This window comes from Lactuca virosa, chromosome 9, assembly GCF_052849685.1.
Source record: "Lactuca virosa cultivar CGN04683 chromosome 9, Lactuca_virosa_CGN04683_v6, whole genome shotgun sequence".
Lineage (NCBI taxonomy): Eukaryota > Viridiplantae > Streptophyta > Magnoliopsida > Asterales > Asteraceae > Lactuca > Lactuca virosa.
In genome coordinates this window covers 170696799-170768887 of record NC_136434.1, presented here as the reverse complement: position 1 = coordinate 170768887, position 72089 = coordinate 170696799, and the positions used below count along the sequence as shown (strand labels likewise).

Here is a 72089-nt window from a genome sequence, read left to right as displayed (position 1 = left end):
CCATATATTTAATTAGTCTCCTTTTGATCACTTAATTAATTCCAAATTAATTCTTGATCAATACTAATTAAATAACCTTATTAATATATTAGAACTTATAATATATTAACCAACCTTAAGTGTTATTTCTCTCATTATAGTCTATCCAAATGCATGATGCCATGCAACCCAAATGGACCATGCCGGGTCGGGTCAAGTCTTACCAATTACAGTTATGGACTTAGACATTTATCCAACAGTCTCCCACTTGGATAAGTCTAAAACTATTATTGCGTATGACTTCAGGAACCAATCAGCAATCGTAGCTCTCAAAAGCTTCTGTCGAACTCTGACCTTGTCGATGAACTCTGACCTTTGTCAATGACTTGTCCATTAGATAAGGGATCATATATTCCTCCATTCTAGATATCATATGGACTGAGACATGGATTATCAATCATTCTCTCTGTCCATTTGTTGTTTCCCGATTTCCGATTCATGATGACTGACTGATTGAACAAATCAAATCAGTCCTGGCTTGGCCAAGCACTCACATGTATCATCTTTAAATCATCGAGGGGCCCACAGATATCGCTTTTATCCCGAAGGTAAAAGGAATGGATAAACTTCGACTCATATGGCTTGTTCTACTACTTGTTGAATCATACACAAAGGCACGTTTTATAACATCGAGTTACCAATGCGTTTTCGTGCAATCAATGTATAACCAACTCATAGTAACAACTCATATCTCTAGGTTTGAAGAATATAAGATATTATCGTCTCATGATCACTCGTGATAGAATCCATGAAGTGATTCAAATGAGCGCGGGTTGAATCCAATACTCAGAACTTATGAGCACTCATGAGTGTTGTAGCACCACTTTGTCCACCAACTTGGACCTCTACAAACCAACCCATGCCAGTCTTGATTCATATCTACTTCCAACATATGACCGACTGTGGATGGTTTGAATAACTTAATCATTCAGGAAGAGCGACTTAGTTATTCTGGAAGTCAAAACATGCAAAGTGAAACACAAGAATAAATGAATCAAATATGGTATCAAACCCTATGAATATAAATAAACACTTTTATTTATCACCATACTGATTACTCATTATTCATTGTTTCGGTTTCATCCATAAACTTAGTCCATCATGTATCATAAGCCCAAAACATATATATAACTAATTTACACAATTAGTCCCCATTAATTTAGTTAGTCTCTTTTGATCACTAAATTAATTCCAAATTAATTCTTGATCAATACTAATTAAATCATATGATTTCATATTAATATATTAGAACTTATAATATATTAACAAATCATAAATAACCTCTTCTCAAAAGTCCATCCTATCAAATTGTCGTGGTGATATGCAACCCAAATGGACCATGCTACTCTCAGGTCAAGTACATACCAATTATAGTTATGGGCTTAGACACCTAATCCAACAGTCTCTCACTTGCATAAGTCTAATAACTATTATTGCAAGCACGACTCCAAAATCCCGACTAGCAATCGTAGCTCTTAAAAGCCGTTGTCGAACTCTGACCTAGTCAATGACGTGCCCATTAGATAAGGGATCATATATTCCTCCATTCTAGATATCATATGGACATGAGACATGGATTATAATCATTCTCTCTGTCCATCTATTGTTTCCCAATTTCCGATTTATGACGACCGAACAATTAAACAAATCAAATCAGTCCAAGCTTGGCCAAGCACTTAGGGTTGTCATCACTAAATCATCGAGGGGACCACAAATATCGCTTTTATCCCTCTAAGGGTAAAAGGAATGGATAAACTTCGACTCAAATGCTTGCTTGTACTTACTCATCAAATCACACAAAACGATATGTTTTATAGCACCAAGTTACTGGTGCGTTTACGTATGTCAATGTGCAACCGACTTGTAAATTACAACTTACATGTCTTGGTTTCAAGAATATAAGATATTATCGTCTCATGATCACCTGTGATAAAATCCATGAAGTGATACAAATGAGCGTGGGTTGAATCCAATACTCAAATCTTATTATAGGAGTACTCATGAATACTGCAGCAAACTTGTGCTATGTCTAACACCTTAGACAATCCTACAGACCCATTTATGACATTCGTGCCTCAATACCTACTTCCAAAGTATGATCGACTGTGGATGGTTTGAATAACCTAGTTATTCGGGAAGTCAAAACATGCAAAGTGAAACACAAGAATAATTGAATCCAATATGGTCTCAAAACTTTTGAATATAAATAAAACACCTTTTACTTAGTCACCATATTGATTACACATTATTCATTGTATAATGTTTCGATTGATCAACTTAATACTTGAATTAAAACAATAGTCATCCCATGCTCCAAGCATGCACAATATGTTTTACCTATGGTCCGTACTTTGTGAAATAGATCAATTGTAAACATTTCCAATGACACTCATTTCACAATTCCAAATCCTTATCGTAAATGTAAGAATACCAAATTCTTGCCATTTACTGTAATCTGTTAGATTCTAAACTTATATGCAATGATCCTCTTGTAATGACTATGCAGAAAAGTCACAGAGACTTGGCAACAGACAATACAAAGTATTCCAATGGTGAGAAATTCCATGGAAACGAAGTCTCATATTCAAAGTACATTCCTTTGAACATCCTTCTTGCATTTAAGTTTTCTAATCTTACACAGATTTAATTATTAACTTCCACTTATGGTAACATTTCCATATTCCCATTTTGACTATCACTTTTGAACAAGAGTTACCTCTTCTCAGAGTATGTCAATATGGTCCTTCCAAAATTTACAATATACTTCCAACTGTCCATAAACAACCATTCTTTGGTAAACCTCAGATTGTCCTCGACAATTGCTTAACCATTTTAGTCACATCTCGTTCTAGTCCCTTTTCCATCTTAATGCCCTAGGCATATGGAAAATTAGAACAGATTAATATTATAGCATATGTAATTGATCCTATACCCAAAGCATATGAGATATGATACATAATGTTTCACATAAAGACATGATACTTTACCAGTCTCTTGCTATAATATTTCCATATATAGAATTTCCTTATGTCAAATCTTTTCAACATAACATTCATATATATCCTTGACTAAATTTGATTAAAAATCTCAATCTAAGCTTTTAGATTTGAAATGAAGTATGAATTCCTCTCAGTTAATTATAGTAAAACAACTTTTCAAACCCTGAAACTTTGCGAATTGAAACTTTTGTTTTCTATAATTAACATTGCTAACTCGCAACTCTTAACGTAATAATTATGCTCCCACTAGCATAATAATTACATTCTTATTAGCATAACACTTATGCTCCCACTAGCTTTGACATGTACCCAGAAATCAGCTGGACTTCTAGAAATCAATACTTATTGACTTTCTTACCAAAGTTCAGATTTCTGATACGAGATGCTTCGATAAGACTTTATCTAGGCTTCTCAAACTTATACACCTTTCCTTAGATAGCTCACATGTGTGTCTAAACAATTTTAGAAATTACATCAATAAGTCCCAAATGTTTAGACCTTTGCCATTTCTCACAATTCGAACTATGAAGAGGGATATCGTAATCATAATCGAATTTGAGAATGCAAATATTGTTGGATTAGTGTCTAGGTCCATAACTTTAATTGGTATGTACTTGACCCGATTTGGCATGGTCCATTTGGGTTGCATGACATCGGAACAATTGGATAGACAAAATGAGAAAAAGGATACTTATGATTTATATTAATATATTATAAGTTCTAATATATTAATATGAAATCACATTATTTAATTAGTATTGATCAAGAATTAATTTAGTGATCAAAAGGAACTAATTAAGTATGGACTCTTATATATATATATATATATATATATATATATATATATATATATATATATATATATATATAGGATGGGCCAAGTTCATTTAGGTTTGGCTAAGCTTTCATGGATAGTCCATGGAGTGTTTAACCCATGGATCCTATGGAAATGAAAGGTCATGGGTATTAGGGTTTACATGAATGTAACCCTAATCCTCCACACTATATAAAGAGATCCCTAGTTCATGAAATGGGCACTAGTGTGGGTACACAAGAGGGCAAAACCGATTTTGGTGCTAGTATCCTTATTCTCAAGTTATTCCAAGGGTTCTTGGTGTTGTGTGAACCATTTGAGGTGCAACACTTGGGGAACTAAGCTCTTAAAGGTTCAAGACTTCAAGCTTCATCAAAAGGTATGTCATTCTACTAGATTCTTGTATTGTATATACTTCTTATTATGCTAGTTAGGATGAAACCTTGGAATATTGAATATTTGCATGTATAATAGAGAAAACATAGATCCAAGGTTCATAGAGTTGCATGTACACCATAGGAGTGTTAGAATGCTCAAAACCCTTCAGTGGTATCAGAGCCTAGGCTTGTTTTCAATTATACTTGATGCAATTTGCTGCAAAAAGCTGGAAAAAACAATTTTTTTGCTGTATGGACAGGGGACTCGACGAGTCCATTAAGGGACTCGACGAGTCCATGTGTAATATCATCCAACTCGTCGAGTTGGTTCATGCACTCGACGAGTTGGACCCCTAACAGCATATTTTCGAGTTTTTTGGCTGGAATTGGACTAGGAACATTACCCTAAGCTGTTTTTGAACTTATAAACCTGTTTTTGATGTAGTAATGTTCATGCTAATCCCATTTCAAAGATAATTGTCAATAGATTCATGTTTTGTATTAGTTTAATGGTTAGGCTAATTTCATGAAAATTGTTTGATTTAAATTATCTTGTTCTTATGAGTTGATTTAGATTAATAGAAAAGTTATGTGATAATGTGTTTTCAATCCAAATTGATCTTAAAGTTGTTCATAATATGTGTTTTTGTAACTTGTCCACAAGCTATATGAAAATCCACATTTATGATTTTTAAAACTCATAAGATTTCCATAAGTTATGAAAATGAAGAGTCTCATTTTTAAATGTTTTAAAGTCTTCCATAACTTATCCTCAAGTTATGGAACTTGAAGAGTTTTTCAATTAAAACTACTTTAAACTCATAAGTTATGAAATTGAAAAGTTTTTTGAATTGTTCAAAACTTGCCCTCAAGTTTTGGAATTTGTAAAGTTTCCCCTCATGAATACTTTAATTCCAAGTTAAACCCTTAGAATTTTAAAAGTTAAAATTCAACCCTTATACTATTATAATATTGATAGTTAATAGTTATATATATGTATAAGAACAAAGTCAGTCTTACCGTTAGTAGCCTCATTCACGAAGACGGTCTATTAGGGGGGTATAAGGATACTGCCTATAAAATGGAAGTTTAATGGGTGTCCACTCTCACCCACCGCTTCCTTGACTGGTGGAGGGTCGTTAGCCGAACGGGTTTGACAGGACTCTAATTCTTCCTTCATTAAAAGTATAATGATAAATACTAAGTAACTAAACACTTGTAAATTCCCAATCTTAGTTACTTAGGAAAATGTGAATTTGGTGCTAACCCATGAAATTACACTTTGCACCTTGCTTAAGTCGTTAGTGGAGCGTGTGTGGTTAACCGACACACTAACTTGGATTTAACAAGGTTGGCAAAGGGTGGCTTAAGGTTTATCATAGATCGGTGGAGCACGTATGGTTAATCGGCACATTGATTAGGTGATAAATATTAAGGGTACTAAGTTAAATTTGCATGGTTATTCACACCTTGTTTGTGATCCTCGGCATCCCAGTCACAAACTTGAGAGGACACAATCGAGATTTAAACATGCCATTGAATAGTTCAATGAATCTCAAAAGATCTAGGAGTTTCAAACCAATTAAAACATAATACCTATTTCGTTTTCATGGTGGAAATTGGTGAATCGTCATTCACCTACCTTCAAATATTTTATAGCTTGGATTACGGCATCCCTCTTCCAAGTTATATAATATTGTGTTGGGTCCTAGACTTAATATTTCATATTGGGTGTTCTATTAAGGACTTAAATCAACTAACTTGAATTTCTCCCATTGTAGATGTCTGGTTCAGACAACTATGATCTTCCCAAATATTTTGGAACAAGCTTCCCTAATGAAAATGATGTCCCGCGATTAGATCATGGAAATCATACTTCTCTTCCTCCACCTCCTCCAATTATTCTCCCTGACCGACAAGCTCGAAGACTTGAAAAGTTCAAGATCACTCAAGCCCTGCTTGCAATGAAACATGAAGATGGAAGGCCTGTGTGTTCTCACGTCTTAGAGATGAAGTCACATATCGACAAGCTGAGAGTGTTGGGTGTCGATGTCCCAAGGAAGTTGGCTATTGACTGGGTTCTTCATTCACTTCCTGATTCATATAATGAGTTCATTAAAGACTACTATGTGACAGATCACGACATGACCCTAATAGATCTTTCTTATTTGCTTGTTGTTGCTGAATCAGCAATGATTTGGCGCAATGGAAGGTCTACCTCTCAAGGTAACATTGGAAGTCCGGAAAAGGTTTCTCTTCCCAATGGCAAGGGATTGGCCATGGTCAACCCGGTTGATCAAATGGTAAAGAGAAATGCTAAGTCTGTGACAGTCCCATGTACCATTCCCAAAGAGTCTGTATGTCTTTACTGTCAAGAGAAGGGACATTGGAAGCGAAGCTGCCCTAACTACCTAAAAGATCTGAAAGAAGGAATAATCAAAAAGTTTGACTCTGCTTCAGGTAAGTCCACTATCTAACTCTGTTAAGTTTATAATTGTTGATTCCTAATACATGATGTGACTAGATTACATTTTGATGTATCCCAGGATCAAGCAAAGGGAAGGAAACTTAAAGGAAGAGTATGCTGAATCTGATCTCGAAGATGGATTTCAATTGCATGATTTGAAGATCGGATTTTTGAGCTGTTGCTTAGGAGTTATGATAGATTGCTAGGAAATATGTAATAGCATAGTTTTCATTTAAAGTTGCATTGTAAGGAAAAAAAATTTTCCGCATTTTATAAATAAATAAAATTTTGTTTTATTATATCTCCTTACAATGGCATTTGTAAAAAATTGTTGTTTATATGATTCCATTGATAGCAATATTGGAAAATGGATTTGATTCTTTTGTTTGTGGTAGTGTCATAATTTACCAAATAAAGAAAGATTCTCATCACCCAAGTTTCAGTTGGATAGAAACTTGGAATCATGCAACTTGTGTTGTATGATGAATGAGAATTTTCATCTTTGGGAAATTAAGACTAATTCCTTGATCACATGTATATGTGAGTCAAGAGAAGGATTAGGGCATCGGGTACACTTGAGTGTGCACTGGTCAGGTCCACCACAGAGAACGATAAGACTATTTGTCATGATTTACTAAAGTTTAGTAAGTATGGTTATACTCACAAGTTTAAGTGTAATTCTGAAACATTGGAAAAGTTTCAATGTATGGCAGAACGAATGAGAATAATCAAATTAGGCAGAAAGATAAAAGTTTCTCCAATCTGAAAAGATGGGAGAGTACTTTAGTATCATGTTTTATGATCATCTTAATGATTATGAAACCATATCATAATTCATCCTCTAAGGACATCTTAGTGCATTCCTATGGCTAAGAAGAGGAATCTTGAATTGTTGAAATGGTTAAATCAAGAAGATGAGTCATACTTCATTCCAAAACAATTCTTAGAGTAATACTCCAAGATTGTAACTTGAGTGACATATCTTAAAGAAGGTTTATAACACTTGTCAAATGTAAGAGTAAATTGTGTTCTACTCTTGTACATTTGAATTTGGTAAGTTGTGATGTTTTGGATAAAACAAAGACCAACTAAGGCCAATTGTGTGAAGTGTTTGTCTTGATAAGAATCCGCACTAACCCTTGAATGTTTGCTTTGTCAAGGAACAGTTCTTGACAAGAGGAGCTTATATGTCAAGAGGTCATTGGGAGTCTTAAAGATCCTGGAAAAGTTTCAAGAACTAATCAAGAATAAAACCATGTTGGTTATCACTAGCACACGACTTGAGGTTTGTAACCTATCGTGTTGACATATTCCTATTTTTGTGCCCATTCCAGTTAAAGTTGACTATGCATCCGAGTTCTACATGTTCTCAATTGTTCGCATAACTACTTGGAAGCAATGGCAGACCCTTGTGCTGCCAGGTGGCAAGAATTTAAGATTGCACAAGTTCAGTCCATATAAATTTGGATTTGTCACTAACCTTGTCTTGTGATTATGGTTTTGACAAATTCACATGGATAGGAACACATACACCATAAAATCTAAGTGTCATAAGGTTTCTCTCCGATTCATGAAAATGATGGTGAGGAAACGCTTTCACTAAATAGATTTTAAGTGGATAGCAAGTGTGTTATTTGCATTCTCAAAGTCGTTAGTGGAGCGTGTGTGGTTAACCGGCACACTAACATGGACTTGTGAGAAACGGAAAAGGTCTAAAAAATTGAGACTATGATTACGGCATCCCTTTTCATTGTTCTAAAATTGTTTAGACACACATATGAGCTATCTAAAGGAAGGTGTATGATTTTGATAAAGTTTTATCAAAGTATATCGTATCAGAAATCTGAACTTTGGTGAGAAAGTCAATAAAGTATTGATTTCTAGAAGTCCGACTGATTTCTGAGTACATGTCAAAGCTAGTGGGAGCATAGGTGTTATGCTAATAATCATCATGTTAGTGGGAGCATGATAATAATGATAAGTGTTGCAAGTTTGCAATGTTAATTACAGAAAACAGCAGTTTCAATTGGAAAAAGTTGTTTTCCTATAATTAAGGGAGATGAAATTATACTTCATTTCAATCTAAAAGCTTAGATCGTGAGATTTTGTCACACCCCCAAACCAGAACGGCGGAAACGTTCGGGGGCGGAGGACTTCAGGTAAGTATCACAACACGTGCAATATAGTAATCAAAGTACAAACAACCATTGAATTAATAAGTATAAGTTTTACATAAGTGTTTAAACATTACATATTCAAACACCAAAGTAGGTACAGTAGAAGACAAGAGTCGCGGTACGGTACTAGGTAGTCTTCTCCAAAAGCTTCGGGAGTGTACATGTCTACTGGATTCCTGAGAATACAAGTTATTTGGAAAGAGTATATCAGCATTTAAGCTGGTGAGTTCATAATTATTTTTGTTCTGTTAAGTATACTCTAAGTTCTTTGGATAAGTTCACTGGTTCCTCCAGAAAATCCTATATTTCCTGAGGTGATAAAGTGATAACCTCAATAGTTTCCCTCTGTAATTACTTAGTTTATAATAATTATATATAACCTAATATCGAACGGACAGTTAAATGGGTGTATCTACCCTAAGCCGACAACCAAACAAGGAACAGGAAGTAAGGCGGAAGTCACACATTTCACTGTCAATCGGATATTACTTATGTATAACTCTGATGTAATAACTAAGGAATTATAGAATTAACCACTAAAGGTCTTTTATGTTATACTAGTTGACTAAGTTCCAATTGTAAAAGTAGTTTAATCCCATAAACCGTTTCATTTGTAAAAGTGGTTTAATCCCATAAACCGTTTCATTTGTAAAAGTGGTTTAATCCCATAAACCGTTTCCTTTGTAACAGTGGTTTAATCCCATAAACCGTTTCATTTGTAAAAGTATTCTTAGTTATATCCGTTCTACAGTAAAACATTAGTATTAATCCTGGAAAATATTATATTATCCATAATACTGCTTTGTGGTTTTAAATGTTCCAAAACCAGAAGTACAAGTATATTTGCCATACTTGATTTCATGATACGTAGTTTTTAATGTAAGTAAAAACTAACAGAAGGTATATTTGGTCAGGGTGTAATTACCTTTTCTTACTATTTTAAGAGAAGTCTATTACTTAGTACTTTACTCGTTGTTTTATCCATGTGAGTTCTATTAACCATACTGATATGACTGATGTGCCTGTTGCGACGTTCTTCAGGCGTCGGAAACGATATGATATTTGACACCCTAGGCCTGCCGGCCAAACTGTAGCGAACAGTAAAGGTGCGGGATTGTCAGTCCCATATAGATCTATACACAAATTCACGCCCTCCCTACAGGAGATTTTGGTTAATAAGTCAGGACTTAAGGTCGTACTTAGATAAGTACACCATGAAGAGTCTCACAAATTTATTGTTTCAACGAGATTTACGATGTATTATTACTCCGTGATTGCTAACCCTGGTACTCTGCATCGTACCCTTGTTAATGCAAACTCGGTATGATGTATTATTACCCCGTGATTGCTAACCCTGGTACTCTGTACGGTACCCTTGTTAATGCAAACTCGGTATGATGTATTATTACCCTGTGATTGCTAACCCTGGTACTCTGTATTGTACCTTTGTTAATGCAAACCCGGTATGATGTATTATTACTTCTTTAATATGTTATCCATATATTAAAAGTGTTATACATATCCTGGTATAGATAAATGAATTATTGGTAATTAATGCTTTTCTTAATATGTGTGTTTTTTGTCTGTGGACAATAATATTGGGACTGAGGGAGTAATTTATATGTTCTATCTGATTAGCATGATTTCTCATGGATGAACACCTTTGCTCAGCATGATACAAAGGTAATGATACCGAATGAAGTAACATTTTATATTCATATATGTATAATATATATATATATATATATATATATATATATATATATATATATATATATATATATATATATATATATATAAAATTAAGAAGGAAACGACCTTCGGACAAATAACACCACCTTAATTCCATATCCAAACAAGGAAAATGAAATAAGATAATTCATTAGTCCTAAGCCCTTCAAATCTTATTTATATATTTATACATATATAAACATGATTTTGGCAATTATAATTTGAAATAGTTTATTAAAACCTTTTTCAAAGAATGTAACGAAGTTTACATGACTTTAAAAATTTAACATGGCTTTAAGTCATTTTGGAAGTATTTGGTAATCCTTAAAAGCATAAGGAAACCCTTTGTGTGATTATTATCACATACAATTTTTAACACAATTTTAAATTGTGTTCAACTTGTATTCTCCCCCTAAAAATCATATAAAACCATTTAAAAAGGTATATTATAGGGGTATGAACTCACTTGATAAGTGGTGATTCGGGCAACGTTTCGTTTCTATAGATGATCTTTCTCGAAGAAACCGTGAGTTTTGAGTAAAAATCGGGCTTTATGCGGGCATCACTTCGACTGGAAAGAGGTTATCTTCTCGAGAATTCTGGGGCTTCGGTTCATGCTTCGGGTTTTAGATACGATACCGGGGCCTTTGGGGGTCGTAAGAAAGTTTAGGGGGTGAAAAGGTGAAAAAGGGTGAAATTTTGGGTGAAAAACCTCTCAAATCCGAGAAGTCTCGCACCCTTTATATAGGGGTGCGAGGGTTCGGCCGAGGAGATGTGTCGTCGGACAGGTGGCGAGGCGAAGGCGAGTTAGCTAGGCACGCGTCGGTCATGCGAAGGGGACACGGGTCCGAGGCTCGGTCGTGTTGGCTTCTGAGTGGACCGAACTTCGGTCCAATGGGGAGGTGGCACGAGGGTCCGAGGGGTGTCCGAGGAGTGTTTCCTGCGAGGGTGTCCGAAGGTAAGTGGACCGCGGCTTTGGTCAAATCAGAAGGCGCCACGCGAGACTGCGGTCCAATTAGAAGGTGACACGTGGAGACCTCGCATGCGAGGTGACGTGGCCGAAGGTCAGCCATGCGAAATTGCCCGGTTCTCAATATTTCTCGATTTTTGTGCCAAAAACTTGCGAAAATCATAACTTTCGCATACGAGCTTCATTTTTGATGTTCTTTATATGCACACGTAGGTAAAATCATACTCTACGACTTTAGTTTAGACTTCGTTGGCTAATTTTGACTTTATTTTTAATGTTATTATTTTTAACAGACCGGGACAGGAAATCCGTTAAAAATTCATAACTTCTTCTTCCGACGTCCGTTTTCGTCTGACTTTTTACCGTTGTACTACTTTTGACGAGACCTTCGATTCTCGTTTAAGTTGTCTCGGCTAAATATCGATCGATTTATATTTCGAATTTTTAGCTGTCTACTGCTAAACTAAAACTTACAAAAATCACAACTTCCTCATACGAAGTCAGATTTTTACGTTCTTTTTATGGAAGTTCTCGGTTTAACATATTCTACAACTTTCATTTATATTCTTAAGGCTAAAATGCCTTTTATCGAAAATTCACTTTTTACACTGAACAGTGTTTTGTCAGTTTTGTCACGGATTTTCGATTGGTCATAACTTCTTCGTTATAACTCGGATTTCAGTGTTCTTTATATTTTTGGAAACCTTGTTACAATCTCTACCACTTTGTTCATCCCAATTACGATTATTGATCAATTTATTTTTGACCAAAATTTGACTGGTGTCACATTATCCCCTGTTAGAGGGAATTTCGTCCTGAAATTAAGTCTAAAGTGATACTCATGGACTAGGTCTAATCTTCCCTTTCCCAAGTGAATTCAGGTCCCTGGTTTGTAATCCAGCGAACCTTCACTAACGGGATAAGACTTTGCTTGGTTCTTTTGATTTCCCTATCCATGATTTTCATTGGTTCTTCTACAAAGTGTAGACTTTTATTTAACTTGATTTCATTGAGTGAAATAACAAGTGTTTCATCGGACATACACCTCTTTAGATTAGATATGTGAAAGGTGAGATGAATGTTATTAAGTTTTTGTGGTAGTTTAAGTTTACAAGTTACAAGACTGATTCTGGTAAGAATCTCAAATGGTCCTATGTACCTTGAATTTTGTATCCCACGCTTTCTCAAGTGTATCTTGTCCTTTCGGGGTGAGACCTTCATATGACTAGGTCATCAATCCTGGAATTCCAAGGGTTTTCTTTTATTGAAGCCGTAGCTTCTCTGATTAACTCTGGAAGCTTTATGTCGCTTCCTTATTCGTATTTTCTTTTTGGTAGTTTTTCGGATGAATTTTGGACCAACGAAGGTGATGTGTGGAAATTTGACCTCTGGCTAGTTGGGTGTCACCAACTTTAGTCCAGTGCAGATAGGATCTGCACTTGCGACCACAGAAGGTTTCGAATGGAGCAACTTGAATGCTAGCATGATAAAGGACTCGACTAATTGGTAAATGGGTATCCCATGCTTTACCAAGGTCGATCACATACGTTCTTATCCATTATTCCCAAGGTTTCACCTGCCATATTTTCAGGTTTCAAGGTTTCCTGTTGAACCTCCTTACTTTATGTGGACAGAGTTGAATGGATTATCATAGTCAATGATTGGCTCTATGACCTGAGTACCCTTTCCGAATTAGGGTGTCAGCTACTATATTGGCGTTGTCGGGATGATAACGAATTTCGAATTCGTAGTCATTTAGTAGCTCGACCCACTTTCGTGGTCTCACATTGAATTCCTCCTGATAGAATATATGATGAAGGCTTTTGCTCCGAAGTTCATGATAAGGCTCATACTTGGCTCATCCACCATCACCTCGTGTATACAAGTCGTATATAATTTAGATTTCACAAAACGTTCGGATGGGTGACTTTGCCCCAGGTCCACAACCAAACAAGGAACATGAGATAGGTCGGAATTACCCATCCTAAATCTTGTTAAGTCTAAATTATATACTACTCTCGTGTATACACTTAGCAGCGATAGATTAACTTAATGAGTTCTTAGTCTCTATTCTTGAACTTGACCTGCGGTATAATGATTTTCCTATGAGATCTATTGGGGTACTTCGGTGGTTACTGACTTCTAAGACTACTTCGGTGCTTTTCGTTTGAAGTTTCCTGTCTACTGAGTAGGCTAGAATGGCGTGGTACCCTTCGCATGGGCACTTCTGAAGTTTTGAAATGAGAGACAACCTAAGGGTTTGCGTTATGGATTGGAAGAAATTCATCTTACTGTTGATTAAGGAAAAGTTCTCTTACACAACATAAGAATTTTCACATGGTAAGGGCCAAGCCAAACCATGCCGAATGAGGATGTCGAAATTTTCTCGACGAAATAGATATTAAGTCGTTCTCGGAGAAATGATTACTAGGATGATATCCTATGTACCTAAGTTTTCAGCGCTTCCGGTTTTATCTTGTTATTACTGTTACGAATCCCCTTTTTGATTCGAAATTGGCGGGTACTACCAATACGAGGGTTCTGATAATTATGAACTTCCATGAAATGATCCTTACTAGGTCTCTCTATAATCGCTTGGTGTATACAAGTTATGTATAATTAAGATTGGTAAGAATTTTGACTGAGCAACCCTGCCCAAAATCCACAACCAAACAAGGAACAGGAAATGAGGCGGGATTACTCACTCTAAGTCTACAAATCTTAATTATAAATGACCCTTATGTATACACTAAGTCATCATAGCTTACCTGTTAGGGTTTCAAATTTTATATGAATGCTGTGATTTAATTTGAACGGGAGAGTAATCATAATTATAGATAATTATTGGGGTTTGGAAGCGTACCAAAATATAGCAGGGTTCTTTGATGCCTTCCCATGTATTGGCCTCAAACTCCTCCTGCTGCCCCGTCGTTCTTCTCTGTTGGACAATCCCTCTTGTAATGTCCTATTTCACCACAAAGGTGACATATGGGAATGGTTCCAACATTGGTAGTTGAAGTGATGAACTCAACCGAAGTTCTACAGATGCGGGTGGTATGCCCCTTCAGGTTGCATCTATTGCAATGCAGCTCTCGGCAAACTCCATGATGATGGTAGTTGCACTTGTTGCAGTGTGGGAGGTTTCCTAAGTACGGCGTGGTCGGTGCTAGAATAACAGGGCTGATGGGGGTATTGACTGCCCCAGTTCGTTGCCCTTTGTTAGATTCTTGAGTTGAACAACTCCCTTTCTTGTTCTCGAACTTTCGTTTCAGAATATTAGGCTTAAGGTTCAAAGTGTCCTTACAAGTAGGTACTTGTTGCTGTACTTGGCCATCACCACGATCGGGGTTACCGATAACATTACCACTAACATTTGCGTTGTTAGCATTAAGGTGTGCCATGACAGCTGTTACAGCTGCTGTGACCGCAGCTTGAAACGTAGCCGCATATATTTGAAGGATTGGTGTTTTGCTAGTGGGTTGGTTGCATTCCTTCGGAGGCATGATTCTGTTTCATGATAAGGAATTGAGCTCGTGAGCGACTATCGTTAGCTCTAAATGTATTCTAACCATTTGTATCTACGTATAAATCTTTCTTTTTGTTATATTGTTCTCAATGATTCGACCTGCATCCCTATGATGCAATCCTGGTAAGGAACATAAATAAGTTTCTAGAATGGTTATGAACCGAGTATCATCCGAGCTAGGTTACCTTCGATTGGTGGATATCGTTTTCCAACTTTCGAAATGATTTGAAAACAATTCATAATAAATTATACATAAAGTAGACTTATGAATTTGAGAAGTAATCACTATCAATTAAGATTTCGTGATCTGATTTATTGTTATTAGCCCTGACAGGAAAAGAAGATAAACTCAAAACCTAATGTGAGTGGTATAAATACTAACTCACTAGGTTGTATCATTTATTAGTTATTACTTAGATGAAAAGGCGCTCAAACACTTCACATGAATCATGCGTAGTTTTCCTCTGTTCTCTGTTCTATTCTGGGTGGTAATGATTTGTTTCCTCCTGGTATCTATAGGGTGTCCTTCTCCTCTGTAGGTATATTGAATTCCCAAGCTGTCTTACTTCCGATTTTGACACTGATCCCCATTACTTCGTAATGAAGATTTTGAATCTCGGAAGTTCATGCGAATCTCTCATTGGTGTCCTTAATAGGGTAAGGGCACTAAATGATTTCTATAGTTTATTTACTTATCATCTGTTTCTTTCTCAGAATTCTCCTAATGAAATTCTGTTGGATCCTCCTTGACTCTTCTATTGATTGCTGGAGTGACTACATCTATCTAAGGGGTTTATACGAGAATAGGAATGTCTAAAGAATCTATGAGAAATTTTAAATTTTTATGAAGGTGATTCTTTCTGGTCCTTCTATAATCACTTGGTGTGTACCAATTATATATAATCCAGATTAAATAGACCTTCGAATAAGTAATCCTACTCTAAAACCACATCCAAACAAGGAAAAGGAAGTAGAGTGAAAATCACATATTCTAAGTCTATAAAATATCGGCTATATATAACCTTAACGTATCCACTTAGTAATTATAGACTTATCAGAAAAGATCTTTTTAACATTTCCCCAAACGTATCTAAAATACCTCCATGTTATTTTAGTTATGAGTTTAGACTTCTAAATATAAGAAGTTGATAAGTTTTCAGTTTTCTTGTTATAGCATCCTATAGTATTTTAACCTTTATGTTTGGTTCTAGAATTCTTCTGGTACTTAGGTAAGTTTTAGACTTGTTGCAACACTACAATCACTCCCCAAACACATGTTGGTCATATCTCGAATGAATATAGTTGATCAGGCTATATTGATCCCAGATATGATTACATCACTGTCTAGGTTTAACTGTAATGTCCAACATCCAAATACTTTTGTTTTGTTCTTCTTGTGATACTCATTCTAGTATATATATTCTGCATGTACTTATACTTTTATAAAATATTGTTATATTTTTAAAGTATAACTCTTGGTCAGAGTGTTTTTATCCCAATGGGTTTATAGTTGTATATCTTTTATGACTGATATACTGAGTTCACTATAAACACTGCTCTTATACCAATCTGTCACACCCCCAAACCAGAACGGCGGAAACGTTCGGGGGCGGAGGACTTCAGGTAAGTATCACAACACATGCAATATAGTAATCAAAGTACAAACAACCATTGCATTAATAAGTATAAGTTTTACATAAGTGTTTAAACATTACATATTCAAACACCAAAGTAGGTACAGTAGAAGACAAGAGTCGCGGTACGGTACTAGGTAGTCTTCTCCAAAAGCTTCGGGAGTGTACATGTCTACTGGATTCCTGAGAATACAAGTTATTTGGAAAGAGTAGATCAACATTTAAGCTGGTGAGTTCATAATTATTTTTGTTCTGTTAAGTATACTCTAAGTTCTTTGGATAAGTTCACTGGTCCCTCCAGAAAATCCTATATTTCCTGAGGTGATAAACTAATAACCTCAATAGTTTCCCTCTGTAATTACTTACTTTATACTAAGTATATATAACCTAATATCGAACGGACGGTTAAATGGGTGTATCTACCCTAAGCCGACAACCAAACAAGGAACAGGAAGTAAGGCGGAAGTCACACATTTCACTGTCAATCGGATATTACTTATGTATAACTCTGATGTAATAACTAAGGAATTATAGAATTAACCACTAAAGGTCTTTTATGTTATACTAGTTGACTAAGTTCCAATTGTAAAAGTAGTTTAATCCCATAAACCGTTTCATTTGTAAAAGTGGTTTAATCCCATAAACCGTTTCATTTGTAAAAGTGGTTTAATCCCATAAACCGTTTCCTTTGTAACAGTGGTTTAATCCCATAAACCGTTTCATTTGTAAAAGTATTCTTAGTTATATCCGTTCTACAGTAAAACATTAGTATTAATCCTGGAAAATATTATATTATCCATAATACTGCTTTGTGGTTTTAAATGTTCCAAAACCAGAAGTACAAGTATATTTGCCATACTTGATTTCATGATACGTAGTTTTTACTGTAAGTAAAAACTAACAGAAGGTATATTTGGTCAGGGTGTAATTGTCTTTTCTTACTGTTTTAAGAGAAGTCTATTACTTAGTAGTTTACTCGTTGTTTTATCCATGTGAGTTCTATTAACCATACTGATATGACTGATGTGCCTGCTGCGACGTTCTTCAGGCGTCGGAAACGATATGATATTTGACACCCTAGGCCTGCCGGCCAAACTGTAGCGAACAGTAAAGGTGCGGGATTGTCAGTCCCATATAGATCTATACACAAATTCACGCCCTCCCTACAAGAGATTTTGGGTTAATAAGTCAGGACTTAAGGTCGTACTTAGATAAGTACACCATGAAGAGTCTCACAAATTTATTGTTTCAACGAGATTTACGATGTATTATTACTCCGTGATTGCTAACCCTGGTACTCTGCATCGTACCCTTGTTAATGCAAACTCGGTATGATGTATTATTACCCCGTGATTGCCAACCCTGGTACTCTGTATCGTACCCTTGTTAATGCAAACTCGGTATGATGTATTATTACCCTGTGATTGCTAACCCTGGTACTCTGTATTGTACCTTTGTTAATGCAAACCCGGTATGATGTATTATTACTTCTTTAATATGTTATCCATATATTAAAAGTGTTATACATATCCTGGTATAGATAAATGAATTGTTGGTAATTTCCTTGGAAAGTATACAATCGTGAATCATACTTGTATATTTAATTTTGAATAATAAATTATACCTATTATACTCCCTCCGTCCCAAAATTATAGTCTATCTTTCCTTTTTGGTTTGTCCCAAAATAATAGTCCACTTCTAAAAATAAATAACATTTTTACCAAAATACCCCCTCATTATTACTTAACCAACTAAGCATTTAATGGAACATTAAATGCAAAGTAAGGACAAAACTGTCATTTTATTATATAAAGTTAGTGGTAATTAATGTTTTTCTTACTATGTGTGTTTTTTGTCTGTGGACAATAATATTGGGACGGAGGGAGTAATTTATATGTTCTATCTGATTAGCATGATTTCTCATGGATGAACACCTTTGCTCAGCATGATACAAAGGTAATGATACCGAATGAAGTAACATTTTATATTCATATATGTATAATATATATATATATATATATATATATATATATATATATATATATATATATATATAATTAAGAAGGAAACGACCTTCGGACAAATAACACCACCTTAATTCCACATCTAAACAAGGAAAAGGAAATAAGATAATTCATTAGTCCTAAGCCCTTCAAATCTTATTTATATATTTATACATATATAAACATGATTTTGGCAATTATAATTTGAAATAGTTTATTAAAACCTTTTTCAAAGAATTTAACGGAGTTTACATGACTTTAAAATTTTAACACGGCTTTAAGTCATTTTGGAAGTATTTGGTAATCCTTAAAAGCATAAGGAAACCCTTTGTGTGATTATTATCACATACAATTTTGAACACAATTTTAAATTGTGTTCAACTTGTATTCCCCCCCCCCCCTAAAAAGCATATAAAACCATTTAAAAAGGTATATTATAGGGGTATGAACTCACTTGATAAGTGGTGATTCGGGCAGCGTTTCGTTTCTATAGATGATCTTTCTCGAAGAAACCGTGAGTTTTGAGTAAAAACCGGGCTTTATGCGGGCAGCACTTCGACTGGAAAGAGGTTATCTTCTCGAGAATTCTGGGGCTTTGGGGCTTGCTTCGGGTTTTAGATACGATACCGGGGCCTTTGGGGGTCGTAAGAAAGTTTAGGGGGTGAAAAGGTGAAAAAGGGTGAAATTTTGGGTGACAAACCTCTCAAATCCGAGAAGTCTCGCACCCTTTATATAGGGGTGCGAGGGTTCGACCGAGGAGATGTGTCGTCGGACAGGTGGGGAGGCGAAGGCGAGTCAGCTAGGCACGCTTCGGTCATGCGAAGGGGACACAGGTCCGAGGCTCGGTCGTGTTGGCTTCTGAGTGGACCGAACTTCGGTCCAATGGGGAGGTGCCACGAGGGTCCGAGGGGTGTCCGAGGAATGTCTCCTGCGAGGGTGTCCGAAGGTAAGTGGACCGCGACTTTGGTTGAATCAGAAGGTGCCACGCGAGACTGCGGTCCGATCAGAAGGTGACACGTAGAGACCTCGCATGCGAGGTGACGTGGCCGAAGGTCAGACATGCAAAATTGCCCGGTTCTCAATATTTCTCGATTTTTGTGCCAAAAACTTGCGAAAATCATAACTTTCGCATACGAGCTCTGTTTTTGACGTTCTTTATATGCACGCGTAGGTAAAATCATACTCTATGACTTTCGTTTAGACTTCGTTGGCTAACTTTGACTTTATTTTTAATATTATTATTTTTAACAGACCGGGACGGAAATCCGTTAAAAATTCATAACTTCTTCATCCGACGTCCGTTTTCGTCTGTCTTTTTACCGTTGTACTACTTTTGACGAGACCTTCGATTCTCGATTAAGTTGTGTTCGCTAAATATCGATCGATTTATATTTCGAATTTTTAGTTGTCTACTGCTAAACCGAAACTTAGAAAAATCACAACTTCCTCATATGAAGTCAAATTTTTACGTTCTTTTTATGAACGTTCTCGGTTTAATATATTCTACAACTTTCATTTAGATTGTTAAGGCTAAAAATCCTTTTATCGAAAATTCACTTTTTACACTGAATAGTGTTTTGCCGGTTTTGTCGCGGATTTTCGATTGGTCATAACTTCTTCGTTATAACTCGGATTTCAGTGTTCTTTATATTTTTGGAAACCTTGTTACAATCTCTACCACTTTGTTCATCCCAATTACGATTATTGATCAATTTATTTTTGACCAAATAGAAATAGAAATATTATAGCAAAAGACTGGTCTAGTATCATGTCTTTATGTGAGACATCATGAATCGTGTCCTATATGCTTCGGATATAGGATTGATTGCATGTGTTATAATATTCATATGTTCTAAATTTTTCCAAATGCCCAGGGCATTAACAGGGAAAAAGTACGAGAACTGGATATGACTAAAGTGATTAAGCAATTGTTGAGGACAATCTGAGGTGTTACAAAAGATTGGTTGCTCGTGGACAGTTCGAAGTATGGTGTAAATTCTTGGAAAGGACCATATTGACATATTCTGAAAAAGAGGCAACTCTTGTTCAGAAGTGATAGTCAAAATGGGAATATGGAAATGTCTCCATAGGTGGAAGTTATTCAATCTGTGTAAGATTAGAAAAACTTAATGCAAGAAGGATGTTCAAAGGAATGTACTTTGAATTTGAGACTTCGTTTCCATGGAATTGATCTCCATTTGAGTACTTTGTAATGACTGTTGCCAATTCTTTGTGACTTTGTGCATAGTCATTACAAGAGGATCAATGCATTTGAGTTTAGAATCTAACAGATTTCGGTAAATGACAGGAATTTAGAATTCTTACATTTACGATAAGGATTTGGGATTGTGAAATGAGAATCATTAAAATTATGTTCAATTGATCTATTCCACAAAGTAAGGATCATAGACAAACATAGTGTGCATACTTGGTGTATGACGTAACTATTGTTTGGACAAACATAGTGTGTATGTTTGGAGCATGACATGACTATTGTTTCAGATTCAAGTATTAAGTTGATTATTCGAAACTTATACAATGAATAATGTGTAATCAATATGGTGATAAATAAAAGGTGTTCTATTTATATTCATAAGTTCTGAGACCATATTGGATTCGAATATTCTTGTGTTTCGCTTTGCATGTTTTGAATTCCAGAATAACTAGGTCTTTCTTCCCGAATGACTAAGTTATTCAAACCATCCACAGTCGATAATACGTTGGATGTAGGTATTAAGTCAAGATTGTCATGAATTGGGTTTGTAGATGTCTAAGGTGTTGGACATAGCAAGAGTTGCTACAACACTCATGAGTGCTCCTGGAATGAGATTCGAGTATTGGATTCAACCCACGCTCATTTGAATCACTTCATGGATTTTATCACGAGTGAATCATGAGACGATAATATCTTATATTCTTCAAACCTAGAGATATGAGTTGTTAACTATGAGTTGGTTATACATTGATTGTACGAAAATGCATTGGTAACTCGATGTTATAAAACATGCATTTGTGTATGATTCAACAAGTAGTAGAACAAGCATATGAGTCGAAGTTTATCCATTCCTTTTACCCTTGAGGGATAAAAGCGATATTTGTGGGCCCCTCGATGATTTAGTGATGACACACCTAAGTGCTTGGCCAAGCCTGGACTGATTTGATTTGTTCAATTAGTCAGTCGTCATAAATCGGAAATCAGGAAACAACAAATGGACAGAGAGAATGATTATAATCCATGTCTCAGTCCATATGATATCTAGAATGGAGGAATATATGATCCCTTATCTAATGGACAAGTCATTGACTAGGTCAGAGTTCGACAGCGGATTTAAGAGCTACGATTGCTAGTCAGGTTTTGGAGTCATGCACAATAATAGTTTTAGACTTATCCAAGTGGGAGACTGTTGGATTAGTGTCTAAGTCCATAACTTTAATTGATATGTACTTGACCTCATTTGGCATGGTCCATTTGGGTTGCATGGCATCAGAACAATTGGATAGAAAAAATGAGAAAAAGGATACTTATGATTTATATTAATATATTATAAGTTCTAATATATTAATATGAACTCACATTATTTAATTAGTATTGATCAAGAATTAATTTAGTGATCAAAAGGAACTAATTAAGCATGGACTCTTATATATATATATATATATATATATATATAGGATGGGCCAAGTTCATTTAGGTTGGGCTAAGCTTTCATGGATAGTCCATGGAGTGTTTAACCCATGGATCCTATGGAATGAAAGGTCACGGGTATTAGGGTTTACATGAATGTAACCCTAATCCTCCACACTATATAAAGAGGTCCCTAGTTCATGAAATGGGCACTAGTGTGGGTACACAAGAGGGCAAAACCGATTTTGGTGCTAGTATCCTTATTCCCAAGTTATTCCAAGGGTTCTTAGTGTTGTGTGAACCATTTAAGGTGCAACACTTGGGGCACTAAGCTCTTAAAGGTTCAAGACTTCAAGCTTCATCAAAATGTATGTCATTCTACTAGATTCTTGTATTGTATATACTTCTTATTATGCTAGTTAGGATGAAACCTTGGAATATTGAATATTTGCATGTATAATAGAGAAAACATAGATCCAAAGTTTATAGGGTTGCATGTACACCATAGGAGTGTTAGAATGCTCAAAACCATTCATATCACAATTGCTATCTCCTTAAAATATACTTAGTGAAAACGTTTCCTCACAATCATTTTCATGAATTGGAGAGAAACCTTATGACATTTAGATTTTTATGGTATATGTGTTCCTATCCATGTGAATTTGTCATAACCATAATCACAAGACAAGGTTAGTGACAAATCCAAACTCATATGGACTGAACCTGTTCAATCTTAATTTCTTGCCACCCGACAGCACGAGGGCCTACCATTGCTTCCAGGTTGTTATGCAACCAATTGAGAACTCTCAGAACTCACATGCATAGTCAACTTTAATTGGAATGGGCACAGAAACAAGAATATGTCAACACGATAGGTTACAGACCTCAAGTCGTGTGCTAGTGATTAATAACATGTTTATTCTTGATTAGTTCTTGAAACTTTTCAAGATATTTAAGACTCCCACTGACCTCTTGACATATTAGTTTCTCTTTGATAAGAACATTCCTTGACAAACAAATATTCAAGAGTTAGTGCAGTTTCTAATCAAGACAATCACTTTTAACAATCGGTCTTCGTTGATCTTTGTTTTATTCAAAACATCATAACTTACCAATTTCAAATGTACAAGAGTAAGTAACATTTTAATCTACATTTGATAAGTGTTATAAACCTTTCTTAAGATTATGTCACTCAAGGCAAAATCTTTGAGTATAACTCTAAGATTTGTTTTTGAAACGAAGTATGACTCATGTTCTTGACTTAACCATTTCAACAATTCACGATTCCTCTTCTTAGCCATACAAACGCACTAAGATATCCTTAGAGGATCAATTGTGATATGGTTTTCTATAATCATTAAGATGATCATAAAACACGATACTAAAGTACTCTCCCATCTTTTCAGATTGGAGAAACTTTTATCTTTCTGCCTAATTTGATTCTTCTCATTCGTTCCACAAAACATTGAAACTATTCTAATGTTTCAGAATTACACTTAAACTTGTAAGCATAACCATATTTACTAAACTTTAGTAAATTATAACGAATAGTATTATCGCTCTTTGTGGTGGACCTGACCAGCGCACAACCAAGTGTACCCAATCCCCCAGTCCTTCACTTGACTCACATATACATGTGAACAAGGAATTAATCTTATTTCCCAAAGATGAAAATTTCTCATTCATCACACAATACAACTTGCATGATTCCAAAAGTTTCTATCCAACTGAAACTTGGGTGATGAGAATCTTTCCTTATTTGGTAAATTTTGACGCTACCACAAACGAAAGAATCAAATCCATTTTCCAATATTGCTATCAATATAAACAACAATTTTCACAAATGTCATTGTAAGGAAACTTAAAATAAGATAAAATAAAAAAATCTTTTCTTTATTTATAAAACTGCGAAAAAACTTTTCCTTACAATGCAATTACAAATGAAAACTACGTTGTTATCTATTCATAAGCAATCTATCACAACTCTTAAGCAACAACTCAAAATTCTGATCACCGAACCATGCGATCGAAATCCATCTCTTCGCGATCAGAATCAGCTTATTCTTCCTTTAAGTTTCCTTTCTTTTATTCGATTCTCCAAAACATCAAAATGTAATTACATTACATCATGTATTAAGAATCTCCAAATAGAAAATTAATAGAGTTAGATATTGGACTTACCTGAAGTAGAGTCAAACTTTTTGACTTTACCATACTTATAATCTTTCTGGTAAATAGAGCAGCTTCGCAACCAATGCTCCTTCTCTTGGCAATAGGAACATATGAACCTTTTGGGAATAGTATATTGGACTATCTCAGACTTAGCCTTTCTATTTACCATTTGGTCAATTGACTTTACCATTGCCGATCCCTTTCCATTGGGAAGAGAAAGCTTTTCTGGACTTCCAATGTTACCATTGTCAATATCCATGGAAGTTTGGGGAGTAGACATTCCAATCAAATTTGCTTTACCAGTGCACCAAATCATTGCTGATTCAGCAGCAACAAGCAAATAGGTAAGATCTATAAGGGTCATGTCGTGGTCTGTCATATAGTAGTCCTTAATGAACCCACTATATGACTCAGGAAGTGATTGAAGAACCCAGTCAACAGCCAACTTCCTTGAGACTTCGACACCCAACTCTCCCAACCTGTCAATATGTAACTTCATCTCCAAGATGTTGGCATATACAGACTTCCATCTTTGTGTTTGCTTGCCAATAGGGCTTGAGTGACCTTAAACTTTTCAACTTTGAACTTGTGGGTTAGGGAGAATAATTGGAGGAGGTAGAGGAAGTAAAGTATGATTTCCAGTCCCATTAATGCACGACAAAGGGATTAATCTTTCACCTTGATCGTCATGTGGGATATCATCTTCATTAGAAAACTTTTTCTAAAAGGATAAGGAAGACCATAGTTGTCAGAACTAGACATCTATGAGGGAGAAATTCAAGTTAGTTGATTTAAGTCCTTAATATAACACCCAAAATGAAATATTAAGGCTAGGACCCAACACAGTATTCTATAATTGCGAAAAGGGATGCCGTAATCCAACTGTAGAATATTTGAAGGAAGGTAAATGACGATTTACCAATTTCCACCATGAAAAACGAAATTTAAGTTTTAAATGAATTGAAATTCCTAGATCTTTTGAGATTCATTGAACTTTTCAATGACATGTTTAAATCTCGATTGTGCCCTTCAAGTTTGTGACTGGGATGCCGAGGATCACAAACAAGGTGTGAATAACCATGAAAATTAGCTTGGTACACTTAATGTTACAGATCACCTAATAAATGTGCCGTTTAACCACACACGCTCCATTGATCTATGATTAACATCAAGCTACCCTTTGCCACACACTGTCAGTCCCATATTAGTGTGTCGGTTAACCACACGCGCTCCACTAACGACTTAACAAGGTGCAAAGTGCAATTTCATGGGTTAGCACCAACTTCACATTTTTCCTAAGTAACTAAGATTGGGAATTTATAAGTGTTTAGTTACTTGGTATTTTCATTATACTTTTAATGAGAATTAATGTTCTATCCTACCCGTTCGGCTAACGACCCTCCACGAGTCAAGGAAGCGGTGGGTGAGAGTGGACACCCATTAAACCGCCATTTTATAGGAAGTAACCTATACCCCCTTATAGACCGGCTTCGTGAATGAGGCCTACTAACGGTAAAATCGACTTTTTACTTATACATATAATATATTAAACTTTTAATATTATAATAGTATAAGGGTGTATTTTAAACTTTTAAAATACTAAGTGGTTTAATCTATTAATTAAACTATACTCTTAATTTAATTAAACTTAAACCATGTCATTATGGAATTATTAATTCTCTTTTAATTAAACACTTTAATTAACTATTAATAAAGTCTATAAAGATGTAATATGAATTATTCAAAACATCAAGATGCTAAAACAAAATAAAAACTATTTAATTTATTATTAAGTTATGAACCCATGAGTTACACTTTTGAAAACTTTTCAAATAACTTTAGTTTTAGAATTCAATGTCTCATAAAAAAAACATTTCAAATTCCAAAACTTGAGGGCAAGTTTTGTAACTCTTGAACACTTTTAGAATTCCATAAAAGAGACTTTCCAAGTTCTATAACTTGAGGGCAAGTTATGAAACTCTTCAAAGCCATTTATAACAAATTTTGTAACCTTTTAAGACTCTTGGAATTCATAACTTAAAGATTTAACGAATGAGACTTTTCACATCCATAACTTGTGGAAGTTTCAAAACTCTTAAGATCATAACTTTTAAAAAAGACTTTTGAGTTCCAAAATTTTATGACAAAATTTGTAACTCCTTAAAAACATTTAGATCAAACTTTTAAAACAAATAAAATAATCATATCATTCTATCTTTTAATAAATTGACCTAATTCAACTCTTGTAGTAAAACGACTCAAATTTTACAAATTAATTAGTTTTTCATAAAATCAAGTAATTATCTTAAAATTTGACAAACTTCATGTTTTTTTTTTCAACTTTAAAAATCAAACATTTGCATCAACATAACAGAAAACAACCCACGGCTCTAATACCACTGATGAGTTTTGTATACTACAACATCTTATGGTGCACATACAACCCTAAATGCTTTGGATCTATGTTTTCTCTAATTATACATGCAATATTGTTTCCAAAGCATTAAGCCTACAAGTAGCATGCAATTGCCATAAACAACATAAAATACTAGTTAGGAGTTTACCTCTTTATGTAGCTTGTAGAACTTGTAGTATTTGGCCTTTAAGAACTTAGTGCCCCAACTGTTGCACCTCAAATGGTTCACAACACACCTTAGACAATGGATGACTTTTGAGAGAGTTTATGCACTAGAAATCGTCTCCATGAACTCTTAGAACATTAGGGTCTAGATTTTATCTATGGGGTGCTCTATATATATGTTAGGAATCCAAGAGTCAAGGGTAAACCTAAATCAATACTCTTGGGCTTATTATCCATGATCCATGATTCAAGTGGGCTAACTCTTTATGGATTCATCCATAAACTTAGTCCATCATGTATCATAAGCCCAAAACATATATATATATATATATATATATATATATATATATATATATATATATATATATATATAACTAATTTACACAATTAGTCCCCATTAATTTAGTTAGTCTCTTTCGATCACTAAATTAATTCCAAATTAATTCTTGATCAATACTAATTAAATCATATGATTTCATATTAATATATTAGAACTTATAATATATTAATAAATAATAAATAACCTCTTATCAAAAGTCAATCCTATCAAATTGTCGTGGTGATATGCAACCCAAATGGACCATGCTACTCTCGGGTCAAGTACCCAATTATAGTTATGGGCTTAGACACCTAATCCAAAATTTTACACCTATGTGCCATGGGCACCCCCATGGTCTTACTTGGAATACCATGGGCACCCCCCATGGTCTTTACCTGGAATGCCATGGGCTCCCCCACAAGGTCTTATAACCAAGTGCCATGGGCACCCCCCATGGTCTTTCATGCAATACACAGAAATAACTAACATACCACATAACATATAACCAACTAATTTACCACATATCACTATATCAACTAGCATTCCACATAACACATAATGGGTCGGCCTTGGTGCCTTCGACCCATTGGTATGGTGCGGAGACTCACCTCTGTCTGCTGAATCCGAAAGCCGCTCTCCTAGCAGTGCGTGACCACCCGTGTTGAACAATAATACCATTAACCCAAGGTTAGGGTTGAACATAATCCAATTAAAGGACCAAATCCCCAAGTCCTTTCCTAATGGCCTAAAAGCCCCTTGTTGCTAATGGGCCCAAAGTCCATGTCCAAAAATCATTAATGGGCCGCATGGTCCAATAAAGCCTAACCATAGCAATCATGGCCCAAAACAGATAAATTGGCCCACTAACTCAAAACATGACCGACCCAATGACTGATTAAGGCCCAAAGGGCTTACAAGCCCAAAACAAGTCCAAGCCCATCTGAGTGCGTACGCCCTGCGTACCACTCCTATACGCTTAGCGTACTGACTACTGAGTCCCTGAGTTGTATGTGTTGCGTACGCTATACTACGCCCAACGTACAAACAGATTAAGCACCTTTTTCCATTAAGTGCTTAATACTTGATGTTCCAACGTCCAATCTTTAGATCTGAGTCCATTAAGACGTCCTAAGGCATAAAGTTGGAAACTCTATGCCTTTGCATGTCCCATATGCTCCCAACAACCCATTAAGACCTTTCCAAGAGTCTTAATCCATGCATGAGGTCAAAACACCCATCAAAGACTCCATTTTTATGCTATGAATGGACCAAAGGACTTCAGATCTATCCTCCCTAAGCTCTGGAGTTGCTCAAACTCTCAAGAGGTGGTTCAAGAACACAAAAAGTGACTAAAGAGAAAAACTTAGCTTTAGGAATGAAAATGATGACCAAGGTGAAAGATTTTTACCTCCTCAAGCTCCCTAAACTGCTCAAAATGTAAGATCCAGAAGCTCTTCCTCGTTCAAGCTTCATTCCTCCTCTTCCTTGTAGCTAACACACCAAAAGGATGGTGTTTAAACACTTACAGGATCAAGAACACACTCTCCAATGATTTTAGGGTTTTCAAGGACGTTTGAGGGTGAAGGAGGCTGGTTAGGGTGAAGCCCAAATGAGATAAGGATGCTTACATAGGTCTTAAGTCCGGAAATTAGGGTTTGAACATTCGTCATGTACGCCCCGCGTACCCTTTGGTATGCCCAACGTACATGCTGGCCCTCCGGGATCATCCATGCATGGTACGCTAAGCGTACTCATGAAGTACACCCAACATACTTAATGGACTGTTATGCAATATTTATAACTTCAAGGGCTTCAAAGGTAATACCTGATTTGGAGTGTTACAACACACGATAAAGCACAAAAATAATAAAACTTTTAATTAATTGTAAGACAACATAACTTTTAACATCATAGATATATTTTGTAATATTTTAGAAAGTGTTGTTATGGCGAAATCCAGACGTATACTTAGCTCTTTTACCCAAAGGGTATTGATCCAATAAGCGTCCGAGAATTCACTCTGCATAAGATAAAACAAAGTTAGGTCAGACAACCATGCGGAGGGTTAGACCCCCACATATCCCTCTGATGCCTAAGTTAGATTGTGATTCTTAGTGTTACCTTGATGCTAAGGAATATAAGTTCTCCTTATCTTACCTCCTCCTAGGTTATCATGTCTATGGGGGTATTTATAGGTTGCTTGTGATTAAAAAGCCTATATCCTTGATCGGTCCTCCACCTATTATCCGGTCTACGAGCAAGCATGTTTCTTGTCCTTTCCTTGTTTATTTTATTTGCTTCGTACTATTTTGCATATTTCATGGATACGATGTTGATGCTTGCATACGATGTATTTGAATTCATACTTGTCTAAAGAAAGTTGTAGTGCCTGTAACGCCGACTTGGTGAGTATTGAGTCGGTAATGGGTTTCCTCGAACAGTCGGTCTGGTACACCATTAAGCCCCTCGGTCTTAAGGGTAAAAGAATATTGTCAAAATATTTTTTTCCGTTCAGATTTGTAAATCCATATTGGGTACTGTAAAATCCCTCGCATGTTATGCATTAAATGCTTGCGCCATCACACGTCATCTTTCTTGCTTTGATTGGATTACCCTTAATAAATGCTTTAACTGGTCCCTCTGATTATTTATCGGGTAAGCCTGATTTTTTTCTTGTAGAAACTTCTTTACATTGTGTTCCCTTTGACTTTCCCATCACGATGACTGGAATGGGTGATGACATGTATGCAGTTGCGTCCGAAGTGGACTGCTGCATGCTGGAGCAATACACCCATGAATATCATCTTTTTCCTGTACTTGGTTTCCAAGTTCCATCTTCATCTTCATCTGTTCTTGATGCTCCGCCTAGTAAGATTGGTTTATATCTCCGACATCTTGTTTTTGGTTACGGTTACCCCCGTCTCGCTTCTTATTGGATGTTCTTTGTTACTACAAAGTTCATATTGTCCAACTATTTCCACATGCGGTGTCAAAATTGTTACTTTCAAAGTTTTTTGTTTTGCTCATGAAATACCACTTGATGTTTCCTTGTTTCACTATTTTTACTGCTTGAAGAAGTATGACGACTGGTTTTCTTTCAACATTCGTCGCTTTCCTCTTTCTCCAGATTTAGCTCGTTCCAATGGTAGCTGGAAAAGTAAGTTTTATTGGGTGAACATGCATAACTTGTGTTTACCGTTTGTTCCTTTTTATGTCTCGCTTGGTGAAGATTTTGCATTTTTGTCTGCCGACCTTCGTACGTTTATGCCTTTATTTTCCAATTTATGTGTGAAGATGGCATTTTTGCCATACGTTGTACTTTCTCTGTGTCATATGAGCCCATTTTGGAAAGCCTATTTTCAACTACAACTGTTATCTGTATGTCATGCAGGTTTGTCTAACCTTTTACTGGATTTAGCATAAGTTCTGTTTTTTGCTTTCCCTGGTTGTGGGTAATCTCCTGATATAAATGTTGCCTCCGGGTGATTTCTCTGTGCTCATTTATTATAGTAGATGAGAGTAAATGATCCTTTCAGCTGACATCATATTTGGCCGGTGATATCTATACCGAGTCCCTTGTAATGGATGGTGTGGTCCCGGATCGAGATGTGAACCTGATGAATTCTACGCCCGAGTCGCCCATTACTCTTCTAGGTTTTGGGTCAAACGCTTTATCTATTGATCAACTTCTGGACATATCTTTCCCTGCGATTGGTTATGCACACGTTGATTCTTCTAGCTCCGTAGGAATTGTGCCCCCGGGAAGTGTCTCTCCTGACCGAAAGCGTAGGCGGGTTCTCTATGAAAGATCTTGTATGCCCAAAAGTCGCTATAGAATGATATTGATAATAATATATGATCATATATGGTTATACCTTATAGCAAGTTACCATCAATTGATTATTTATTAGTATAATTTGATTATTAATAAATATATTGACACTTGTATCGAATTGGGAATTTATTATTTTTGGGAAATAATATTTTACCAACATATTGAGAATTATTATTTTTAGAAAATAATAATAAAGAGAACAAAAATAGTTTAATATCATATGGTATGATTATCAATGTTGTGTACAATTTTTTTGGGCACTTAGAGTGGTCACTTAATATGCTACCAATTAGCTAGTTATGGTTTAAGTAAAAAACATTAATTTTTATGTTTGTTCTTCATATTGCTGAAATTTATACTCTTAGAGAGTAGATTGCCTTTTGAATTATTTAATGCTTAATACCATACCTCTTACAAGCATCTACTTTAACAAAATTAAAGGTATGACTAGTTGGAGTGTTAAATATTTTATTACTCCTCCCATGCTTGTAAGAAAAGCTTCACCTTTCACTTTATTGTATTCACTTTAATATAAATTTGATGATATATAAGAGAGGGGCTTATCTGGTGAAGTTGGTTGTTCTTATTGGCTTCTTTTTTACTTGTTTTTACTACCAAAAAACCGAGAGCATGGGCCCTCTTCCTATATTTTTCTTTCTTCCTTTTTGGTGCAAAAGATGAAGGCTAAAAGTGTGTGTTCTCTTTAGACATATTTTAGGCATGTGTCTTAAAGCTTAAGAATAACATTTTACAAGTGTTATACTAGCATATATGGTGGTTTTGTCTTGCTTGGTGGATACTTCTAGAGAGCTCTTAATTTAAAGCTTAATGCCATCTTCATCAACTTCCAACCTCCCATGAGGATCAAAGTCTTCAAAGGTTGTTATGTTTTCTCTTCTATGGTTGTTTTAATCTTTATAACTCTTGCAAAATGATCCTTGGTGGGAATAAAACTAGTTTCATTTTTGTTCAAATCTTAAGTCTTTCGTTGCATTGTTTATGTTTTTGAAACAATTTTTGAATAAAAACCCAACACTCTCGCCTGATCAGTTTGAGCAATTTTTATATGAGATTTCCCATGTGGGCCCTTATTGTACGTCTCCTTTGTCTTTAGGTCATGTTGCCCTTAAACTGTAACATCCATAAAATTCATGAAAATTTTAAACTTTTAAAACCAACCCAAAACATAATTTGTTGACAACATAGTTTTCAAATCATGTTCCATATCAGAGTTTTCCCAAAATCATAAGTCCAAAACACGATCATGTGTATGGTCACGCCTTCGCCTTCCCGCAATCCTCTAAAGTACCTGAAGCATAACCCAAAACTGTAAGCCAACGCTTAGTGAGCTTTCCCCCAAAGTACCAACACACAATACATATAATAATAACAAACAACATGCATATAGAGCCTTCAGCATGACTAGATCGCCTCGCAGGCGTTAAGTCTATCTGGACCGCTCAGAGGACCTTCAGCATGACTGGACTGCCGCATCGGGCCTTCAGCCTATCTGGACCGTCCTTCGGACCTTCGGCCTGACTGGACCTCCTCGCAGGGCCTACAGTCTATCTGGTCCGCCCTAGGTGTCTTGGCCTTCAGCACAAAGAAGGACCGCCTCAACCCAACCAACCATAACATGTTGACATACACATAACTAATAAACATATAACCATGCATCAAAAAATAGGCAGATTTACAGATCACTACCGCATGCTAACATCCTATCTACCAGGATACAAATCTAACATACCACTACAACATAACAACATCTTATCTACCAGGATACAAATCTAACATATAACTACAGCATAGCAACATCCTATCTACCAGGATACAGATCTAACATATCACTGCAACATAGAAATCATACGATAAACTAGGATAACAATCCAAAGGGCCGACCTTGGTGCCTTCGTCCCAGAAGTACAGTGAGGAAAACTCACCTCAATCCGCTGATAAACAATTGAATGAATCTCTGGCTGCTGGTCCGGAAAATCCCTGCGCTATCAGTATCAAATAACATCAAATTAATATTTGAATTCCGACCCATAACCAAAAGTCTAAGCTACATAGCCCAAAACCAGGGTAAAAGACCATTATACCCTTTGACTCGCTTGGCCCAGAGCCAATGCCCAACTCAGTTACTTCCAAGGCCCAATTCTTAAATGATGCCCCAAAGCCCAATATGGCCCAATCTTCCAAATTGGGCCCCCAAAACCCATCATGGGCCTAAATCCAAAGGAGCACAAAAGATACAAACTAGAAGCCCAACATAGAAGTCTAATGGCCCAACAATGCCCAACCAATAAAACCCAACAATGGCCCATCCTCAAAAAGAGCAAAACGACACACTGGGGAGTACGTCCCGCATACCAGAGTAGTATGCCCCGCGTACTCGCCCCTGAAACATATTATACAAGTCCATAATGCACAAACTCAATATTGCGTTGAGTGTACTCTTAAGTATGCCCAACGTACTCCTCCAACTACCTTTTCACTCCAATAAGCCCTTAATCGGTTAAGAAAAAGTACCAAACTCTCGGATCTAGTTCTAGAAGACTACTTATCAGGTAAAGTTGGCAACTTTACGTGCTTGCATGTCAAAAAGGGACTCAAAAGCTCAATAAGGACTTAGCAAAGGTCTTAATGCTTGCATGGACCACGATACATCATAAAGCTTGCATTTTTATGAACCTTGGGACTTAATGGAGATAAGATCTAGCATCCATTGCTTCTGGAGTAGATCGAAAACCCATCTTTATCACAAAAGACTCCCAAGAGCACACAATACTCCATAAACAAGATCTAACATATAATATCATCAAGATAGAAACTTTATACCTCCAAAATGTAGATCAAGATGTAACAATCTTGGATCCAAAAGCTTCAAGCTACCCTACACTTCTCTAAGAAATCCCTTCTTCTTCTATGAACACTAAAAAAGCTTGAAATACCACTAAAAGTTTAAAAACCACTCAAATGGGGGCTATGGTTTCGATTATAGGGTTTAGAGGGATGGAGGCTGAAGATATTAGAGTTAGGTGATGAGATAAGGAGCTTAAATAGGGTCCAAGACGCTAAAATAGGGTTTGGGTCTGATTGGAGTACACCTAATGTACTTCTGGTACGCCTAACGTACTCCTTAGAGCATCCACACTCAAACTGTTTAGTACGCCCAACGTATGCCATTGTACGCCCCACGTACTGGCCTTAGCAGTAGTACGCTCCGCGTACACTTGTGTACGTCACGTGTACCCAGTTTCACCCTAAAACCACTAAAACTTCCGAAGGCCATAACTTCTTCGTTCTGAGTCCGTTTCCGACGATCCTTATATCCACGAAAAGGTAACGAGAAACTCTACACATCTATCAACTCATACATGCCTTAAAACCTCTAAAAAAAATCCAAATTCCATAAAAGCCCGAATTGACACTTTACCGAAATACCCCTTGGCTCTAAAACAAAAACCGAACTTCCCGGATCACCCTAATTACCTTACCCACACCCAAATGGGTCTAAATCTCTTTTTCCTAAAATGCCCTAAGCCTGATGATACTCGGTCTTCGGGTCATCACCCCGCACTAGGAAACGATTCAGAACAAGGCGTTACAAATCTCCACCACTTAAATTAGATTTCGTCCTCGAAATCATTCCTTACCATCCCTGGCACGCCAGACAACCTATGCAACACGACCACAACCCCGAGCATACCACAACCTTCCCAAGGCAACTGAAACTAACCCTAGCAGGGCTCTCCAACCCAAAGTTGGACGAATCTTTCTCAGCCTTAAACAATCCCATGCAAAATAACCATGTCTACTCAACCTGAAATCTGAAGTTTCAAATTGTTCTGACTCCCTGACAGACCGCCCATACTGTATCTTTGCTAGTTCCGTTATACTTATCCCCTAACCGACTACTCAACTTCTGATAACCGAAGTTCCCACTAGAAAACAGATTCACAGACCATATGATGATGCCGACAACCTTTCACTTGACCAAAGGAACATATATTCCTTCGAGGGAAAGCTCATCCAGATGACAACAATTTTCCCAGTAATATAATGAACAACGAAAGACAAACCGTGAGATGAACCTTCAAGTGTTGAACAAGACAATGCTTCCTTTAACTCCCGAACCAACATACCGCTGCCGAAATTCCGAAACTCCATACTTGCCTGGCCCCCACACATATAGAACCAAACCAAGCCACGATCACAAGAATCTGATATGCCATCAAAACTGTAACCATCCTTTAACCATGAACCCTTCAACTGACACCCGTGGCATACATATTCCTTAATTCACACCCTACTGAAAAGTTCATCCTCAACACCGATCTAACTTGATCGTCGAAGCTTGCTCCGGGGGCACAATCCTTAGGGGAATGCTAACGACTTTGTTGTGAAATACAAATTGTTTTATTATCATACTCCCACACATTTTCTTCAACAAATCTCATATCTCGGCTTAAAATGAAACGTCTATGTCAGTGGATTATATAACTTGTACCCACCATTTTTATTATTTATTACTTGTTTTATTGTGTGTGTGTATATGTGTGTGTATATATATATATATATATATATATATATATATATATATATATATATATATATATAATTTAGATTTTATTTTTTTTCATATTTTTACGTTTTATTCAGATACGTTGTTTAAGGTTTTTCTACATGACATTTTATTTGTTTATATTTTTTTGACGTTTTGTTCGAATTAATTTTTTTTATTTTTTTTTGACGTTTTGTTTGTTATGTTTTTTAAAGATGCCACTGTAATGGTAATTTGTAACGTAATTCAAATATTTTACATTTTGTTAGTTTACAGTTTTTTGACTTGTTTGTATATTTTTAATTTTTTTTAACGTTTTGTTCGAATATATTTTTTAATGTTCTTTATGATGTTTTTTTGGTTAAAGATTCCATCGCTATTATAATCATAATTCGTAACTTAATTAAAATTTGATTTATAGTGTTTTTTTTTCCTTTACTTCTTGTTCTTTTAAGATAGATATGGTAATATAACTATTATTTCTGTAAAGGTTTTTATAACTAAAATGTAAAAAGGTGTGTTAATATAATTAATATTAATATACATAATATAATTAATATACATAACGTATGAAATTATTTATTTTAATAAGATTAATATATTAGACTAATCAGAATCCAAAACATGTGTCAAATTATACATAAACAAATTGAAATCCGTATAACTCAAAAACAAATAACTAAAAAAAAGGATTCAACACTATTTTCTTTTTGAATCTGATAAAAAAATGTCTATATTTGTGTTATAAGCTCGTTTGAGTTATATTGTAAATACTTGTTCCGATAAAATATTATTTTTTATAAGTTCTGTTTGTTTATAATATTTAAAAAACAATATAGATATTAGATAATTAAAAGTTAAAATCATTTAAACCATTCTTATAAGTTAAAATCATTTAAATATATCTAACACTAATGAAAAATAGTTATTAATTTTAGGTGTTTTCAAAATTTACGTCTGAAAAATATAAGAAAATATGATTTTAGATAAGTTTCCTTTTTATTATTTAGATAAATTCGGAAAATCAAGTAATAAAATCCTTAATAAAGACCCTCTAAAATGTTTTTTTAGCACCCCCTATTCAAATGTAAACACACAGATACCTCGTCGAACCACTGGACACCATCACAGCGCCACCACTGTCCACTGGTACGCTCCTCCTTCTCCGCTCCTCTCTCTCTATCTCTCTCTCTCTCTCTCTCTCTCTTGCTTCTCTCTTGATCCGCCGTTACCACCACCGCCATCGGAAAACCCTCACCGCATCTGGATCTCACTAACACGAGCCCTCACCATCCTTCATTGACACTCCATGCTCTCTCTTTCCGTTGACCACCACCAAAAACTACCCACCACACCACCAAACTCGACAGACTATCCCTTGTACATTTCTAATATGAACATTTGTACAATGTTTGCAGGTATCTACATTGGGCTGAAGCAAAGTATTTGGATGTTGGGCACTTGAAATCCAGGTATACAGTAATCCTTCCATTTGATCGTTCTTTATTCATATTCGAAGTGCTAACTGAAATTGGTTCTACAATTACTTGTTACTAGGGCCATAAGACTTTGAATTATGTGAGTCAGGTAAATTAATAGATTAGTAGAGATTAAAGAACAAGTAAAAGGACAAATTACAGGTTATGAAATTCCTAAATAGTAAAACGAAACTGAAAAGTTTTAGTGCTGAAACTGTAGGTCCCATAATAGTCCAAGGGTCAATATGTCTTCTTTGTGTTTTTTCCGCCCTTTCTCCCAATTCCCCCCTTTTCCCTCTCGCACTCGCGGGTTTATAAATACCGCTTTTTTCCGCTGCTCGTTTTCCCACTTTTCCTTTTCCTAAATTTCGTCGCACTTGTCAAATACTGAAAGAGACTCTCACACACAAACACACTCTCTCATTTCATCGCCGATTTCAACATAATTTCGTACATTTCACGCTTCGCTCTTCGCTCTTCGATCGGTATTCATCTTCTTTCGTTTCTTTGAATCTGTTCATTTAACCTATGTTAATTGCAGTATTTTTTTTCTGGTAGTTGGTAATTTTGACAAAATGCTGTGAATCTGGATGTTGTAATTTAGTGTGTAGTGGATTGTTGACAAGTATTACGATGGTAGAGAATTTTCAAAGAATCACTTTAGTTTTGATACGCTTTGTAAAGTTTTTAAGCGCTGATTATTATAATGTTGTTGATAAGGTTTATGATTAGTTTAATCTGGAGGATGATTGAGTACTTATTTGCGTGTTAACTGAAGCATAACTTGATTTGGATAATGATGTGTTTTATCTATATTTTTAATTTGGTGGTTGGGGTATTTTATTGTTTTTTTTTTCTTGTGTTGTATTTAGGGATTTAACTGTACAAATGGCATCCCCTTATACCTTCATCTAATCTCTGATGATATCTTCTCTTTCTAATTTATCTAGCATGAACCCTGTCTTATCTTCCGACAATTTACTTCATGGACTATTTGGGAACTTTTCAAGTTAAATGCTATATATTGACCATCATCCGTACAGATTTATGAAATTAGTTCGGGTTCAGAGATTCCTTTGTTAGTGTCACGACATATTAACAAATCTTGAAACAATCATATCAAGTCCAACATTATAGGTTAGAGATATTAAGTATTCATACCCAAGTATAAGGTAAAATCAGACAACTAGCTTTTGATAGCTCTCTAATACACTACTTGTTCCGTAATCTCTACTAATTTACCTGACTCACTCCATCATTTTGCCTTAGTTGAAGTAAAAGAGCCTTCTTTTTATGGTGTCTGCATATGAATACAATCATCCAACTTTAGTAGCTTTTAAATGTTTGCATTCAGACTTTCTTTTCACTGATCAGTGATCATCATTAACTTTGTTTCAGGCTTTCAATCAATTTATGGCTTCTGAAACACTTGTGGGTGCATGCAATGGCAGTGTCTGTACACATCCAGACCCCCAAAGAAGTTACCAAGTTGTTGTTGCTGCCACACAGGCAATGGGTATTGGAAAAGATGGAAAATTACCATGGAAGTTACCTTCAGACCTCAAGTTTTTCAAAGAAATCACCATGACAACAACAGATCCAGTGAAAAAGAATGCTATTATAATGGGAAGAAAAACATGGGAAAGCATACCTTTAGAACATAGGCCACTCACTGGTCGCCTCAATGTTGTTCTAACTCGTTCAGGGAGTTTTGATATTGCAACTGCTGAAAATGTTTTAATGTGTGGAAGCATGATTTCAGCTTTGGAATTGTTAGCTTCATCACCCTATTGTTTATCTATCGAAAGGGTGTTTGTGATTGGTGGTGGTGAAATCTTAAGGTATGTATGCAATCATTTATACTTAATAAAACATCTCATATAGATGACATTAAATTAGTTAACTTTTGAAAAGGTTTATGATTGGAGATAATTTGTGATAATAGGTTTTTGTAAAATAAAAATTGTAGGAAAACTAATGTGGCAAAAGTAAAAAAAAAGCTTTTTTTTTTTGGCTCCTTTGTATCTAATTTGTACTCGATTACAATCTTTATAATTGCAGGGAGTCACTAAATGCTCCTGGATGTGATGCAATCCATATAACTGAAATTGAAACAGACATTGATTGCGACACTTTCATACCATCTATCAACACTTCAGAATTCCAACCATGGTATTCGTCATTCCCACAACTCGAGAATGGAATCCGCCATTCCTTCACTACATATGTTCGTGTGAAAAACTCCGGAATTGAAGCCCCCAAGGTTAATGGTTCATTGTCTGAATGCCATTCCGATTCACCAAAATTTGATGCAAGAATGTTCTCTTTTTTGCCCAAAAAGATATTTGAAAAGCATCAAGAGTTCCTTTATTTGAAACTAGTGGAGGATATAATTTCTAATGGTGCTTTGAAGGGTGATCGTACAGGAACTGGTACTTTGTCAAAATTTGGTTGCCAGGTACTTTCAACCTCATATTTACATTATTACTCTTCCCCTTAACCCTATTCTTAAAGTTACTCTTCTCTTTTTGTTGCTTACAGATGCGGTTTAATCTGCGAAAGTCTTTTCCACTCCTTACAACCAAGGCATGTGCTTTTCTTTAAATCATATCTAACCTGTTCATGAAGATGGCAAAATGACTTATATACCCTTTGTTTGTTTCTACAGAAAGTGTTTTGGCGTGGAGTTGTGGAGGAACTTTTGTGGTTCATAAGTGGGTCAACAAGTGCTAAGGTAAATCTTGAACCTATTTCACTTACCACATAAATGGTAAATGAATGTTGTATCTGTCTTAGTTTTTAATAAATAATGAATGAAAATGTGTAATAACTTGATTCTTTATATGGATATAAGGTTTATTTTTCTATTAGTTTTTTATTTTTATGGTTATCAGGTCTTGCAAGATAAGGGCATTCATATATGGGATGGTAATGCATCAAGAACATACCTTGACAGGCAAGTCTACACCTTTTCACCTTTCTAATTGCTTTGATTTATTTATTTTTTAATTTATATCTGATTTTTATTTTTTATATTTCATTCACACTTTCAGTATTGGCTTGGTGGATAGAGAAGAGGGTGACCTGGGTCCTGTTTATGGGTTCCAGTGGAGACATTTTGGTGCAAAGTAAGTTCTCTGTGCAAAAAAGACGTAAATGCCCTTCTCATTTTTTTGGCATGTATTGGACTGAGACTGTTACTAATGTCAATCGACAAAAAGTACTGTTTTTTGTCCCACCCTAAAAATGGGACAGAGACTCTCTTGATCTCTTGTCTGTGAAAAAGACATAAATGCCCTTCTCATTTTATTGGCATGCGTTGGACTGAGACAGTTAGTGATGTCAACGGACAAAAAGTACACTTTTTTTTGTCTCTCCTAGAAAGTGGGACAAAGACTCGCTTGTGATCTCTTGTGAGTGCAAAAGATGTAAATGCCCTTGGAAATGTAAATAAGTTAACTGATTACTTAAAAACATTTACAGGTATACCAATATGCATGCTGACTACAGTGGTCAAGGGTTTGACCAATTGCTAGATGTTATTGACAAAATACAAAATAATCCAGATGATCGTCGTATACTTCTTTCAGCATGGAACCCTTCAGATCTCAAACAAATGGCACTTCCACCATGCCACATGTTTGCTCAGGTTCTTTCTTTATATTTCTAATTTATTTCCTTCACTAATCCCCTAAATAACACATTATTATTCATTATTCTCTTTCTTTTTAATAGTTTTATGTAAATCAAGGAGAGTTATCTTGTCAAATGTATCAGCGATCAGCTGACATGGGTCTTGGTGTTCCATTTAACATAGCATCATACGCCTTGTTGACTTGCATCATTGCCCATGTTTGTGGTAAAACTCCATTAATTCAGATAATTTGTTTTAATACTTTTCTTTTTTGGTTTATTTGAATTTAAATATCTGGTTAATGACAGATCTTGTTCCTGGTGATTTTGTCCATGTTCTTGGTGATGCTCATGTCTATAGCACTCATGTCAGACCCTTGCAGGATCAGCTTCAAAAGCTCCCTAAACCTTTTCCTGTAATCATACATACTTTTTTTTTTCTACTTAATGTAGAAAGAACGACTTAATATAACTTTTATGATATGGTTATATGTTGTTTTGATGTGTTTAAATGTATAATTGCAGGTATTGAAGATTAATTCTGAAAAGAAGGATATAGATGGTTTTGTAGCTGATGATTTTAAACTCATAGGATATCATCCTCATCAGAAAATAGAAATGAAAATGGCAGTATAGATCCGATTTTGGTAAGCCCAAATATCATTATTAAATTACATTTTTCGTCCCTGTGTATAGCTGATTTTTGCAATTTTCGTCCTTATTTGAAGTTTGTGTAACGTTTTTGGTCCCTGTGTATACCTGGTTTTTGCAAATTTGGTTAAAAAATGTAGTTATTTTATTTGTAAACAACTTTTTGGGACTACAATTGAAACAATCAGTTATACTTGGGGGCCAAAATTGTAATTTGCACTTAATATTATTAAATGATGGTTTTAAATTTGAAATGTTACATGCAGGGGGCAATGGGTGTCGTGTTTTTATGTAACGACGTGGATAATGATATCATTATTATATTATATAGTTATTGGGAATCCCTTAGTTCCACATATCGGTTAAAGGTGATCTGGGTGTGTAGTTATGTTATAGCTGATTGATGAGGATTTTGTTAAAAACAAGAGCCTGTTATGACTTGTGCGAGTTGTACCTTATGCTTGGGTTATTGTACCTTGTAGCCTTGTTAGTATCAGTGCAAAAACTAAGACTATATACTTAATGAGATTCTGGGTATTGGTATTATATACTTGGTGCATGTTTGATTTACCATAATTTGGACATGCAAATCATGTTAAGAAGTTAATTGGTTACCATATTTTTTACATGTTTTATCAAGTTATCACAACCCAAATAATTTAGTTATGTTAAGATGGACAACCATAACTAAAGGTAGACAACACAATGATTTATAGGCATAAGACATGATCTTATTTTCATCCCACATTGATATTTCGTGCTACATGGTTTGGTTTGTGCATTCTTCTTGAAAGAATACTTGTATTTTTTATGATGTGAACTCCACATCCTACTGTTTCTAGACCAATGTCATCCCCAATACATGGTGGAAAACTATAACTCACCCTTGCTTTTTCGTAACTATAGATAAACAAATACTTTTACATTTATATTTAAAAATCAATTTTGTTATGGTATTATAATATGTTTTTATCCATTAATACATATATATATATATATTTTTTTAATCTTGTTTGAATTAATCTATCGTGATAATTTTATGTTCTGATTTTTTTTGATCGGCTTCATATAAGATTATTGTATTGGTTTTAATAAACGTACATTGCTATAAAATGGTTTTAAAACATTAAATTAGGCGAAATTAAAATGTAAAGTGATTTTAATAGACAAAAATAGTATATTGGATTTTTATGAAGTTTTCAATCATAAAGTTATTAAAGTATCAAAACCAAAATTATCAAACTCAAATATCTAAAAAAAAGTGTCGCTCAAGCAATAATACTACAAGTCCACCGAATAAAAAGTACAAATAATTTCTCCTGATTACTAAAACTATAGTTAAATAATTAAAATTTCAATATTATATTAAAGATAAAGAGTACATGATAAAAAAGCCATTGTACTTTAACAAATTTTCTAAAAGTTTTTTTATCAATAAAGCCATCAATGATTTTTATTTTTGTAGTTTTGTTAAAATAACAAGTTTCTGTGTTTACAACATGTAACCTCTTGCTCATAAAGAGTTGTTTGATAATTTTTATTTTTGAATGTATCTATTTAAAGGTCTTTTTAGAATCATAATTTATAATGTCTTATACATTCTCTGAAGACATCTAAACGGAAAAAAGCCTCTTAAAAGTTAAGGAATTAAGAGATTGGAATCATCCAACACTATATGGTTTATCAAACATCCCCTTGAATAATTTACACTAACATGACACCAATATGTTTGAAAGATGAAGACAATGGGAAAAGTAAGATAACTGTGAGCAATTATATATATATATATATATATATATATATATATATATATATATATATATATATATATATATATAAAGCAACTAGTTTATAGTTCATGGGAACCATAGTTACAAAAATAATTAAAATTTTATAGTAAAAATTCATAATTATTAATTAGTTATTTTGAATAAATTATAAATTAAACATAATTTTGTAGGATTTTCAATATAGAAATAGAATTAATTATCGACAATCATAACCGAAACTTATTCAAGACAAATTTAAATTTCTCATAAAAATCAGGGTTCAAATAAATAATTACCTAACTTATTATCAACATCAATACTTTTTAAAAAATAAAAAATGATGAAAAACTAACAAGTGTCATTAAATTATGAAAAAATAACAAATGATACTAATAACTATTTTTTTATTAGTATAAAAAGACGAGCCCAATCAATAATAAAGATAGAAAAAACAAAACCTACAAACATGTACTAGACTATTCATCAACCTTGATACAAGGACTAGGCATCCACATCCTTCTATTTTGGTTTAATTTGATGAAAAGAATACTCACATTGTCCTCCCTCTTCCTTTTATGACATCAACTCCATGTCTTACCATACATCTGTTCATAACTTACAAGATTATTCAGAATATTAAAAAAAAACTAGCTCTCATCACCTTTCTCCTAAAATGGGTACTTCTTAAATCCTAAAAACTTCAAATAAGAAAATAGAAAATCATCCCCATATTCTTCCTCAAAAAAGTCCCCATTATTTTCCTCATACAATGTCACATCCATGGATGAAAGTATGAAACTCAATTGTGTATGAATTACAATATATTAAAGGACGAGACATTGTTATATGCAATAATTTTCTAATATTTGTTTTCGAATGTTTCTGAATTTTATACACGTTTGCTACTTTAGCTTTCGAATGGTTTACATTAGAGTTTTGTTCTTTAATGTTGTTTTTTTTTCTTCTATTCTAAATTTGGTCCTAAGTTGTTACAGTAGCTAATTTTTCAGTCCTAGGTTCGGTATTCGATCCTAGCTTTTTGTATCCTAATATTTTCGGTACCTCTTGTTTAGATACTGTTTTTGGACAGATGTCATCCCCAATATATAGTACATGGTGGAAAACTATAATTCACCCTTATTTTATTGTAGCTATAGATAAACAAATAATTTTACATTTATATTTAAAAATCAATTTTGTTATGATAACATTTTACGTGGTTATAATTATCTCCCAATGCTTAATGAAACAATCATGTGTTTTTATCCATTAAACATTTATATATTTTATCTTGTTTGAATTAATGTTTCGTGATAATTTTATGTTCTGAATTTTTAAAGAAATTTTGACATCGGCTTCTTATAAAGTAATTATACTGGTTTTAATAAAAGTACATTGCTATAAAATGGTTTTAAAACATTAATATGGGTAAAATTAAAATATAAAATGATTTTAATAGACACAAATAATATATTGGATTTTTGTGGAGTTCACTTATAAAGTTATTAAAGTATCAAACCCAAAATTATCATATGATCTAAAAAAACAGAGAGTTGTTCCAAACAATATTACAGGCCCACCGAACAAAAAATACAAATAATTTCTCCTTATTATTAATATTGTATTTAAATGATTAAAAAATTAATATTATATTAAAGATAAAAAAGCCATTGTACTTTAACATATTTTCTAAAAGTTTCTTTTATCAATAAAGCCTCAATGATTTTCATTTTTGCAGTTTTGTTAAAATAACAAGTTTCCATGTTTACAATATGTAACCTCTTGTCCCCTAAGGAGTTTGATAAAATTTGAATGTATTTATTTAAAGGTCGTCTTATAATCAAAATTCAACACGTCTCATATAGTCTCTGAAGACATGTGAAAGGAAATAAGTCTCTCAACAGTCAAGGAATTAAGAGATTGAAATCATCCAACACTATATGGTTTATTAAACACCCCCTTGAATAACTTACACTAACATGACACCAATAGGTTTGAAAGATGACGACAAGGGGTCTGCATCCCAAACTAGGGTAAATGACATTTTTACCCTCTTCATAACTTGGCCCCAAAGCCAAGGCCCAAATCAACAATCCAAAAGGCCCAAACATGACCCAAAACATCCCAAGGTCAACCCTGATCAAACTTCTGGTCAAAGTCAAAGTCAATAGCCCATGTTGACCAAACATGCCGTGTTGCCCCTTGGACACGCCGTGTTCTTCAATCATCCAGATAATCGGGAAAACCCCAGCCAACACGTCGTGTTGGCTTTACAAACACACAGTGTTTGCCCGAGTTTCAGCAGCTTAATATATTTAGTTGTTTTCTTCGATTCGAGGGACTCCAAGGCTCAGATCTAGACCCAAATGCTATCAAGAAAGATAAAGTTTCCAACTTTATCCTTTGGAACCACTCCAAGGATCCAAAAACCCAACCACAAGGCATGAAGATTCAAGGGCTTAACCCAATAAGCACTAAATCCTTGAAGTCTAAAACCCATCCTTTCCAGAAGAGTTTCTAGCACCAAAACCATCTGAAAGGTCGGTGCTTTATAGACATGCATGTCCAATGCATGTCTTGAACCCAAAATAGGTCAAAAATGGGGATTTATGACCTACTCTCCATGCATGGCATCAAAACTCGACTATAGGCCAGATCTAAGACTCTACAAGGTCACTTAGACTTGGAGATTCATAAAGTTGCTAACTTTATGAGATCCAACCATTCCCCCACTCAAGAACAACAAGAAAAATTGAAAGAACCCCTTTCTATACTTTCATATTTCTGAAAGACCCAAACTTTCATACTTGACAATATAGTTACTCCAAAACATGCTACATGCATATTCATAAAACAATATTTTTACATTGATAAAGTCATTACAAAAGATTGGATACACACCGACTATGTTTTGAGATTTTACATGACTACCCAGGATATTGTAAATCTATACAAACCTAAACCAAAATACAAAAATAATATTACAATTATTCTAAGTCTTCCAACTATACTGGGTGCTTATTGCCTGCATTATGTTAAAACATTGGGAGGGGTAAGCGATAACGCTTAGTGAGTTCAATAATAGATACAATATAACATTATGCCATATATATACCAATATGGCAGAAGCAAATAGGAGCAAGGAACAACAAAGGCATAATGCGAAAAATTTTCCATATCAATCACTGAGACGTAACAATTTCCATACTTGATATACAATCAATAAAGCTTTGGCCCAAATGGCACAGAAGACATACAACTTCAGATTAACATTTTGGTAGATTTCAGGTTTTCACGCCCTGTCTAACCATCTGACAATGCCATAGAATAGAGTCATTCACTTACTGGGGGACATGCTCTACATGGCCAGAGGCTACATACCAGTGCCACTGTGAATCTGAGTTCTTAAACTGATCACATGGTCAAAGGTATAGCTTTGCTATCATAAATAGCAGAAATAAAAATAACACGGGAAAATACTCAGGAATATTATTCTACCGAAGCCAAAGTGATGCCTATGTCATACACTTCATGGTCAACGGTTCATACCAATACCCAAGTGATGTCTATGTCATACACTTCAAGTCAGAGGTACAACCTTGCTATAAAAATAGCGGATACAACAACTCGAGATGATAACATGGAAAAGCACATAACACATATAACACATAACATACAATTGTTTCTACATATTAAACTCACCGTGAATTAACCGGGGGTCAAAATAATAATTTGGGCAGCACTTCGGCTCTAAATATGACTTTCGTCGTTGAAAACCGGGAGTTTTCTTGAAAACCGGGCTCTGCGAAGGTAGAGCTTCGAAACCGAAAAGATAAATTTTTCGGGCTTCTCGGGAATCTCGGGGCGCGTTTCGGGCTTTGGAATTAATCCCGGGGATTCGGGGGAAGTCAAAATATTAAAAATATGGAATAATGGGTGAGAAATGGCAAAATTCTCAAAATACCCGGCTAATCTCGCAAGGCCACTATTTATAGGGGAGGAGATCCGGAGCTTCGGATCCGAGGCTAGGAGGGTCAGCAGTTGCGAAGGCCACGCGGCAGCCGAAGCTCGGTTCGGAGGCCAGAAGTCGCGCATGCTAGGCGGCCAGGTGCGAGGCTCGGAAGGGTGACACGGGGCGAGCTTGCGAGCCACCAGCTCCTCAGACGCGTCATCGACTTCGGACAGATGGAAGCCTCTTAGTGGATCGGACTTCGGTCCAATGGGGAAAGGGGTGATGACTTCAGACCAATCAGAGGGTGCCACGCGAGGCTGCGGTCCAATCAGAAGATGCCACGTGGATCAACACTATTCATGCGAAAATTAAATGAAAAATGTGCCCAATCTTGTAAAATCTATAACTTTCTCATACGAGCTCCGTTTTTGACGTTCTTTATATGCATGCGTAGAGAAAATTATGCTCTACAACTTTCGTTTAGACTTCGTCGGAAAATTTTGACTTTATTTTTATATTATTATTTTTAATAGACCGGGACTGGTAAATCCGTTAAAAATTCATAACTTCTTCATCCGACGTCCGTTTTCGTCAGACTTTTTACCGTTGTACTGCTAATGACGAGACCTTCGATTCTCGTTTAGGTTGTGTCGGTTAAAAATCACTCGATCTAAAATTCGAGTTTTTAGCTGTCTACTGCTAAGCTGAAACTTGTAAAAATCATAACTTCCTCATACGAAGTCAGATTTTGGCGTTCTTTTTATCGAACTTCTCGGTTTAAAGAATACTACGACTTTCATTTAGATCACTAAGGCTAAAAAGTAGTTTATCAAAAACTCACTTTTTATGTCATTCGGCACCGTGCCGGTTTTATCGCGGATCTTCGATTGGTCATAACTTCTTCGTTATAACTCGGATTTCGACGAGGTTTTCGCCTACGTGTTTCTAATGAGATTATCTACAAGTTTCAATAATAAAATTTTACTTATTTCAAATTTTATATTTTCGCTAAATTTCACTATTTGGCTTTTAATTGGAATCTCATAAGACTTCCAATATTTTATGAGTGATTATAAACATAGTTTTACTTCATTTCTAGTAAAAACTATCTGTTAGAACTTAACACTCAATTTCCCATAATATTTCATAATATTATTAAATTTTTAATTTACATAACACGATTTCAAAACGTGTATGTTACAAATACCTCCTCCTTTTGAGGATTTCGTCCCCGAAATCACAACGATTTGGACAAATAAGGATATTTCGCTCTTATCTCATTCTTATTTTCCCTAAGTATAAGTTTATTATCCCGTTCCACCTTGGATAATGGTACCGTTTCATCATATATGCTCAAGCATTTACGTAGATATCTTACATGAAATACATCATGAATACCTGCCAAATCTTCAGGCAATTCCAAGCGGTATGCTTGTTAGATAATTTTGAAAATTCCAACAAATCTAGGACTCAATCTCCTTTTCTTCTCAAATTTCATAATACCTTTCCACGGGGTTACCTTCAGTATCACCCACTTGGAATTCTATGGATCGTCTCCTCCATTTCTACACAGGTCTTTTGTCGATACTGGGCTACTTTCATTCATTCTCGTATGCTTTTAATCTTATCAGTGGTGTCTTGAATCATTTCAGGACCACCAAGGATTTTCTGTCCTACATTATGCTAACATAATGGTGTTCACAGTTACTACCGAACCCTAAGACACATGCACGAAGCATATCTTCTACTGTTTGGGTTGTTCTCTCCGTCTAATCATCTGTCTGGGATGATAAGCTGTGTTGGGAGCAACTCGAGATCCCAATTCACTTTTCATACTTGCCCAAAAGTGAGAAGTGAAGCGAGTATCACGATCGGAAATAATCTTTAGTGGCACACCATGTCTCGCCACAATTTCGTCTAAGTAAACTTATGCGTATTTCTCCATTAGAATCGTTGTACGTATGGCGAGAAAATATGCACTCTTAATCAGCTGGTCGATAATTATCCAAAGGCTATCATTCACAGTTTTCTTCTCCTCTTTCAAGGTATTAACTGTATAAGCCGGATAAGTAAAATATCCCTTCGATATAAATTTACGAGTTTTTAAGAAAGAAATTTATTATTTTCACCGTAGACATAAATAAAATCTCTCCTTTCGATAGGGATGCATATCATCTCTTCGTAGCACAAGAGATCTGCGTAGTTCTTTGACAATCGATTCATGTCGAGAATAATATCAAAGTTGGGAAAGAAGATAGGAATTAGGTTAGCAGGAAGATTATAACTTTCAATTCCTATGACACTATCTCTATAGACTTTATCAGTAAGTAATGATATATTTCCTATGTTATCTATATGAAATGATTGGACAATTTGCATAACAAGCAATTTGAAAATAATGTGCGAATTTATAAGGCACGAAAGAATCTGAGGCATCACAATCAAATAAGATGTGAGCAGATCTAAAGTTTACGAGAAAATTACTAGTCACAACATTCGAGTCCTAACTTACTTCCTCTGTGGTAATCTAAAAGGTACGAATTTTAATTTTTGGTTTGGCAAACTATTGTCAAACTCTTCAAACTTCTTAATTACTAGCGGTGCTCAAACCTGCACCCGCTCATCATTCTCTATTGGGCCTTCGATCCTAATCTTTGAGTTAAAACTCAATTCTCATTGCAAACTCCTGCTCCTTCTTGGTTTATAGACTAAACCCAAGATAAGGTCTTTAATTTTGCTATATCAACAACTCGTATGGTATTATTCTAATGACCTTTGATTTTATAACGCACAAGACACATAACGAACCAAAATCTTGTATTAGAATCAGATCAAATAAATCAAGCTGATGGAATAAAGAAAACAAAAAGAGTTTGATCAACACGTGGATGCTTCGGAATAGAAAGAATAGCACCACGTATCTCTAATTCGTGCTTTCGGACATATACATCTTTTAGCTTTTGGCACCTCCTCCTTTTTAGTTGGAGTACTCTTTGATTGTTGAACGGAAACTTGACTCCCCGTCATTTGACTAGTAAGAATAGGGCGGAAACATTTCTTGTGGCCAGTAACACCACATAGCAAGTCACATCTCTGGCTAATGATTGCTCAATTCTTTAATGAAGATTGTTATATTTCTATCGACTACCTCGACCATTTACTTCTTCAGTATTCCTACTGAAGTTTCGTCACTATATAAGACATGGTTCTCTGAACCAATCAACTCCTTTCGCGGATTTATACTAATCGGACTCGATTCTTTATGAGATTAAGATTTGAACGATACTTAATTCCTTAGTCATTACCGAAACGAAGGTAACGACACAAATGAATAAAATGGAATCATTTACTAGCTTCTTGGTAACCTTGTGACTTTTCCTGATCCAAGTGTGAGTCCTGTGCTTCCAGTAGTATAGGCCTCTACTACTATTCACACCTACTCATACTCGTCCCAAGTATTGTCTCGCAGTTCCCAAGTCACCATTCAAAAGTTTTCACAAAGCAACTTTTCACACCTGAGTGTGTTCAAACAAGTATATACAACAATTTCTCCTAGACTCAACTAGGGTTTTCACGTTTCTATCAAACATATATTGGATTACTTATACTCGCCTTCTAAAATTCTTCTCATGCATATGCTCGATTTAATATATCCTAATACTTTTCCATAGGTCGATAGAAATTTTACTTCCATTTCTTCATATAAATTTTTTCTCGGGTAGTGTCTACTCTGCAAGACATACTACACCCAAAATTTCCTCTAGCAGTGTAAGGAAAAATAGTTTCCAACTACTTACATCATCTTCTAACTCATGCAAACCATCATGCATATTTGTTGGTTTCATTATCCTTTCATGACATCGTCATTCCTGTATCTGAGTAAGTCTTCTTCTCATGGTTGTATCTTTTAAGTCTGCTTCATAGGAGTCTATCCTAAGAAGTCTGCATTATAGCTGCATCTCAGCAAGCTCTACTAGCTTCAACTTGATTCTCTGTTATTTCTAACTACAACATTTCTTCTCATACAATAATATGAGTGTATATCTTCTTCAACTAAATACTCTATCTTACTCTAACAAGTAAGCCACTCAGCCTTTTCACAACCAAATAACCTATTTCACTATCTCAATCTTGTATGTTAAAGTCGGCTTAACACACAATGGAACTTCCATAAGGATGTGATAGAAGTCAATCATCACTCAGTATTATTAAATACTAAGTCTGAGCATCCTGTATAGGGTTACTACTCGAACTACATACTTCATCACAAAGTCTTGGCCTAATAAGTCTAAAAACTTCATTAGCCTTTCCTTTGATCTTCATTTAATTCTTCTAAATCTTGTACTATATTAATTTCAATACTGTTAAAGTATTTATCACCACCCTCGGTTCTTCCGACTCTATAAACTATCACTGCTTTAATCTGGACAGCGGTTGAACAACTTCATCGGTTATGCCAAAACATTTATCTCATCCAAATGTATTTCAAACGCACATCGTTCTTCCAAAGATGTTATTATATTATCTTACATATTTTAAATGTATAATACCACTCTATAGGTATTAATACACTATTTACGATAACATTCCATGTTTATTATTTCACGATATCCTTCGATCGTTTATCAATAAACTTATCAATATCAATTATCATAAGTATCTTTATTACTTCGAAAAATTTCATGTAAATTCTATTACGAAAATTCTTAGAATTCTAAACATAAAATTTTCTAAACCAAGGTCGGCAACTGACCTTAAACTTTCTCAAATAATAGCAATATAGGTATGAAACCTAAAGCATGCTATATTTACTTATCCTTTAGCACATATTAGAATATAAGGCATATCTCCTCTTAATATTCTAGTGCTTACCCCATTAGGTATTCAACCTAAAATATATCAGATACATATATTGTATCATCACTTAACAATTCATGTTTAAATCTAGAAATTCTCAAAATTCCTAGTTCATATAAACTAGTTCTCTAATAAATTTGAAGTAACTTAATGTCTTAGAATGCTAGGGTTTATCACTACCCAATACCCCACTTAAGTGTTTCCTATGGTTTGTATCCATATATTTACAATGATTCAGTTCATATATTGAACTTCCAATAGTTTAAGTCTAAATACCAATCCATGGAATTTAGTTCACTTAAACCACTGCTCTGATACCATGATTGAAAGAACCCCTTTCTATACTTTCATATTTCTGAAAGACCCAAACTTTCATACTTGACAATATAGTTACTCCAAAACATGCTACATGTATATTCATAAAACAATATTTTTACATTGATAAAGTCATTACAAAAGATTGGATACAAACCGACTATGTTTTGAGATTTTACATGACTACCCAGGATATTGTAAATCTATACAAACCTAAACCAAAATACAAAAATAATATTACAATTATTCTAAGTCTTCCAACTATACTGGGTGCTTATTGCCTGCATTATGTTAAAACATTGGGAGGGGTAAGCGATAACACTTAGTGAGTTCAATAATAGATACAATATAACATTATGCCATATATATACCAATATAGCAGAAGCAAATAGGAGCAAGGAACAACAAAGGCATAATGCGAAAAATTTTCCATATCAATCACTGAGACGTAACAATTTCCATACTTGATATACAATCAATAAAGCTTTGGCCCAAATGGCACAGAAAACATACAAATTCGGATTAACATTTTGGTAGATTTCAGGTTTTCACGCCCTGTCTACCCATCTGCCAATGCCATAGAATAGAGTCATTCACTTACTGGGGGACATGCTCTACATGGCCAGAGGCTACATACCAGTGCCACTGTGAATCTGAGTTCTTAAACTGATCACATGGTCAAAGGTATAGCTTTGCTATCATAAATAGCAGAAATAAAAATAACACGGGAAAATACTCAGGAATATTATTCTACCGAAGCCAAAGTGATGCCTATGTCATACACTTCATGGTCAACGGTTCATACCAATACCCAAGTGATGCCTATGTCATACACTTCGGACAGATGGAAGCCTCTTAGTGGACCAGACTTCGGTCCAATGGGGAAAGGGGTGACGACTTCAGACCAATCAGAGGGTGCCACGCGAGGCTGCGGTCCAATCAGAAGATGCCACGTGGATCAACACTATCCATGCGAAAATTAAATGAAAAATGTGCCCAATCTTGTAAAATCCACAACTTTCTCATACGAGCTCCGTTTTTGACGTTCTTTATATGCATGCGTAGAGAAAATTATGCTCTACAACTTTCGTTTAGACTTCGTCGGAAAATTTTGACTTTATTTTTATATTATTATTTTTAACAGACCGGGACTGGTAAATCCGTTAAAAATTCATAACTTCTTCATCCGACGTCCATTTTCATCAGACTTTTTACCGTTGTACTGCTAATGACGAGACCTTTGATTCTCGTTTAGGTTGTGTCGGCTAAAAATCACTCGATCTAAAATTCGAGTTTTTAGCTGTCTACTGCTAAGCTGAAACTTGTAAAAATCATAACTTCCTCATACAAAGTCAGATTTTGGCGTTCTTTTTATCGAACTTCTCGGTTTAACGAATACTACGACTTTCATTTAGATCACTAAGGCTAAAAAGTAGTTTATCAAAAACTCACTTTTTATGTCATTCGGCACCGTGCCGGTTTTATTGCGGATCTTCGATTGGTCATAACTTCTTCGTTATAACTCGGATTTCGACGAGGTTTTCGCCTACGTGTTTCTAACGAGATTATCTACAACTTTCAATAATAAAATTTTACTTATTTCAAATTTTATATTTTCGCTAAATTTCACTATTTGGCTTTTAATTGGAATCTCATAAGACTTCCAATATTTTATGAGTGATTCTAAACATAGTTTTACTTCATTTCTAGTAAAAACTATCTGTTAGAACTTAACACTCAATTTCTCATAATATTTCATAATATTATTAACTTTTTAATTTACATAACACGATTTCAAAACGTGTATGTAACAAAAATGGACAAAACTCAACATCATAGAGGAATAAAAATCGGATCTTGGATACTTACAAAGGTCCAGAAGAGTTCCAAACTGAAGAATCGGAGCTTGCTTGCTGGATCTTTGCTTCCTCCTTCCACCTTATTCATTCTTTTGCTTCAAAAACACCACACTAGCAAAAAAATGAGTGGAAGATGATTAGGGTTTCTCTTAGGGTTTTAGGGGCTGATGAGGGCTGAGGGTGAACAAACCCTAGCCTCCACTTTCCTTTGAATAGGGGGCAAAACCCGAAAAGTTAGGGTTTCATTCCCAGCCATCAACACGCTGTGTTCGAAGAGGAACACACAGTGTTGCCTAAATGAAACACACGCCTTTTCCTTATCTAGACACGTCGTGTTGGTGCCTACAACACGCAGTGTCAAATTCTCAAAAGGGAATTATACTCAAAGTTGCTTCTTAATTTTCTGGGTGTTACAACTCTCCCCCACTTAAATTAGATTCGCCCTCGAAATCATTCCTTACTATCTCCTTTACCGAACTAACGATCCTGGCAGGACTCCCCGATTCCCAAAATGCCTGGGGAAATCACCTCGCTCGGATAACCACCCACCCTTACCGATGTCGAACCCAAAATAGAAGATATCACAAGCCCTAACAAGAATAAACCTCAACTTTTCCTTAGGCCAACAAGCATCCAAACGCTATACCTGAAACTGAAAACCCTGACAATGTCGAACTCCACACAGACAGAACTAATCAAAACTGCTCCCACAAGGTCTCAACTTCACAACCCAAACCGAACAACCTATCTGGCCTTCCATTAATCGAACCCAACCTTAGCAAAATTCTCCAAACCCGAAAATGAACGAATCTTTAATCCCTTGCAGAAAACCACTTTTACCTTATCGAAACCCGCAATCCGGAGTCTCAAATTTGTTTTGAATCCCTGCCAGACTGCCCATAATGAACCATTGCTAATACCATTCCATTTATCCCCCAAACTGACTACTCAACTTCTGATAACCCGAGGTTCCCCTAGAAAACAGAATCACAGATTATACGCGGCTGCCGACAACTCTTCACTTGACATAAGGGATTAGATATTCCGTTGAGAGAAAGCTCATTCAGATGATAAAATTTCCATGGATATAATGAACAACGGGAGACAAACTTGGAGATGACCCTTCTAGTGCCAACTATACACTGCTTCCTTTAACTCCTGAACCAACACACACACAACAACCAACTCACAAGCACAAACACTCATGCTTGGCCCAATCAACCTCGGGCTGGAATACCAGGCATGCCTACGATGGGCCCAGTCATCCTCATGATGGAATACCCTCGTATCTTAAGCATGTTTGGTCCAATCAACCATCGGGTTGGAACACCAAACATGTTGGGTCCAATCAATCATAGGGTCCACTCATCTTCAAGATGGGATACCCTAGATTGGAATGCCAAAATACACATAACTTGGGTCTAAACTCATGACCCAAGACCCAAGGACCTACCCTTGCATTTCCCGAAATCTTCTGATCCATGGCAACCTGCCAATAAACTTAGATACAAAGATATTCCTCAACTGCCGCTAAAACTACCAGTCTCTCGCCTGATCCAGCAGCCACGTTCCCAATAACCCGAAAGACTAGGACATCCTAACCGAAACATCCTTCTATTACGCCAATCATATCGACATTACATCTTTACCTGAAACTTGTGACCCACAACATGACCAAAAGACCCTCAACCCCTTTCCACTGTCTCGCAGGGACCTAAACAATGTCCCTCTCAACACTAACTGCACCACAAGGCGAAGACTAAACCACGCCCAATCCCTTTCACAAAACTAGCTGCTACCCATGCAGAGCTGGCGAAATCATGGTCGCCCACGACCCGAGAACAGGATAACGATTGCTCCCTTGATCCAATTCAAAGGCTACTATCCAAATGAACCATGCACATAATTCGAATCAAGCCCCAAATCTATCTTGTCCAGCCCACATATACTTACTGAATTACCACAATGCACATCCTTAGGGAACCATAACCTCATCCAAAAGAATCGAAACACCAAAGTCCTATCGAACGGCGAACCTTAAACATTAACAAAAAAATCCTCATGATCGATCAAAACAAGATTCCATACTTGATTGAGACTGAACATGTTCCACCAATACGCAACCAACTCGAGAAGACTTCTAATGTGGTCCTGACTACCACCCAACCCAAGCCTGCTATGAACTAAAATTCCATACCATTACTGAGGGTAAGCATACCCAGAGACCCAAGGAACATAAAACATACTATATTTGATGATACGTTGACCCATCCATAGAACTCCAAACGCCACACTCAAAACATTCAGAGAACCTTTGCTGAATGCCCAAACGATGCGACCAATAATCAGAACATATGACACTAAATCGAATGAACCAAAACCCTTGTGGGGCCTAACCGACCAAATTATAAAACTGATTCCTTGATCGATCCCTGGCCCAAACTAGATTATAATTAGAAATCCTTACACCCAGCTAACAATCTTTCCCTCCGCCACCGATACGCGACCCGAGTAATCCCATCGGTTCTTATATATTCACTTGCACCCCCAATAGGAATCAATATCTGCAACGAGCTCCTTGATAACTCCTTTCCTGATGAGTGACAACCCATGTGTCTCCTCCACACATGCATATGATCATTACCTACTATATACCCTTTCCTTGACCAAACCCTGAACCGAGATTCCACATACTCGCACCGCGGATCCCTAAAAACCATTCCTCAATACCACTAACCCGAATAAATCGAAGATCCTCCAAGCAGAATACCCAGTTCTCCCCCACTTAGGGTTCAAACTACCACCCACTAGTGGTGAAACCAACTAATAACTCACTCGAATCAACCAGGTACAACCATCCACTGACCCCGGAAATGAATAATAAAGACAGGATGATCCTCAAGAATTTCCCAACCATGGCCACTTACCACTAAGGATCCCTTACAAGAGTATAACCCAGTACCAACTTATGATCCCAAAACATACACTCATTACCTGCACTTCCAACCGCCAGTCCGATGCCTGTCCTACTATAACCCAAGAACATGGACTCTTAATCACATCACAAAGCATCCATAACACATCAAACCATCTGCACACTACTGTGCTGACATCCTATCTCCAAACACCGCGACCAACCGACCCCAAGCTGGGCTTACCTCCCAACCTTGAAGTTCACAAGCCTACTCACTTTTTCCATGAACTCGAAAACTGAAAGGGAAAAGTCTCCACCATAGATAGCGACATATCAATCAACCATTCTACTTTCAACTGCAATCCTTAAACCGATCATAACGGTCGATCCATCCTTGAGCCACGCGACTCAAATGCATGGTCTTGAGCAGAACCCTTGAGACCTCAAAGCCAACAAGCTCATCTATGTCCGCACCAATCAATCCGAACCAATAATGATGTTGGGGCTGAACCATTACCAGAACCAACCTCATGCCCAAGCAACCACGACCAAGATCGACAGATATGAAGCTACTACCACAGATCATGGTATCCAACAATGCTATCTTCTCCCGACCAGTCCATAGAATCCCCGAAACTTTCCTCGATTCAAGTATGGATCCTGTGCTTCCAGTAGTTGTTGGGTTTTGGTATACTACAACATCCTATGGTGCACATACAACCCTAAATGCCTTGGATCTATGTTTTCTCTAATTATACATGCAACATTGTTTCCAAAGCATTAAGCCTACAACTAACATGCAATTGACATAAACATCATATAAATGAGTTAGAAGATTACCTCTTTGTTGTAGCTTGTAGACATTGGCCTTTAAGAACTTAGTGCCTCAAGTGTTGCACCTCAAATGGTTCACAAACACCATGAACAATTGGAAGAGAAATGAGAGAGAGGTTAGGCACCACAAATCGTCTATACTCATGCAATATCACTCCAAGGTCCGATTTTGGCTAAAGGGATGCTCTATATATATGTTAGGAATCCAAGAGACATGGGCAAACCCTAATCCATACTCTTTGGTTTATTATCCATGATTAATGATTCAAGTGGGCTAACTCTTTATGGATTCTTCCATAAACTTAGTCCAACATGTATCATAAGCCCAAAACATATATATAACTAATTTACACAATTAGTTCCCATTAATTTAATTAGTCTCTTTTGATCACTAAATTAATTCCAAATTAATTCTTGATCAATACTAGTTAAATCATATGATTTCATATTAATATATTATAACTTATAATATATTAATAAATCATAAATAACCTTTTCTCAAAAGTCCGTCCTATCAAATTGTCCTGGTGAATGCAACCCAAATGGACCATGCTACTCTCGGGTCAAGTACATACCAATTATAGTTATGGGCTTAGACACCTAATCCAACAATCTCCCACTTGGATAAGTCTAATAACTATTATTGCAAGCAAGGTTGTAGAAATCGCTCGACGTAGGCTAATCGGTGGACTAGGGTCAAGGGATTAATCGCCTAGGCGAGAATTAATCTGGGACCATTAATATTTAAAAAAAGTATTAAAAAATTAATAAATATAACATTAATCATAAGAATATAAGTAAATAAGAACAATTCAAATACATGGTTTGACTCTTTTTCTAGTATTCGAGTGAAACAAAGCCTATTCAAATACATGTTACATCTATATCACTATCTTTCTTTTAGAAAAACATCCAACCAACGATGAAGTAAGTTCATGCTCCAAGTACATTGTTAAAGCAAGATGGTTCGTTACATTTTGGAACTTTTACAGATGCTTCAACATGACATATTTGATAAATAATCTAGAATCATCCCAATTATGTTAAAGCTTCTCAACACCCTGCAACATCCACACAAATGCCTCAATATGTGATGGAGGACCATCTGTTTCCCTCCTATGATCTTGCTTCTCTTTACAAACCCATCAATAATGTGTATATCAAATAACATCTCACTCAGGCATTTCATCGAACAGGTGGACTGCATTAGTAATTTTTCCATTTCTCATCAAACCACCAACCATAATGAGTATTCCAATAAGTATTCCACGTGAATATTCCGAAAACCATCTTCTAACACAAGCACATCGTATCTACATGGTTGCATTTGTAGTAAATATCCAAAAGAAAGAGCATATAATCGAAAATCAACACAACTAGAGAGAAGACAAAGGATGCAATCATACCCCTCGAATTCTGTTATTGCTACTAATCTGGGTCGAGATTGAAGAACTTACAGATTTCAATTTCAGAAACGAAATTGGAACTAACATGTTTATTAGTCTGAGAGTAATCAACCATATACTCAGAGACAGATGTAGAGGGTCTTCGAGGTTGGAAGGAGACGCAAACCAGAGCAGAAGGCAAGATTGGAAGGAGACGCAAACCAGAGCAAAAAGAGATGATTTTGAAATGTCGAAGGAAACAAATCCATCGAGTTTGATCGAGAAGATGAGGCCCAATCGATTAGAATTTGGATCGAGATATGTCGATGATATTGGTGAAGAATAGTACTGTCGTCATTCATCTTCATTCGTGAAGGTGTTCTTAGTGATTTCGAGCATAGAGGCACCATAATCAACTTCAATCGATGTGGGATAATAGATGAAGGCAATGGATGTTATAATAAGTTACAAGTCTAAAGTCTCCCACATCGCTGGTGGGATAATGGATGAAGGAAACTTATTCTATAAAAAGGGGATCCAACTCCTTTTACAATCAAACCCAATTAAGCTTTGGGTCTGCCAGCTCCTTTGAGCTGGTGGGTCTTTTATAGTTAGCCAAGTCGATTTAGTGTCCGATTTGGATCGAGTTGGGCCGGTTTTGACCGATATTGACCAAGGCCGATTATTTTACCCTCTAACCCTTATTCGTAGGCGATTAGAGGTCGCCAAGCGCCTAGGCGCCAATTAATCGGCCGCCTAGGCCGATTTTTACAACCATGATTGCAAGTACGAGTCCAAAACCCGAATAGCAATCGTAGCTCTTAAAAGCCGTTGTCGAACTCTGAACAAATCAAATGACGTTTCCATTAGATAAGGGATCATATATTCCTCCATTATAGATATCGTATGAACTGAGACATGGATTATAATCATTCTCTCTGTTCATGTGTGGTTTCCCGATTTCTGATTTATGACGACTGACTAATTGAACAAATCAAATCAGTCCAGGCTTGGCCAAACACTTAGGGTTTCATCACTAAATCATCTAGGGGCCCACAGATATATCTTTTATCCCCTTAGGGTAAAAGGAACAGATAAAATTCGAGTCATATGCTTGCTCTATTTACTCATCAAATCACACACAACAATACGTTTTATAACACTGAGTTACCGGTACGTTTTCATATTATCAATGCGCAACCAACTTGTAAACTGCAACTCATATGTCTCCGTTTCAAGAATATAAGATATTATCATCTCATGATCACTCGTGATAAAATCCATGAAGTAATACAAATGAGCATGGGTTGAATCCAATACTCAAATCTTATTACAGGAGTACTCATGAATAATGCAACAAACTTGTGCTATGTCTAACACCTTAGACAATCCTACAGACCCATTCATGATAGTCTTGCCTGAATACCTACTTCCAAATTATGATCGATTGTGGATGGTTTGAATAACCTAGTTATTCGGGAAGTCAAAACATGCAAAGTGAAATACAAGAATAATACTAATCCTATATGGCCCCAAAACTTTTGAGTGTAAATAAAACACCTTTTATCTAATCGCCATATTGATTACTCATTATTCACTGTATAATGTTTCGAATAATCAACTTAATACTTGAATTAAAACAATTGTTATCCCATGATCCAAGCATGCACACTATGTTTGTCTATGGTCCTTTCTTTGTGAAATAGATCAATTGACAACATTTTAATGATGCTCATTTCACAATTCCAAATCCTTATGATAAATGTAAGAATACCAAATTCTTGCCATTTACTGAAATCTGTTAGATTCTAAACTTATATGCAATGATCCTCTTGTAATGACTATGCACAAAAGTTACAGAGACTCGGTAACAGACATTACAAAGTATTCCAATGGAGAGCAATTCCATGGAAACGAATTCTCACATTCAAAGTACATTCCTTTGAACCTCCTTCTTGCATTAAGTTTTCTAATCTTACACAGATTTAAAGAATAACTTCCACTTATGGAAACATTTCCATATTCCCATTTTGACTATCACTTCTGAATAATAGTTTCCTCTTTTTAGAATATGTCAATATGGTCCTTCCAAAAATTTCACTATACTTCCAACTGTCCATGAGCAACCAATATTTGGTAAACCTCAGATTGTCCTTGATAATTGCTTAACCACTTTAGTCATATCTTGTTCTAGTCTCTTTTTCCCTCTTAATTCCCTTGGCGTTTGGAAAATTAGAACAAATTAATATTATAGCATATGTAATCGATCCTATATCCGAAGCATATGGGATACGATACATAACTTTTTCACATAAAGACATGATACTTGATCAGTCTTTTGCTACAATATTTCTATTTGCCATGTTCTCACAAATCGAATTATGAAGAGGGATGCCGTAATCATAATCGATTTTGAGAACGCAATCAACATTTCCATATATAGAATTTCCTTATGTTGAACCATTCCAACATAGAATTCATATATATCCTTGACTAAATTTGATTAAATTCTCAATCTAAGCTTTTAGATTTGAAATGAAGTATGAATTCCTCTCCCTTAATTATAGCAAAACAACTTTTCAAATCCTGCATCTTTGCAAATTGAAACCTTTTGTTTTCTATAATTAACATTGCTAACTCGCAACACTTAATGTAATAATTGTGCTCCTACCAGCATAATAATTACATTCTTATTAGCATAATACTTATGCTCCCACTAGCTTTGACATGTATCCAGAAATCAGCTGGACTTCTAGAAATCAATACTTATTGACTTCCTTACCAAAGTTCAGATTTCTGACACAAGATGCTTCGATAAGACTTTACCTAGGCTTCTCAAACTCATACACATTTCCTTAGATAACTCACATGTGTGTCTAAACAGTTTTAGAACTTACAACAATAAGTCTCAAATTTTTAGACTTTTTGCCATTTCTCATAATTCGAACTATGAAGAGGGATGTCGTAATCATAATCGAATTTAAGAATGCAAAATAACACAATTGCTAACTATTTAAAATCTTCTTAGTGAAAGCGTTTCCTCACAATCATTTTCATGAATTGGAGAGAAACCTTATGACACTTAGATTTTATGGTGTGTGTGTTCCTATCCATGTGAATTTGTCAAAACCATAATCACAAGACAAGGTTAGTGACAAATCCAAACTCATATGGACTGAACTTGTTCAATCTTAATTTCTTGCCACCTGGCAGCACAAGGGCCTACCATTGCTTCCTAGTTGTTATGCAAACAATTGAGAACTCATAGAACTCACATGCATTGTCAACTTTAACTGGAATGGGCACAGAAACAAGAATATGTCAACACGATAGGTTACAAACCTCAAGTCGTGCGCTAGTGTTTAACAATAGGTTTACCCTTGATTAGTTCTTGAAGCTTTTCAAGGTCTTTAAGACTCCCACTGACCTCTTGACATATAAGATTCTCTTTGTCAAGGAACATTATTTGACAAACAAATATTCAAGAATTAGTGCGGATTCTTATCAAGACAAAACACTTCACACAATTGGTCTTAGTTGGTCTTTGTCTTACCCAAAACATCACAAGTTTCCAATTTCAAATGTACAAGAGTAGAAAACATTTTATTCTATATTTGATAAGTGTTATAAACCTTTCTTAAGACCATGTCACTCTAAGACTTGATTTTGGAACGAAGTATGATTTATCTTCTTAATTTAACCATTTCAACAATTCACGATTCCTCTTTTTAGCCATACAAATGCACTAAGATGTCCTTACAGGATCAATTGTGATATGGTTTTCCATAATCATTAAGATGATCATAAAACACAATACTCAAGTACTCTCCCATCTTTTCAGACTGGAGAAACTTTTATCTTTCTGCCTAATTTGATTCTTCTTATTCGTTCTGCCATACATTAAAACTTTTTTCAATGATTCAGAATTACACTTAATCTTGTAAGCATAACCATATTTACTAAACTTTAGTAAATCACAACGAATAGTCTTATCGTTCTTTGTGGTGGACTTAACCAGCGCACAACCAAGTGTACCCGATCCCCTCAGTCCTTCACTTGACTCACATATACATGTGAATAAGGAATTAGTCTTAATTTCCCAAAGATGAAGTTCTCATTCATCACACAATACAAGTTGCATGATTCGAAGTTTCTATCAAACTGAAACTTGGGTGATGAGAATTTTTCCTTGTTTGGTAAATTTTTACACTACCCCAAACAAAAGAATCAAATCCATTTTCCAATATTGCTATTAATGGAAACATATAAACAACAATTTTCACCAATGCCATTGTAAGGAAACTTAAAATAATATAAAAATCAAATTTTTTTTCTTTGTTTACAAAAGTGTGGAAAACTTGTCCTTACAATGCAAATACATATGAAAACTATGTTGTTATCTATTCCTAAGCACTCTATCACAACTCTTAAGCAACAGCTCGAAATTCTGATCATCGAACCATGTGATCGAAATCCATCTCTTCACGATTAGAATCAGCTTACTCTTCGTTTAGGCTTCCTTTCTTTTCTTCGATTCTCCAAAACATCAAAATGTAATTACATTACATCATGTATTAAGAATCTCCAAATAGGAACTTAATAGAGTTAGATATTGGACTTACCTGAAGTAGAGTCAAACTTTTTGACTTTACCATCCTTATAATCTTTCAGGTAAATAGAGCAACTTCGCAACCAATGCCCCTTCTCTTGGAAATAGGAACATATGGACCTTTTGGGAATAGTATACTAGACTATCTCAGACTTAGCCTTTCTCTTTACCATTTGGTCAATTGACTTTACCATGGCCGATCCCTTTCCATTGGAGGAGGTGGAGGAAGTGAAGTATGATTTCCAGTCCCATTAATGCACAACAAAGGGATTAATCTTTCACCTTGATCGCCATGTGGGATATCATCTTCATTAGAAAACTTTTTCTAAAAGGATAAGGAAGACCATAGTTGTTAGAACTAGACATCTATGAGGGAGAAATTCAAGTTAGTTGATTTAAGTTCTTAATATAACACCCAAAACGAAATATTAAGGCTAGGACCCAACACAATACTCTACAATTGCAAAAAGGGATGCCGTAATCCAATTGTAGAATATTTGAAGGTAGGTAAATGACGATCACCAATTTCCACCATGAAAAATGAAATAGATTATTAAGTTTTAATTGGATTTGAAATTCCTAAATCCTTTGAGATTCATTGAACTTTTCAATGACATGTTTAAATATCGATTATACCCTTCAAGTTTGTGATTGGGATGCCGAGGATCACAAACAAGGTGTGAATAACCATGCAAATTAGCTTGGTACACCCAATATTACAAATCATCTAATCAATGTGCCGGTTAACCACATACACTCCATTGATCTATAATTAACATCAAGTTACCCTTTGCCACACATTGTCAGTCCTAGATTAGTGTGCCAGTTAACCACACACGCTCCATTAACGAGTTAACAAGGTGCAAAGTGTAATTTCATGGATTAGCACCATTTTCACATTTTTCCTAAGTAACTAAGATTGGGAATTTATAAGTGTTTAGTTACTTGGTATTTTCATTATACTTTTAATGAGGGAGAATTAATGTCCTATCCTACCCGTGCGGCTAACGACCCTCCACCAGTCAAGGAAGCGGTGGGTGAGAGTGGACACCCATTAAACTGCCATTTTATAGGCAGTAACCTTATACCCCCTTATAGACCGGCTTTGTGAATGAGGCCTACTAACAATAAGACTGACTTGTCTTATACATATATATAATTATTAAAGTTATAATAATATAATAGTATAAGGGTTGAATTTTAACTTTTAAAACTCTAGGGTTTGGAATTAAAGTATTCATAAGTGAGACTTTACAAATTCCAAAACTTGAGGGCAAGTTTTGAAACTTGTCAAAACTTTTGGTTTCCATAACTTATGAGTTTAATGTGGTTTTTATGAAAAACTTTTAATGTTCCATAACTCGAGGACAAGTTATGGAAGACTTTAAAACCATTAAAAATGAGACTTTTCCATTTTCCATAACCTATGAGTTTTAATGACCTTTTACAAGAAAGACTCTTCATTTTTTCATAACTTAAGGACAAGTTATGAATTTCATTAAGGTAATTAGATCATATTTTTAAAGAACAAAAATTATCAAATAATTTATTCATGATCTAACTAAACTCATAAGAACAAGATAATTCATATCATCAATCTTCAAGAAATTAGCCTAATCATATAAACTAATACAAATCTTGAAATTATGACAATTATATTTAAATTGGAGAAGCATGATCATTACCTTATGAAAAAACAGATTTCATGGTTCAAAAAGCAGTTTGGGGTAAAGATCCTAATCCAATTTCTGGCCAAAACTCGAAATTCTGCACACTGGAGCACCAACTCGGCGAGTACATGAACTGGACTCGTCGAGTTAGTCCATTTCTGAGTGGACTCGTCGAGTCACCCAGTGGACTTGGCGAGTTCATCAGTCAGAATGCAGAAAAACAATTTTTCAAGCTTTGAAACTTAAGCAAGCATCAAATATAATAGAAAACAACCCTTGGCTCTGATACCACTGTTGGGTTTTTTTATACTACAACATCCTATGGTGCACGTACAACCCTAAATGCATTGGATCTATGTTTTCTCTAATTATACATGCAATATTGTTTCCAAAGCATTAAGCCTACAACTAACATGCAATTGACATAAACATCATAGAAATGAGTTAGAAGATTACCTCTTTGTTGTAGCTTGTAGACATTGGCCTTTAATAAATTAGTGTCTCAAGTGTTGCACCTCAAATGGTTCACAAACACCATGAACAATTGGAAGAGAAATGAGAGAGAGGTTAGGCACCACAAATCGTCCATACTCATGCAATATCACTCCTAGGTCCGATTTTGGCTAAAGGGGTGCTCTCTCTCTCTCTCTCTCTATATATATATATATATATATATATATATATATATATATATATATATATATATATATATATATATATATATATATATATATATATATATGTTAGGAATCCAAGAGACATGGGTAAACCCTAATCCTTACTCTTGGGTTTATTATCCATGATCCATGATTCAAGTGGGTTAACTCTTTATGGATTCTTCCATAAACTTAGTCCAAAATGTATCATAAGCCCAAAACACACACACACACACACACATATATATATATATATATATATATATATATATATATATATATATAACTAATTTACACAATTAGTTCCCATTAATTTAATTAGTCTCTTTTGATCACTAAATTAATTCTTGATCAATACTAATTAAATCATATGATTTCATATTAATATATTAGAACTTATCATATATTAATAAATCATAAATAACTTTTTCTCAAAAGTTTGTCCTATCAAAATTGTCCTGGTGAAGGCAACCTAAATGGACCATGCTACTCTCGGGTCAAGTACATACCAATTATAGTTATGGTCTTAGACACCTAATCCAACAGTAGTACGTGCCTAATACTACCTTCCATACCTATCCATACTTTCCTCAAGGATCACCTCGGGTCCTCTAAGACCTACTCATAATAATACTCCCAATACTCGTTCAACAGCGAAACAATCGCCTGAAATACTTCTTGGGCTTTCCTAGGATTTCCCCGCCTCCCCTGCCATCAGCTACTGAAGAGCTCCAATCAATGCTAGTCAACCACTTCATGAATACAATTACAAGTAACAAAACTTAAATAATATTTCGACTAAAGGACCCAACAATACAACGGTTAGACTCAAACGAGAGTTGCGTAATAGGGCCGAATCCTTTACTCTAAGGTTATTTAACCTTCATATCATGTAACTTAGTGTATTCATTTGATGGTAGGACCACATCAATGTGAGTCCCTGGTGGTTGTCGAGGCCAATAAAATTAATAACCCTAAATCTTTTACACTAAAATAGTGTATAGTGGTAAAGGGGTCGATCCACGGAGATTGGTTCAATTTATAACTCTATGAGAAATCTCTTTGTAAAAGTACTTGTAAAATGACAATAAAATAAAAATGGGGGTTTTGATCTTTTTGAAATACTTTAATTAAAACTAGAATTAAACTAGAACTTAAATGAACAATTTGGCAAAAATAAGAATTTGATGTGAAATCAATAAGAGAAAGATGGTTGACTTAAGGTTTCCTCACTTTGACTTTTGATGAACATATCATTAGAATCCAATGGTGCAATACTTGATTTAAATCCTTAATTTGGCTATAGTAATCCAAGAAGCTTGAGATTACCTAGACTTTTCTTAGTTGTTAAAATGGTTAGAGAAGCTCATAACAATTTCCTTAGTCAAAGTCACAATTTACATTAAGCATGTAATTAGTGAAAGTCAACTAGCATTAAGAACCAAAAAGTCACCAAATCCAAGAGGGGTCAAATGCTTTCACCACCATGTTGGAGGAAATGTTTTTATGAATGTGTGAAGCAAAAACAACACAAAAATAATTTGTTGCTTGCTAATTTGAGGATCCTTTACTTAATCAAGAAATTAGCCAACTAATCACCACAAACACATTTAAACTCATGAACTAAAACATACAAGTAGTGATAAGATGTTAAAACACAAAACATTCCCATAAAGATTTAAGAACATGTTCATGGATTCTTCAACATTCAACAAAAGTTCAAAGGATTCAACAAAAGTCAACCAAGATTAGTTTAGCCAAGCATGGCTAAACTCAAAGAAATAAAGTTAGAGAAGATTGTACCAAACATTTTACAAGAATCAAGAGGTGAAAAGATGATGTTCTTGAGGTGTTCTTGGCCTTCAAAAATCTTCAAAACTCCAGAGAGAATGCTCCAAAATCGGATGTCTAAGAGTTGAGAAAAGTGGCACACCAAACTTCCCCATATAGCTCAAAAGAAGAATTTCCGGAATTGCCCCTGCAGGAGGTTGTGCGACCCGCGTGCTGTTGCGCGGGTGGTCCCTGGATGTAGCATCTTTGAGGTTTGGGCCTCCATAGCTTAGCCCACTTGGCCCAGTTCGAGTCCAATAAGCTCCTAGCCCATTTTTCTTCAAGTTTTCTTCATTTTAAGCCCAATTTGACTTCTCCAAATCCTCCAAAGCTCGTGCACTCGCCCAATTAATGATCTACGCACGCTTGAATATTCTCCCGCATCTTGCAAATTCAAACTTCATTTTCTCCAAGCCTTCAAATAATCATCAAGCCCACTCCATGCATTAACTCCATTATTATAAAGCCCAAGATCTTTGACATCCTCTAAGTCCAATCGCTTCCTAAAGATCCCACTCCGCTAATCTCCTTAAAATCTGCAATTAAGCTCACAAAACTAGAAAGTACCCGAAATGGCCATAAAATAACAAAAAGGAAAATATGCATGGAAATTAACTAAATTATGGATGAAATATGCTAAAATGAAACTATAAAAAGAAGTAAATAAAATGAAACTATCAGTCCCACAAAGCACAAAGCAAGCAACATTCGAGCAGTGAATTTGACTGGCACTAAAACACAATAAAATTAGACAGATTGTCATATGAAATTCCCTATCTCTAAATCCCAGCACCTCAGATACACCTTCGACCCGACCTCACTCTCTCAAGAGTGGCTAAGCATTCTTCGCCTTGACCCGCTGTACACTGCACTCACCCATGAAACTTCCACCAAACCTGCAGCCACTCGTGTATGCTAATCATACATAACACTGGATCTTATAGACAGTCGAATATCTGATCCTACCCTAAGCCCTTCATCAAACAAGAACATGAAATAAGGACAAACCAAACATTCGTAGGCTATAGAATCTTAATTATGTATAATTATGATGCATACACTAAGCAACTACAGTAATGATGTCAATTTCATATAAGGAAGAATCCTAGGCTATCAGACATCATATAATCAGGCAATTCTATCATGCAATTCCTAAAGATCCTTAGTCTATCACTAGCATGTTGTTCTAACATATCACAATATCAAATAACAGTGTGGTAATTAGGGGTCTACTTACTGGCTCCAGCTGATAGTACACATCGCATCCTCCTTGTTTATTTTGAAAACCATTTGAAAAACGTTTTTAAAATCTTTTTCCTTAGTTTGAGACTGAATTCACACGATTGTTCCTCCAATTCACTCAAACCAAGGCTCTGATACCAACTTGTAACATCCCAAAAATTTCAACGAATTTAAACCTTTCAAAAACTACCCATTTATTAATAAAAGTGTTTACAAACTATTATTTCCAAAACATTAATTAAAATCAGAGTCTTCCAGGATCCAATCAGTTATAAACCAAGGATGCGTACGGTCATTCCTTCGCATTGCCACGGTACACTGAAGTACCTGAAACCATAAAGCAAAACTGTAAGCACGAAGCTTAGTGAGTTCCCCCAAAATACCACTACATGAACAAATAACATAGACCAACAAATAACAGCATACTATGGGTCCAATAAACCATCGGGTTGGAATACCCCAAGCCCCTCAACCATCGGGTTGGAATGCCAACATACTATAGGTCCAATCAACCATCGGGTTGGAACACCCCAAACCCTCAACCATCAGGTTGGTATGCCAACATACTATGGGTCCGATCAACCATTGGGTTGGTATACTCTCGGGCCCATTTAACCATCAGATTGGCATACCTCGGCCTTTTGGCTCACGAAAAGAATCACTGGTTGCTGGCTCACAAGAATCCTCACGCTATCAATCACAAGATAAAAATCCATCAATAATCGGAGCCGACCCACACTAAGTGTCCAAACTAGGGTAAATGACCTTTTTACCCTCTTCATAACTTGGCCGCAAAGCCAAGGCCCAAATCAACAATCCAAAAGGCCCAAACATAGCCCAAAAGATCCCAAGGTCAACCCTGATCAAACTTCTGGTCAAAGTCAAAGTCAACAGCCCATGTTGACCAAACACGCCGTGTTGCCCCTTGGACACGCCATGTTCTTCAATCATCCAAATAATCTAGAAAACCCCAGCCAACACGCCGTGTTGGCTTTGCAAACACGCCGTGTTTGCCTGAGTTTCAGATGCTTAATACATTCAGTTGTTTTCTTCGATTCCAGGGACTCCAAGGCTCAGATCTAGACCCAAATGCTACCCAGAAGGATAAAGTTTCCAACTTTATCCTTTGGGACCATTCCAAGGGTAAAAATAACCTAAGCACAAGGCTTGAAGATTCAAGGGCTTAACCCAATAAGCACTAAATCCTTGAAGTCTAAAACCCATCCTTTCTAGAAGAGGTACTAGCACTAAAACCATCCCAAAGGTCGGTGCATTATAGAAATGCATGTCCAATGCATGTCTTGAACCCAAAATAGGTCAAAAATGGGGATTTATGAACTACTCTCCATGCATGGCATCAAAACTCGACTATAGGCCATATCCAAGACTCTACAAGGTCAGTTAGACTTGGAGATTCATAAAGTTGCTAACTTTATGAGATCCAACCATTCCCCCACTCAAGAACAACAAGAAAAATGGACAAAACTCAAGATCTAGCAACATAGAGGAATAAAAATCGGATCTTGGACACTTACAAAGGTCCAGAATAGTGCAAACTGAAGAATGAGAGCTTGTTTGCTGGATCTTTTCTTCCTCCTTCCACCTTCTTCCTTCTTTTGCTTCAAAAAAATCATACAAGCTCAAAAATGAGAGGGAAAGATGATTAGGGTTTCTCTTAGGGTTTTAGGGGTTGATGGGGGCTGAGGGTGAACAAAGCCTAGCCTCCACTTTCCTTTAAATAAGGGGCAAAACCTAAAAAATTAGAGTTTCATTCCCAACCATCAACATGCTGTGTTGCCTAAATGAAACCCGCGCCTTTTCCTTATCTAGACACGCCATGTTGGTGCCTCCAACACGCCGTGTCAACTTCTCAAAAGGGAATTATACTCAAAGTTGCTTCTCAAATTTCCGGGTGTTACAATAACAAGCAAAACTATAAGCACACAAAGACACATTATTTACGTTGTTCGGTCAAGGTGAACTATATCCACAGGCAGGAGGGGAGTATTCTTTATTTTAGAGTTCTCAAACAGAGGTTACAAGTACAATTCACCAGAGATTTGCCTAATACTCTAGAATTCAAGATAAAAGACACACCAAATGACTCTGCATGCATCCCTATTTATACTTGAGGGATCAGACCTAAAACCCTAATGGGCCACGTGCATTAGCCCATACGCCCATGAAAGGTGTCAACCAATCATAATCCGACATGCAACATCTTCTGGAACATTCATCCTTGCATGAGCATCAACAACACACATGATGAAGCATTATGATCTATAATGGCATATCATGATGCAAGAGTGGCATATCAGGATCACCATCGCATATCAACCATCGTGGTGGTACATCAAGCAATGATCCTTGAGCATCTTCAACGTCTAAGATTCCTTGAACAATCTTAAGTATCATAGGGGACTTCATAGCATACGTTTCATCAAAGGATACCTTGGTATATCAAGGAACAAAGTGGTCCATTCTTGCATCAAGATGGCACATCTTGATCAAGGGATGGCATATGCTCTCCAAGGTTGGCATATATAGACATCCAATCCACAATGGCGCATCCACCTCATGAACGGCATATTCGGTCACT

General features: G+C 35.7%; 1 protein-coding gene across 2 annotated transcripts; it reads left to right on the top strand.

Annotated features, from left to right (window-relative positions):
* Positions 1–37639: 37639 nt before the first annotated feature.
* LOC145137830 (bifunctional dihydrofolate reductase-thymidylate synthase-like) lies at positions 37640–42144 on the top strand. 2 transcript variants are annotated; one of them, XM_079071965.1, is made up of 12 exons: positions 37640–37799; positions 38713–39155; positions 39376–39772; positions 39856–39900; positions 39983–40048; positions 40209–40270; positions 40368–40442; positions 40798–40963; positions 41050–41173; positions 41257–41363; positions 41473–41594; positions 41865–42144. In XM_079071965.1, exons 2-11 carry the CDS (start codon positions 38728–38730, stop codon positions 41581–41583), a joined length of 1581 nt encoding a protein of 526 aa, XP_078928091.1. In that variant the 5' UTR covers positions 37640–37799; positions 38713–38727; the 3' UTR covers positions 41584–41594; positions 41865–42144. The 2 variants fall into 2 exon arrangements, with proteins under 2 accessions (XP_078928091.1, XP_078928092.1); XM_079071966.1 differs by lacking the exon at positions 37640–37799 and adding an exon at positions 38274–38486.
* The last annotated feature ends 29945 nt before the right edge of the window (positions 42145–72089 follow it).

What these genes read in the sequence shown, in the direction of transcription:
- LOC145137830 (XM_079071965.1), top strand. Translation starts at nt 38,728, where the DNA reads ATGGCTTCTGAAACACTTGTGGGTGCATGCAATGGCAGTGTCTGTACA. An exon ending in TGTCAAAATTTGGTTGCCAG is followed by an intron (nt 39,773 to 39,855) that starts GTACTTTCAACC and finishes TGTTGCTTACAG; the next exon opens with ATGCGGTTTAATCTGCGAAA. An exon ending in CATCATTGCCCATGTTTGTG is followed by an intron (nt 41,174 to 41,256) that starts GTAAAACTCCAT and finishes GGTTAATGACAG; the next exon opens with ATCTTGTTCCTGGTGATTTT.